The 72,089-nt window shown below is 38.5% G+C and overlaps 3 protein-coding genes and 2 pseudogenes across 3 annotated transcripts; 3 read left to right on the top strand and 2 right to left on the bottom strand.

Annotated features, from left to right (window-relative positions):
* Positions 1-23,008: 23,008 nt before the first annotated feature.
* LOC104243134 (RNA-dependent RNA polymerase 2) lies at positions 23,009-29,447 on the top strand. Its single transcript, XM_009798283.2, has 4 exons — positions 23,009-23,615; positions 25,469-27,372; positions 28,272-28,422; positions 28,513-29,447. The coding sequence occupies exons 1-4, from the start codon at positions 23,076-23,078 to the stop codon at positions 29,278-29,280; spliced, it is 3,363 nt and encodes a 1,120-aa protein (XP_009796585.1). The 5' UTR covers positions 23,009-23,075; the 3' UTR covers positions 29,281-29,447.
* Positions 29,448-33,168: 3,721 nt separating this feature from the next.
* On the bottom strand, positions 33,169-34,273 carry LOC104243136 (protein NUCLEAR FUSION DEFECTIVE 2). Its single transcript, XM_009798286.2, has 3 exons — positions 34,020-34,273; positions 33,848-33,927; positions 33,169-33,735 (listed from the first exon to the last, which is right to left on the bottom strand). The coding sequence occupies exons 1-3, from the start codon at positions 34,083-34,085 to the stop codon at positions 33,327-33,329; spliced, it is 555 nt and encodes a 184-aa protein (XP_009796588.1). The 5' UTR covers positions 34,086-34,273; the 3' UTR covers positions 33,169-33,326.
* A 14,611-nt stretch (positions 34,274-48,884) lies between these two features.
* On the bottom strand, positions 48,885-51,694 carry LOC104243139 (WAT1-related protein At2g37450-like; annotated as a pseudogene).
* A 6,416-nt stretch (positions 51,695-58,110) lies between these two features.
* LOC104243137 (probable cyclic nucleotide-gated ion channel 16) lies at positions 58,111-67,282 on the top strand. The gene is made up of 6 exons (XM_009798287.2): positions 58,111-58,724; positions 59,527-59,736; positions 62,044-62,348; positions 63,624-63,735; positions 65,597-65,833; positions 66,301-67,282. The coding sequence occupies exons 1-6, from the start codon at positions 58,299-58,301 to the stop codon at positions 67,057-67,059; spliced, it is 2,049 nt and encodes a 682-aa protein (XP_009796589.1). The 5' UTR covers positions 58,111-58,298; the 3' UTR covers positions 67,060-67,282.
* Positions 67,283-68,179: 897 nt separating this feature from the next.
* Positions 68,180-69,682, top strand: LOC104243138 (NAC domain-containing protein 78-like; annotated as a pseudogene).
* The last annotated feature ends 2,407 nt before the right edge of the window (positions 69,683-72,089 follow it).

The raw sequence follows: 72,089 nt of genomic DNA, 5'->3' as shown, positions 1-72,089 counted from the left end.
ATTTCCACCCACTCGAAATGACCACATTATATTTTTTGGCATTTTACAGCCATAAAACTGCAAATCCGCGCGAGTCCCAAATTTTTGTGTGCTATAGCCCATGCCTTCCGCCTTAGGCCCAGATGGATCCGTCGTGGAATCGCCTAATATTTGTCCCGAACATTAAATACGGCATAAGAAAAAATTTCCACCCACCCGAAATGACCTAATTATATTTTTTGGCATTTTACAGCCATAAAACTGCAAATCCGCGCGAGTCCCAAATTTTTGTGTGCACATGCCTTCCGCCTTGGGCCCAGATGGATCCGTCGTGGAATCGCCTAATATTTGTCCCGGACATCAAATACGGCATAAGAAACAATTTCCACCCACTCGAAATGACCACATTATATTTTTTGGCATTTTACAGCCATAAAACTGCAAATCTGCGCGAGTCCCAAATTTTTGTGTGCTACCCATGCCATCCGCCTTGGGCCCGGATGGATCCGTCGTGGAATCGCCTAATATTTATCTCGGACATCAAATACGGCATAAGAAACAATTTCCACCCACCCGAAATGACCACATTATATTTTATGCCATTTTATAGCCATAAAACTGCAAATCCGCGCGAGTCCCAAATTTTTGTGTGCTATAGCCCATGCCTTCCGCCTTGGGCCCAGATGGATCCGTCGTGGAATCGCCTAATATTTGTCCCGGACATCAAATACGGCATAAGAAAAAATTTCCACCCACCCGAAATAACCACATTATATTTTTTGGCATTTTACAGCCATAAAACTGCAAATCCGCGCGAGTACCAAATTTTTTTGTGCGCCCATGCCTTCCGGCTTGGGCACGGATGGATCCGTCGTGGAATCGCCTAATATTTGTCCCGGACATCAAATACGGCATAAGAAACAATTTCCATCCACTCGAAATAACCACATTATATTTTTTGGCATTTTACAGCCATAAAACTGCAAATCCGAGCGAGTCCCAAATTTTTGTGTGCTACCCATGCCATCCGCCTTGGGCCCGGATGGATCCATCGTGGAATCGCCTAATATTTGTCCCGGACATCAAATACGGCATAAAAAACAATTTCCACCCACCCGAAATGACCACATTCTATTTTTTGGCATTTTACAGCCATAAAACTGCAAATCCGCGCGAGTCCCAAATTTTGTGTGCGCCCATGCCTTCCGCCTTGGGCCCGGATGGATCCGTCGTGGAATCGCCTAATATTTGTTTCGGACATCAAATACGGCATAATAAACAATTTCCACCCACTCGAAATGACCACATTATATTTTTTGGCATTTTACAGCCATAAAACTGCAAATCCGCGCGAGTCCCAAATTTTTGTGTGCTATAGCCCATGCCTTCCGCCTTAGGCCCAGATGGATCCGTCGTGGAATCGCCTAATATTTGTCCCGGACATCAAATACGGCATAAGAAAAAATTTCCACCCACCCGAAATGACCTAATTATATTTTTTGGCATTTTACAGCCATAAAACTGCAAATCCGCGCGAGTCCCAAATTTTTGTGTGCACATGCCTTCCGCCTTGGGCCCAGATGGATCCGTCGTGGAATCGCCTAATATTTGTCCCGGACATCAAATACGGCATAAGAAACAATTTCCACCCACTCGAAATGACCACATTATATTTTTTGGCATTTTAGAGCCATAAAACTGCAAATCTGCGCGAGTCCCAAATTTTTGTGTGCTACCCATGCCATCCGCCTTGGGCCCGGATGGATCCGTCGTGGAATCGCCTAATATTTGTCTCGGACATCAAATACGGCATAAAAAACAATTTCCACCCACCCGAAATGACCACATTATATTTTATGGCATTTTATAGCCATAAAACTGCAAATCCGCGCGAGTCCCAAATTTTTGTGTGCTATAGCCCATGCCTTCCGCCTTGGGCCCAGATGGATCCGTCGTGGAATCGCCTAATATTTGTCCCGGACATCAAATACGGCATAAGAAAAAATTTCCACCCACCCGAAATAACCACATTATATTTTTTGGCATTTTACAGCCATAAAACTGCAAATCCGCGCGAGTACCAAATTTTTTTGTGCGCCCATGCCTTCCGGCTTGGGCCCGGATGGATCCGTCGTGGAATCGCCTAATATTTGTCCCGGACATCAAATGCGGCATAAGAAACAATTTCCATCCACTCGAAATAACCATATTATATTTTTTGGCATTTTACAGCCATAAAACTGCAAATCCGAGCGAGTCCCAAATTTTTGTGTGCTATAGCCCATGCCTTCCGCCTTGGGCCCGGATGGATCCGTCGTGGAATCGCCTAATATTTGTCCCGGACATCAAATACGGCCTAAGAAACAATTTCCACCCACTCGAAATGACCACATTATATTTTTTGGCATTTTACAGCCATAAAACTGCAAATCCGCGCGAGTCCCAAATTTTGTGTGCGCCCATGCCTTCCGCCTTGGGCCCGGATGGATCCGTCGTGGAATCGCCTAATATTTGTCCCGGACATCAAATACGGCATAAGAAACAATTTCCACCCACTCGAAATGACCACATTATATTTTTTGGCATTTTACAGCCATAAAACTGCAAATCCGCGCGAGTCCCAAATTTTTGTGTGCTATAGCCCATGCCTTCCGCCTTGGGCCCGGATGGATCCGTCGTGGAATCGCCTAATATTTGTCCCGGACATCAAATACGGCATAAGAAACAATTTCCACCCACTCGAAATGACCACATTATATTTTTTGGCATTTTACAGCCATAAAACTGCAAATCCGCGCGAGTCCCAAATTTTTGTGTGCTATAGCCCATGCCTTCCGCCTTGGGCCCGGATGGATCCGTCGTGGAATCGCCTAATATTTGTCCCGGACATCAAATACGGCTTAAGAAACAATTTCCACACACTCGAAATGACCACATTATATTTTTTGGCATTTTACAGCCATAAAACAGCAAATCCGCGCGAGTCCCAATTTTTTGTGTGCTATAGCCCATACCTTCCGCCTTGGGCCCGGATGGATCCGTCGTGGAATCGCCTAATATTTGTCCCGAACATCAAATACGGCATAAGAAACAATTTCCATCCACACAAAATGACCACATTATATATTTTTGGCATTTTACAGCCATAAAAATGCAAATCCGCGCGAGTCCCAAATTTTTGTGTGCTACCCGCCATCCGCCTTGGGCCCGGATGGATCCGTCGTGGAATCGCCTAATATTTGTCCCGGACATCAAATACGGCATAAGAAACAATTTCCACCCACCTGAAATGACCACATTATATTTTTTGGCATTTTACAACCATAAAACTGCAAATCCGCGCGAGTCCCAAATTTTTGTGTGCACATGCCTTCCGCCTTGGGCCCGGATGGATCCATCGTGGAATCGCCTAATATTTGTCCCGGACATCAAATACGGCTTAAGAAACAATTTCCACCCACTCGAAATGACCACATTATATTTTTTAGCATTTTACAGCCATAAAACTGCAAATCCGCGCGAGTCCCAATTTTTTGTGTGCTATAGCCCATACCTTCCGCCTTGGGCCTGGATGGATCCGTCGTGGAATCGCCTAATATTTGTCCCGAACATCAAATACGGCATAAGAAACAATTTCCATCCACACGAAATGACCACATTATATATTTTTGGCATTTTACAGCCAAAAAAATGCAAATCCGCGCGAGTCCCAAATTTTTGTGTGCTACCCATGCCATCCGCCTTGGGACCGGATGGATCCGTCGTGGAATCGCCTAATATTTGTCCCGGACATCAAATACGGCATAAGAAACAATTTCCACCCACCTGAAATGACCACATTATATTTTTTGGCATTTTACAACCATAAAACTGCAAATCCGCGTGAGTCCCAAATTTTTGTGTGCACATGCCTTCCGCCTTGGGCCCGGATGGATCCATCGTAGAATCGCCTAATATTTGTCCCGGACATCAAATACGGCATAAGAATCAATTTCCACCCACTCGAAATGACCACAATATATCTTTTGGCATTTTACAGCCATAAAACTGCAAATCCGCGCGAGTCCCAAATTTTTGTGTGCTATAGCCCATGCCTTCCGCCTTGGGCCCGGATGGATTCGTCGTGGAATCGCCTAATATTTGTCCCGGACATCAAATACGGCATAAGAAACAATTTCCACCCACTCGAAATGACCACATTATATTTTTTGGCATTTTACAGCCATAAAACTGCAAATCCGCGCGAGTCCCAAATTTTTGTGTGCTATAGCCCATGCCTTCCGACTAGGGACCGGATGGATCCGTCGTGGAATCGCCTAATATTTGTTTCGGACATCAAATACGGCATAATAAACAATTTCCACCCACTCGAAATGACCACATTATATTTTTTGGCATTTTACAGCCATAAAACTGCAAATCCGCGCGAGTCCCAAATTTTTGTGTGCTATAGCCCATGCCTTCCGCCTTAGGCCCAGATGGATCCGTCGTGGAATCGCCTAATATTTGTCCCGAACATTAAATACGGCATAAGAAAAAATTTCCACCCACCCGAAATGACCTAATTATATTTTTTGGCATTTTACAGCCATAAAACTGCAAATCCGCGCGAGTCCCAAATTTTTGTGTGCACATGCCTTCCGCCTTGGGCCCAGATGGATCCGTCGTGGAATCGCCTAATATTTGTCCCGGACATCAAATACGGCATAAGAAACAATTTCCACCCACTCGAAATGACCACATTATATTTTTTGGCATTTTACAGCCATAAAACTGCAAATCTGCGCGAGTCCCAAATTTTTGTGTGCTACCCATGCCATCCGCCTTGGGCCCGGATGGATCCGTCGTGGAATCGCCTAATATTTATCTCGGACATCAAATACGGCATAAGAAACAATTTCCACCCACCCGAAATGACCACATTATATTTTATGCCATTTTATAGCCATAAAACTGCAAATCCGCGCGAGTCCCAAATTTTTGTGTGCTATAGCCCATGCCTTCCGCCTTGGGCCCAGATGGATCCGTCGTGGAATCGCCTAATATTTGTCCCGGACATCAAATACGGCATAAGAAACAATTTCCACCCACTCGAAATGACCACATTATATTTTTTGGCATTTTACAGCCATAAAACTGCAAATCTGCGCGAGTCCCAAATTTTTGTGTGCTACCCATGCCATCCGCCTTGGGACCGGATGGATCCGTCGTGGAATCGCCTAATATTTGTCCCGGACATCAAATACGGCATAAGAAACAATTTCCACCCACCTGAAATGACCACATTATATTTTTTGGCATTTTACAACCATAAAACTGCAAATCCGCGTGAGTCCCAAATTTTTGTGTGCACATGCCTTCCGCCTTGGGCCCGGATGGATCCATCGTAGAATCGCCTAATATTTGTCCCGGACATCAAATACGGCATAAGAATCAATTTCCACCCACTCGAAATGACCACAATATATCTTTTGGCATTTTACAGCCATAAAACTGCAAATCCGCGCGAGTCCCAAATTTTTGTGTGCTATAGCCCATGCCTTCCGCCTTGGGCCCGGATGGATTCGTCGTGGAATCGCCTAATATTTGTCCCGGACATCAAATACGGCATAAGAAACAATTTCCACCCACTCGAAATGACCACATTATATTTTTTGGCATTTTACAGCCATAAAACTGCAAATCCGCGCGAGTCCCAAATTTTTGTGTGCTATAGCCCATGCCTTCCGACTAGGGACCGGATGGATCCGTCGTGGAATCGCCTAATATTTGTTTCGGACATCAAATACGGCATAATAAACAATTTCCACCCACTCGAAATGACCACATTATATTTTTTGGCATTTTACAGCCATAAAACTGCAAATCCGCGCGAGTCCCAAATTTTTGTGTGCTATAGCCCATGCCTTCCGCCTTAGGCCCAGATGGATCCGTCGTGGAATCGCCTAATATTTGTCCCGAACATTAAATACGGCATAAGAAAAAATTTCCACCCACCCGAAATGACCTAATTATATTTTTTGGCATTTTACAGCCATAAAACTGCAAATCCGCGCGAGTCCCAAATTTTTGTGTGCACATGCCTTCCGCCTTGGGCCCAGATGGATCCGTCGTGGAATCGCCTAATATTTGTCCCGGACATCAAATACGGCATAAGAAACAATTTCCACCCACTCGAAATGACCACATTATATTTTTTGGCATTTTACAGCCATAAAACTGCAAATCTGCGCGAGTCCCAAATTTTTGTGTGCTACCCATGCCATCCGCCTTGGGCCCGGATGGATCCGTCGTGGAATCGCCTAATATTTATCTCGGACATCAAATACGGCATAAGAAACAATTTCCACCCACCCGAAATGACCACATTATATTTTATGCCATTTTATAGCCATAAAACTGCAAATCCGCGCGAGTCCCAAATTTTTGTGTGCTATAGCCCATGCCTTCCGCCTTGGGCCCAGATGGATCCGTCGTGGAATCGCCTAATATTTGTCCCGGACATCAAATACGGCATAAGAAAAAATTTCCACCCACCCGAAATAACCACATTATATTTTTTGGCATTTTACAGCCATAAAACTGCAAATCCGCGCGAGTACCAAATTTTTTTGTGCGCCCATGCCTTCCGGCTTGGGCACGGATGGATCCGTCGTGGAATCGCCTAATATTTGTCCCGGACATCAAATACGGCATAAGAAACAATTTCCATCCACTCGAAATAACCACATTATATTTTTTGGCATTTTACAGCCATAAAACTGCAAATCCGAGCGAGTCCCAAATTTTTGTGTGCTACCCATGCCATCCGCCTTGGGCCCGGATGGATCCATCGTGGAATCGCCTAATATTTGTCCCGAACATCAAATACGGCATAAAAAACAATTTCCACCCACCCGAAATGACCACATTCTATTTTTTGGCATTTTACAGCCATAAAACTGCAAATCCGCGCGAGTCCCAAATTTTGTGTGCGCCCATGCCTTCCGCCTTGGGCCCGGATGGATCCGTCGTGGAATCGCCTAATATTTGTTTCGGACATCAAATACGGCATAATAAACAATTTCCACCCACTCGAAATGACCACATTATATTTTTTGGCATTTTACAGCCATAAAACTGCAAATCCGCGCGAGTCCCAAATTTTTGTGTGCTATAGCCCATGCCTTCCGCCTTAGGCCCAGATGGATCCGTCGTGGAATCGCCTAATATTTGTCCCGGACATCAAATACGGCATAAGAAAAAATTTCCACCCACCCGAAATGACCTAATTATATTTTTTGGCATTTTACAGCCATAAAACTGCAAATCCGCGCGAGTCCCAAATTTTTGTGTGCACATGCCTTCCGCCTTGGGCCCAGATGGATCCGTCGTGGAATCGCCTAATATTTGTCCCGGACATCAAATACGGCATAAGAAACAATTTCCACCCACTCGAAATGACCACATTATATTTTTTGGCATTTTAGAGCCATAAAACTGCAAATCTGCGCGAGTCCCAAATTTTTGTGTGCTACCCATGCCATCCGCCTTGGGCCCGGATGGATCCGTCGTGGAATCGCCTAATATTTGTCTCGGACATCAAATACGGCATAAAAAACAATTTCCACCCACCCGAAATGACCACATTATATTTTATGGCATTTTATAGCCATAAAACTGCAAATCCGCGCGAGTCCCAAATTTTTGTGTGCTATAGCCCATGCCTTCCGCCTTGGGCCCAGATGGATCCGTCGTGGAATCGCCTAATATTTGTCCCGGACATCAAATACGGCATAAGAAAAAATTTCCACCCACCCGAAATAACCACATTATATTTTTTGGCATTTTACAGCCATAAAACTGCAAATCCGCGCGAGTACCAAATTTTTTTGTGCGCCCATGCCTTCCGGCTTGGGCCCGGATGGATCCGTCGTGGAATCGCCTAATATTTGTCCCGGACATCAAATGCGGCATAAGAAACAATTTCCATCCACTCGAAATAACCATATTATATTTTTTGGCATTTTACAGCCATAAAACTGCAAATCCGAGCGAGTCCCAAATTTTTGTGTGCTATAGCCCATGCCTTCCGCCTTGGGCCCGGATGGATCCGTCGTGGAATCGCCTAATATTTGTCCCGGACATCAAATACGGCCTAAGAAACAATTTCCACCCACTCGAAATGACCACATTATATTTTTTGGCATTTTACAGCCATAAAACTGCAAATCCGCGCGAGTCCCAAATTTTGTGTGCGCCCATGCCTTCCGCCTTGGGCCCGGATGGATCCGTCGTGGAATCGCCTAATATTTGTCCCGGACATCAAATACGGCATAAGAAACAATTTCCACCCACTCGAAATGACCACATTATATTTTTTGGCATTTTACAGCCATAAAACTGCAAATCCGCGCGAGTCCCAAATTTTTGTGTGCTATAGCCCATGCCTTCCGCCTTGGGCCCGGATGGATCCGTCGTGGAATCGCCTAATATTTGTCCCGGACATCAAATACGGCATAAGAAACAATTTCCACCCACTCGAAATGACCACATTATATTTTTTGGCATTTTACAGCCATAAAACTGCAAATCCGCGCGAGTCCCAAATTTTTGTGTGCTATAGCCCATGCCTTCCGCCTTGGGCCCGGATGGATCCGTCGTGGAATCGCCTAATATTTGTCCCGGACATCAAATACGGCTTAAGAAACAATTTCCACACACTCGAAATGACCACATTATATTTTTTGGCATTTTACAGCCATAAAACAGCAAATCCGCGCGAGTCCCAATTTTTTGTGTGCTATAGCCCATACCTTCCGCCTTGGGCCCGGATGGATCCGTCGTGGAATCGCCTAATATTTGTCCCGAACATCAAATACGGCATAAGAAACAATTTCCATCCACACAAAATGACCACATTATATATTTTTGGCATTTTACAGCCATAAAAATGCAAATCCGCGCGAGTCCCAAATTTTTGTGTGCTACCCGCCATCCGCCTTGGGCCCGGATGGATCCGTCGTGGAATCGCCTAATATTTGTCCCGGACATCAAATACGGCATAAGAAACAATTTCCACCCACCTGAAATGACCACATTATATTTTTTGGCATTTTACAACCATAAAACTGCAAATCCGCGCGAGTCCCAAATTTTTGTGTGCACATGCCTTCCGCCTTGGGCCCGGATGGATCCATCGTGGAATCGCCTAATATTTGTCCCGGACATCAAATACGGCTTAAGAAACAATTTCCACCCACTCGAAATGACCACATTATATTTTTTAGCATTTTACAGCCATAAAACTGCAAATCCGCGCGAGTCCCAATTTTTTGTGTGCTATAGCCCATACCTTCCGCCTTGGGCCTGGATGGATCCGTCGTGGAATCGCCTAATATTTGTCCCGAACATCAAATACGGCATAAGAAACAATTTCCATCCACACGAAATGACCACATTATATATTTTTGGCATTTTACAGCCAAAAAAATGCAAATCCGCGCGAGTCCCAAATTTTTGTGTGCTACCCATGCCATCCGCCTTGGGACCGGATGGATCCGTCGTGGAATCGCCTAATATTTGTCCCGGACATCAAATACGGCATAAGAAACAATTTCCACCCACCTGAAATGACCACATTATATTTTTTGGCATTTTACAACCATAAAACTGCAAATCCGCGTGAGTCCCAAATTTTTGTGTGCACATGCCTTCCGCCTTGGGCCCGGATGGATCCATCGTAGAATCGCCTAATATTTGTCCCGGACATCAAATACGGCATAAGAATCAATTTCCACCCACTCGAAATGACCACAATATATCTTTTGGCATTTTACAGCCATAAAACTGCAAATCCGCGCGAGTCCCAAATTTTTGTGTGCTATAGCCCATGCCTTCCGCCTTGGGCCCGGATGGATTCGTCGTGGAATCGCCTAATATTTGTCCCGGACATCAAATACGGCATAAGAAACAATTTCCACCCACTCGAAATGACCACATTATATTTTTTGGCATTTTACAGCCATAAAACTGCAAATCCGCGCGAGTCCCAAATTTTTGTGTGCTATAGCCCATGCCTTCCGACTAGGGACCGGATGGATCCGTCGTGGAATCGCCTAATATTTGTTTCGGACATCAAATACGGCATAATAAACAATTTCCACCCACTCGAAATGACCACATTATATTTTTTGGCATTTTACAGCCATAAAACTGCAAATCCGCGCGAGTCCCAAATTTTTGTGTGCTATAGCCCATGCCTTCCGCCTTAGGCCCAGATGGATCCGTCGTGGAATCGCCTAATATTTGTCCCGAACATTAAATACGGCATAAGAAAAAATTTACACCCACCCGAAATGACCTAATTATATTTTTTGGCATTTTACAGCCATAAAACTGCAAATCTGCGCGAGTCCCAAATTTTTGTGTGCACATGCCTTCCGCCTTGGGCCCAGATGGATCCGTCGTGGAATCGCCTAATATTTGTCCCGGACATCAAATACGGCATAAGAAACAATTTCCACCCACTCGAAATGACCACATTATATTTTTTGGCATTTTACAGCCATAAAACTGCAAATCTGCGCGAGTCCCAAATTTTTGTGTGCTACCCATGCCATCCGCCTTGGGCCCGGATGGATCCGTCGTGGAATCGCCTAATATTTATCTCGGACATCAAATACGGCATAAGAAACAATTTCCACCCACCCGAAATGACCACATTATATTTTATGCCATTTTATAGCCATAAAACTGCAAATCCGCGCGAGTCCCAAATTTTTGTGTGCTATAGCCCATGCCTTCCGCCTTGGGCCCAGATGGATCCGTCGTGGAATCGCCTAATATTTGTCCCGGACATCAAATACGGCATAAGAAAAAATTTCCACCCACCCGAAATAACCACATTATATTTTTTGGCATTTTACAGCCATAAAACTGCAAATCCGCGCGAGTACCAAATTTTTTTGTGCGCCCATGCCTTCCGGCTTGGGCACGGATGGATCCGTCGTGGAATCGCCTAATATTTGTCCCGGACATCAAATACGGCATAAGAAACAATTTCCATCCACTCGAAATAACCACATTATATTTTTTGGCATTTTACAGCCATAAAACTGCAAATCCGAGCGAGTCCCAAATTTTTGTGTGCTACCCATGCCATCCGCCTTGGGCCCGGATGGATCCATCGTGGAATCGCCTAATATTTGTCCCGAACATCAAATACGGCATAAAAAACAATTTCCACCCACCCGAAATGACCACATTCTATTTTTTGGCATTTTACAGCCATAAAACTGCAAATCCGCGCGAGTCCCAAATTTTGTGTGCGCCCATGCCTTCCGCCTTGGGCCCGGATGGATCCGTCGTGGAATCGCCTAATATTTGTTTCGGACATCAAATACGGCATAATAAACAATTTCCACCCACTCGAAATGACCACATTATATTTTTTGGCATTTTACAGCCATAAAACTGCAAATCCGCGCGAGTCCCAAATTTTTGTGTGCTATAGCCCATGCCTTCCGCCTTAGGCCCAGATGGATCCGTCGTGGAATCGCCTAATATTTGTCCCGGACATCAAATACGGCATAAGAAAAAATTTCCACCCACCCGAAATGACCTAATTATATTTTTTGGCATTTTACAGCCATAAAACTGCAAATCCGCGCGAGTCCCAAATTTTTGTGTGCACATGCCTTCCGCCTTGGGCCCAGATGGATCCGTCGTGGAATCGCCTAATATTTGTCCCGGACATCAAATACGGCATAAGAAACAATTTCCACCCACTCGAAATGACCACATTATATTTTTTGGCATTTTAGAGCCATAAAACTGCAAATCTGCGCGAGTCCCAAATTTTTGTGTGCTACCCATGCCATCCGCCTTGGGCCCGGATGGATCCGTCGTGGAATCGCCTAATATTTGTCTCGGACATCAAATACGGCATAAAAAACAATTTCCACCCACCCGAAATGACCACATTATATTTTATGGCATTTTATAGCCATAAAACTGCAAATCCGCGCGAGTCCCAAATTTTTGTGTGCTATAGCCCATGCCTTCCGCCTTGGGCCCAGATGGATCCGTCGTGGAATCGCCTAATATTTGTCCCGGACATCAAATACGGCATAAGAAAAAATTTCCACCCACCCGAAATAACCACATTATATTTTTTGGCATTTTACAGCCATAAAACTGCAAATCCGCGCGAGTACCAAATTTTTTTGTGCGCCCATGCCTTCCGGCTTGGGCCCGGATGGATCCGTCGTGGAATCGCCTAATATTTGTCCCGGACATCAAATGCGGCATAAGAAACAATTTCCATCCACTCGAAATAACCATATTATATTTTTTGGCATTTTACAGCCATAAAACTGCAAATCCGAGCGAGTCCCAAATTTTTGTGTGCTACCCATGCCATCCGCCTTGGGCCCGGATGGATCCGTCGTGGAATCGCCTAATATTTGTCCCGGACATCAAATACGGCATAAGAAACAATTTCCACCCACCCGAAATGACCACATTCTATTTTTTGGCATTTTACAGCCATAAAACTGCAAATCCGCGCGAGTCCCAAATTTTGTGTGCGCCCATGCCTTCCGCCTTGGGCCCGGATGGATCCGTCGTGGAATCGCCTAATATTTGTTTCGGACATCAAATACGGCATAATAAACAATTTCCACCCACTCGAAATGACCACATTATATGTTTTGGCATTTTACAGCCATAAAACTGCAAATCCGCGCGAGTCCCAAATTTTTGTGTGCTATAGCCCATGCCTTCCGCCTTAGGCCAAGATGGATCCGTCGTGGAATCGCCTAATATTTGTCCCGGACATCAAATACGGCATAAGAAAAAATTTCCACCCACCCGAAATGACCTAATTATATTTTTTGGCATTTTACAGCCATAAAACTGCAAATCCGCGCGAGTCCCAAATTTTTGTGTGCACATGCCTTCCGCCTTGGGCCCAGATGGATCCGTCGTGGAATCGCCTAATATTTTTCCCGGACATCAAATACGGAATAAGAAAAAAATTCCACACACTCGAAATGACCACATTATATTTTTTGGCATTTTACAGCCATAAAACTGCAAATCCGCGCGAGTCCCAAATTTTTGTGTGCTACCCATGCCATCCGCCTTGGGCCCGGATGGATCCGTCGTGGAATCGCCTAATATTTGTCTCAGACATCAAATACGGCATAAGAAACAATTTCCACCCACCCGAAATGACCACATAATATTTTTTGGCATTTTATAGCCATAAAACTGCAAATCCGCGCGAGTCCCAAATATTTGTGTGCTATAGCCCATGCCTTCAGCCTTGGGCCCGGATGGATCCGTCGTGGAATCGCCTAATATTTGTCCCGGACATCAAATACGGCATAAGAAACAATTTCCATCCACTTGAAATGACCACATTATATTTTTTGGCATTTTACAGCCATAAAACTGCAAATCTGCGCGAGTCCCAAATTTTTGTGTGCTACCCATGCCATCCGCCTTGGGCCCGGATGGATCTGTCGTGGAATCGCCTAATATTTGTCCCGGACATAAAATACGGCATAAGAAAAAATTTCCACCCACCCGAAATGACCACATTATATTTTTTGGCATTTTACAGCCATAAAACTGCAAATCCGCGCGAGTCCCAAATTTTTGTGTGCGCCCATGCCTTCCGCCTTGGGCCCGGAAGGATCCGTCGTGGAATCACCTAATATTTGTCCCGGACATCAAATACAACATAAGAAACAATTTCCACCCACTCAAAATGACCACATTATATTTTTTGGCAATTTACAACCATAAAACTGCAAATCCGCGCGAGTCCCAAATTTTTGTGTGCGCCCATGCCTTCCGCCTTGGGCCCGGATGGATCCGTCGTGGAATCACCTAATATTTGTCCCGGACATCAAATACGGTATAAGAAACAATTTCCACCCACTCGAAATGACCACATTATATTTTTTGGCATTTTACAGCCATAAAACTGCAAATCTGCGCGAGTCCCAAATTTTTGTGTGCTACCCATGCCATCCGCCTTGGGCCCGGATGGATCCGTCGTGGAATCGCCTAATATTTGTCTCGGACATCAAATACGTCATAAGAAACAATTTCCACCCACCCGAAATGACCACATTATATTTTTTTGCATTTTATAGCCATAAAACTGCAAATCCGCGCGAGTCCCAAATTTTTGTGTGCTATAGCCCATGCCTTCCGCCTTGGGCCCAGATGGATCTGTCGTGGAATCGCCTAATATTTGTCCCGGACATCAAATACGGCATAAGAAAAAATTTCCACCCACCCGAAATAACCATATTATATTTTTTGGCATTTTACAGGCATAAAACTGCAAATCCGCGCGAGTACCAAATTTTTGTGTGCGCCCATGCCTTCCGCCTTGGACCCGGATTGATCCGTCGTGGAATCGCCTAATATTTGTCCCGGACATCAAATACGGCATAAGAAACAATTTCCATCCACTCGAAATGACCACATTATATATTTTGGCATTTTACAACCATAAAACTGCAAATCCGCGCGAGTCCCAAATTTTTGTGTGCTACCTATGCCATCCGCCTTGGGCCCGGATGGATCCGTCGTGGAATCGCCTAATATTTGTCCCGGACATCAAATACGGCATAAGAAACAATTTCCACCCACCCGAAATGACCACATTCTATTTTTTGGCATTTTACAGCCATAAAACTGCAAATCCGCGCGAGTCCCAAATTTTGTGTGCGCCCATGCCTTCCGCCTTGGGCCCGGATGGATCCGTCGTGGAATCGCCTAATATTTGTCCCGGACATCAAATACGGCATAAGAAACAATTTCCACCCACTCGAAATGACCACATTATATTTTTTGGCATTTTACAGCCATAAAACTGCAAATTCGCGCGAGTCCCAAATTTTGTGTGCGCCCATGCCTTCCGCCTTGGGCCCGGATGGATCCGTCGTGGAATCGCCTAATATTTGTCCCGGACATCAAATACGGCATAAGAAACAATTTCCATCCACTCGAAATGACCACATTATATTTTTTGGCATTTTATAGCCATAAAACTGCAAATCCGCGTGAGTCCCAAATTTTTGTGTGCTACCCATGCCATCCGCCTTGGGCCCGGATGGATCCGTCGTGGAATCGCCTAATATTTGTCCCGGACATCAAATACGGCATAAGAAAAAATTTCCACACACCCGAAATGACCACATTATATTTTTTGGCATTTTACAGCCATAAAACTACAAATCCGCGCGAGTCCCAAATTTTTGTGTGCGCCCATGCCTTCCGCCTTGGGCCCGGATGGATCCGTCGTGGAATCGCCTAATATTTGTCCCGGACATCAAATACGGCATAAGAAACAATTTCCACCCACTCGAAATGACCACATTATATTTTTTGGCATTTTACAGCCATAAAACTGCAAATCCGCGCGAGTCCCAATTTTTTGTGTGCTATAGCCCATGCCTTCCGCCTTGGGCCCGGATGGATCCGTCGTGGAATCGCCTAATATTTGTCTCGGACATCAAATACGGCATAAGAAACAATTTCCACCCACCCGAAATGACCACATTATATTTTTTGGCATTTTATAGCCATAAAACTGCAAATCCGCGCGAGTCCCAATTTTTTGTATGCTATAGCCCATGCCTTCCGCCTTGGGCCCAGATGGATCCGTCGTGGAATCGCCTAATATTTGTCCCGGACATCAAATACGGCATAAGAATCAATTTCCACCCACTCGAAATGACCACATTATATCTTTTGGCATTTTACAGCCATAAAACTGCAAATCCGCGCGAGTCCCAAATTTTTGTGTGCGCCCATGCCTTCTGCCTTGGGCCCGGATGGATCCGTCGTGGAATCGCCTAATATTTGTCCCGGACATCAAATACGGCATAAGAAATAATTTTCACCCACCCGAAATGACCACATTATATTTTTTGGTATTTTATAGCCATAAAACTGCAAATCCGCGCGAGTCCCAAATTTTTGTGTGCTATAGCCCATGCCTTCCGCCTTAGGCCCGGATGGATCCGTCGTGGAATCGCCTAATATTTGTTCCGGACATCAAATACGGCATAAGAAAAAATTTCCACACACCCGAAATGACCACATTATATTTTTTGGCATTTTACAGCCATAAAACTGCAAATCCGCGCGAGTCCCAAATTTTTGTGTGCGCCCATGCCTTCCGCCTTGGGCCCGGATGGATCCGTCGTGTAATCGCCTAATATTTGTCCCGGACATCAAATACGGCATAAGAAATAATTTCCACCCACTCGAAATGACCACATTATATTTTTTGGCATTTTACAGCCATAAAACTGCAAATCCGCGCGAGTCCCAATTTTTTGTGTGCTATAGCCCATGCCTTCCGCCTTGGGCCCGGATGGATCCGTCGTGGAATCGCCTAATATTTGTCCCGGACATCAAATACGGCATAAGAAACAATTTCCACCCATCACCTTCACCTAATATAGGTCCAACTAGGCTCGACCTTGTTAGGGGCGTGACTTTGGTTCTGCAGCTCTGCTATTGCCGTTTGTTGAGCCTGCAATATTTTGAAAATCAATAGTAGGCTCACCCCATCACCTTCACCTTCAGACGCTTCTCGAGCCGTTGCCCAGGGTCTCCCGTGAACACTCTTTTCGGGATCAATTGGCAAATTGATGCTGATGGCCACCTACGAGTTAGCATCGACCGGGTCGGCGGCTGGGACACCATTGAGATCGACAGGAGGAACATCATTACTAGGCACCACATTATTATTCTCGTCGTGATGGCCTGACCGAGCACCAACGTTGAAGTGAGCTGACTGAGAGTATGACATTCTTAGGCTAACCTAGAATTAAGATTTCAAAGAATATGCATAAAATAGAGTGTGTTATGGAGATTCGTATCAAAGCACCACTGTTATCCTTAGTCTCACGGTGAACGCCAAACTGTTTACCCCAAAAATGAGTAACAATTAAATTTGTACGCGGTAGGATACGTGATTTAATTCAGTACGAATAAATAAGAACAACAGGTAAATGAGATAAAGATAAAATAAATGATCAAACCAATCACGATGTAATGACCAAGCTTGATCTAGATTGAACAGTAGAATTCGTCCTCGACTGGACCCACAATTCAAGCTCGATCGCAAGTAAAGAATAGAACAAATGAATAATGTCTTGAACAATAGCTAGAAGACAAAGGTAAATTTTTATTGCTTTGAGTTGCGTGTTACAATATATCAGAATAAAGAAAACATTCTCGTTTATATAGTAGGAGAATTTCGTCCAAGTACAAGTCTAAAAAAGGTAAACATCTTCTTTTTTTTGGTAAATGTTGATTTACAATTGATACTGAACGGGATTTACGTTGTAATATCCAGTTGAGGGAGAGTATTACGGCCCCCTACCACTGTAATATCCAGTTGAGGGAGAGGATTCACGCTGTAATATCCAGTTCATCGCGCCTCCGAGGGTCCAGAACCTATACTTGGTCCGAGTACGTCGATCCATGCTTCCCCTTCGTTTTCTCATCGGGGAGTTGGGGAAACCCCCCCCCCCCCGACTTTACCGGTACACATAGTGTTCTTTAATAAGCTATTTTACATATTTTTAAGTTTCTGTAATCAATTAAATATTAGGTTTAACTAGTAGTTTTAAAATAGATATGCTACTTGCTTAACTATATCAAGAACTTATTATTTTTCATGATATCAAGAACTTATTGTTATTGGAAAAATCCATACGGGAAGAGTTTGATTAATCTACCAAGTTATAGTTAATATTTGCTGTAATATTTAATTTCTTTTGTATGTTTATTGCTAGAGTATTATTTACGTTTTATCTAAAAAACTAGTATTAGCACCCGCGTAGATGCGCGGACACTAACCCTATTAAATATTTGAGTTTTTTGGATTATACGTAAAATATCTTAAAATTTAAACCTTCTCGATAAATATAGATAATCATTGGATATTAATTAAGACATGAAAATGATTAAACATTTCTCAAATCTCCTAGTTATAATTCTATTTTTCTTTTTTAGTACCATTCTCGCCGGTGTCATTGGATCAAAAAAAATAGTCAGAAAGCAAAATAATAACTCATATTTATGGCAAAACAATCAAAGGTTGAGACTATGAAGGACTCTTTGGATACGACTTGACTCTTTTACTACTACTTGAACTCTTATTTGGTGAGTTGATATATTCTAAAATTATTTCTATTTTAAATTTTCAGTTTCTACAATTTTATTTTTCAATAATAATTATTTTTATAACAATGTAAGTGAAATATTATCCTTAATTCAAAACTCATTTTAGTCAGCTATCTAAAATTTAAAAAGTTCTTTAGCCAGTGATTTTCTTTCTAGTATGATTCCATTTTGATATTTGACATTAACCATGTTAAATATGTGAGTTATTTGAATTATATGTAAATAACCTTAAAATTTAAATGTTCTAGGTAATTATAGATAATCCTTAGATATTGTTTATGACACTATATGAAAAAATGCTAACATTTTCTCAAATCTCGTAATAATAATTTTATTTTTGCACCATTCTTATTGGTGTCATTGGAACCTAAAAATAGTCACGAAATAATAACTCGTATTTATGAGCTCTGGAAAAGCACAAAGGTTGGCACAATATGAACGGTTCTTTGGTTACGACGTGACTCTTTTACTACTACTTAAATTCTTATTTGGTATGCTATTATGTTTAAAAAAATATTTCTATTTTAAAATTTCAATTTCTACAACATTATATATATTTCAATAAAATAATTGTTTTTATAATGATGCAAGTGAAGATATTATCCTTAATTTAAAATTCACTTTAATCGGCGAGCTAAAAGTTTAAATGATTCTTTAGTCGGTATATTTTATTTCAGTATGATTCCATTTTGAGTTTATCGATATATCTAGCCACAAATTTCAAATTTTGAATATCCTTACATATACAGATTTTTTGTTCTTTGAATCATTAAATGTTAGATTAATTGATTGTTATTATATAACATTGCATATATTGTCTTAAAATTGCTAAGCAATTTTTTCACCATGTTGGGCTTAACCTCAATGCAAACTACTTAAATTATAATTAAATTTAAATTCAAATATCATATCACTTTGTTAGCAATAGTAATATTTTTAAAAAAGACACACAATGTAAATAAAAAAACTATTCTAAGATATCCTTATCTTATAATCTATGTATTTGAGTTGAAAAAAATATTTGAAATCGATGAGATCATCTTCCAAATTTTTTACACCCAACAAAGATGAAACGAAGAAGAAATTCGTTGTCGTCTCTTATTTCTGGTTTTTAGATTTTTCATACATTTTTTCTATATTTATTTTCTTTTATTCTATTTTTTATGTTTTTCTTTCTTTTGTTACACAAAATTAAGTTATTTTGTAATAAAATGATGAGTTTTAATAGAAATTGTCTACATAAGAACTCTATTTATATTTTTAATCTTTGGTTGAAATTTTGTCATATTTTTCTTTTGGCTTTATCTTATCAACCTAAACAGGAGCTCATCCAACCACTTAAACTAAATAATTGAGGATGTGTAATTTATTTATAATTCATATGTAACATGTGTATAATCGTGTGCAATAGGTATATCATCTATGTATATTAGCTATAAAAAGTAAGTAATAAATCTGGCTTTATATTTATGTAATAATCCATAAGATTTTGGTTTCTTGATTTTATCCATGATATGACTTTTATTATAATTATTTTAAAAACTCTCTACTAAAATTTAAAAATATCTTATTTTTTATTTTAAAAATTACATTATAATTTAAAAATAATCCCATTTCGAAATAATTTGTTTACATTTTAAAAATAATTATTTCACGTCATACCAATTTTTTTAAATATAGTTTTCATTACACTTGAAAATTGCTATAGAAACTATCAATTAGAAACCAATATCCCTCCTTTTGAATTGGAGAAAAAAATCTTTCACATAATCTAATGATTCAAAACTAATATTTTTCAATGAGAAAAATACTACACCCTTGCAATGTTGGTTTGACTGCAGCTAAATGAAAAGGTTTCGGCTTATATCCTTTAATTCCTAGAAGGTGTTAAATAGAAATTAATTAATTATATAGTCAAAGTTTTGTTATTTGTTTGATGTCCATTTATATAAATTGACTCTTCAAATAAATATTTTTCAAAAAGAAAAAAACAACTTGTGTTAAATATTGATTGATTTTTGTAATGTTTCTTTCTCCAGCATGTAGATTTACTTCATTATATATGCAAGTAAATTTTTATCAACTTTTAAACTTTTTTTTTGTTATAAACATAGGCGTGTACCTTATATATTATATTTATTTTAAAAGAAATTCGCTTTATTCAAATCTAGCTATAGAGTTTTAAAGAATTATAATTAGGATTTTAATTGTAAAAGAGTTTATAGTTATATGGAGTATTATTTATTTATTTTTCTCAGAGGCGAAGTAGTATTTGCATAATTTGAATTAAGATAACAAAAGTTCCTAATATAATTGCATATGATCACTAACCGAATTAAGCATGATAATATGGTAATAAAAGATTTTTTTATTTTTAATTCAAATTTAAAAAATTTATATATATATATAAATTTGACTAACATAGTCAAATATAGAATAAAGTTACCATATACTATTGATATTTATTAGTTTGCCACTTGGCTTAACTACATAATCAATTATTTATGGCAACTTTATAGCTTTAATATATATATATAGATATATATATATATATATATATATATATATAGAGAGAGAGAGAGAGAGAGAGAGAGATAGATAGATAGATAGATAGATAGATATAGATTGGTCAATTTAAGGACTAAATTTTATGCGATCTTTTTTACATTCCTATGCCATATAGGAAACCTTATTACCCTCAATGTTTAAGGTTTGACTTAATTACACTTAGTATACCAAATTACCAATTCTATACCATAATTAATTAATGATATAATTAATTGTACATTTTTTACTCCTTAATTAAAGGAATCTGCACGTTTCTCTCTCCTAACCCCTCAGTCTCACCCACGTTTTACCCATACCCACGTTCTTTTTACCATTTTCTATCTTGTGAAACCAAATTCTCCCTCTAAATTCACAGAAAATTGAAGAAAGCCTTCAACAAAGTTGGTTCCCCATTTTACTCCAGTTGAAGTTCATCAATGAAGAACAACAAAGTTCATCAAAATTAAAGTCAAATCTTCAAAGTTCATACACACATTTACCTTCAGTTTCAAATTTTCTCAATAAAGAAGAACAAACCTTCAAAGAGACAAGAGAGCAGCAATTCCACCATTGACAACCATTAAAAAGCTTTGAAGCTTTGAATTCAAATCAGGGTTTTCAAAAATCATTATTTGTTTTGATTGGGTGTTGTTGTAAATAATTAGGAATATGTTTTGGAATTTATATCTCAATTTTGAGGGGTTTTGGTGAAGATTTAAACTTGGTTTTGGCTGAATTTCATATTGAAACTCGAAGAAGAAGAAGAAGAAGAAGGCATATTGCAGGAATTGTAGATAAATTGTAGTTACAGTTGGATTGATCATAATTTGAACTAAATACATCTTCGCCTCCGTTGACGGTTTCCGACGATGAAACTCCTTTGTTCTCTACTTCTCCATTTTCCATTTCTTATTTTTACTTCTGTTTTACTTTTTATATTTCTAATCCGAGTTTCTTAATTTCGCACACTTTATACACACATTTGATACAACAAAAATATGAAGTAGTTACGGTTGGATTGATCAGAATTTGAAATAAATAAAAGAGATTTTTACATTCCTATGCCACATATATTTCAAATTCTATGGAAGTCTGATTTTACGTTAATATCTATAAAATTCCTACATTTATCTACAAATAAACTACACATCAGTTTTAGGATGTATAAAGCAATATTATTTTCATAATTATCTACAAAATTACTACATTTATACTACAATTAAACTACAATCTATGTTGAAAAAATGTTGACTACAAATAATTTCTCTTCATCTACAAATTTTCTACAAAAATTCTACAAATATACTACAAATCAGTTTAAGTATGTATAACACAGTATTATTTGTAAGGGTATCTACATAATTACTACATTTATAGTACAATTAAACTACAATCTATGTTAAAAATCTACAAATTATCTACAAACTAGGTACATTGAATTTTAATATCCCAATTCCCATTCAATTGTAGCATAATTGGGATTTTTAACATAATTGCGTTTTTTCAGAAGATTCGTAGAAGTTTTAGTCATTTTTTTATTTGTGAAAATAGAAAATAAAGCATCTACAATCAGAATACAAATAATCTACAAATTATCTACAATTTCTGCAATATGTCTTCTTCTTCTTCGAGTTTCAATATGAAATTCAGTCAAAACCAAGTCTAATCTTCACCAAAACCCCTCAAAATTGAGATATAAACCCCAAATCATATTCCCGATTATTTTCAACAACACTCAATCCAAACAAATAATGATTTTTAAAAACCCAAATTTGAATTCAAAGCTTTCAAGCTTTTTAATGGTTATCAATGGTGGAAAATATCTGGATGAATATTTACTTCCATAATTGTAGCGTGCCTAAATAAGAATATTTGGAAGAATATGATTTGATCTGATTTATGCCAAATTTTTTTAGAATATTCTGATTTACTCTTAAACTATTAATAGTAGCTGAATATTCCTAATTTGTCGAGCTAAATTGAGGAATCAATCAATCCCGAGATTTTTTCCTGATTTTTCGCGGGTTATTAAGGGAAAATTCTGCCCTATTAATTCCTAATAAACGAATGGTATAGAATTTGTAGGAAAAATATGGACTAGGCGGATAATTTAAATACTATACACATATTTGATAATAAAGTTTCATATATGGTACATGAATGAAAAAATGCCCGATATAAATCTCGTGGACAAGACAATACCTAGGAAAAGATGAAAAGAAAAACTCTGAGCCCACATCAAATTAATTGTTTATTTTCACAAGACTGGAAAACAAAAAATGAAAAATAAAACCCTCTAAAAACCCCATTAAACGCTCCCATTAGCCATTCCCATTCAAGCAATGGGTGTAGAGAAGAGAGTTACAGCAACTGTGAGGGTCTCAAACATTCCTCAAACAGCCATAGCCAAACAACTCTTCGACTTCTTCGAGTCTTCAATTAGGAAAGGATCAGTCTTTGCCTGCGATATTTTCTCAGAGCACAAGAATTGGAAATCAAGAGGCCATGGTCGAGTCCAATTCGAAACATCGCAATCCAAGTTACAAGCTTTATCACTATCTGAACAAGGGAAGCTCATCTTTAAAGGGCACCAACTTATTCTAACCTCGTCTTTTGATGATATTATTGTCAGGCCCATTGAGCCCAACTACAGGTTTCAAAAGGGAATCTTGCATACTGGGGTACTGTTAAAGAATGATTACATGGAAGTTTTGGAGACTTGGGAAAATGTGAAGACGTTGATCATGCCTGAAAGGAAGAGCCTTGAGTTCTGGGTTAGTTATGCAAAGGGGGAGTGTTATAGGTTGGAGGTCCAGTTTGGTGACATTATAGAGACTTGTGGGTGCTCTTTGGAAGATGAAAAACCTGCACTCCTTTTAAAGGTTTGATTTTTATGTTACCCTTCTTGAAATGTTTTGTTATTTTTACATCCTTTTAATTTATGTTGATTTTAGGGCTTGCCAAGAGCTAAGGTGACCACTGACAAGTGCTGGGAGCTCAGTGCCTTTTCAATATTGTGTGTATCAGTTAGTGGCAGAGCCACAGCCAATGAAGGGGGTTCAATTGAACCCCCTTTGTTGAATAATTGTACTGCATAAATGGGGCATAAACAATTCTTTTGTGTATATATAAATTTATGAATCCTCTCGACATAAGGGAAGTTTTCATTGTAGTGGCAAAGGTAGTTCAAAAATTGCTTTAGCTCGCATGTTTGGATTTTTTTGAATTCCTGGCTCCGCCACTGATATCTGTGTTTGTTTATATTAGACTTCCAATAATAGTGATACACTCTCAAGGTTTGAACAAAATATAAATTGAAGAGTAAGAGCTATTTATAGCTCTGCAAATGGATTTACAATGCTTTAAGTAAGAAGAAAGAGGGAATCAGCACGAATCCAAAGCACACAATCTCACTATTCACAGGGATGGAGTCCTAATAAAAAAGTTATCAACTGGATTAGTGTGTAACAATAGAAACTTCTAATGTAAAAGAATCCGGGAGTTCTATGGTGTTAACTCCCAAAACATATAACCAACTGAGTTTTCTTAATGAACCCAATGGTTACATGCTTCTGCTAGCTGGACGTACGACCCATGCAAGCTAGTCAAAACCTCCCTCTTCCACTTCCATTTTAAAGTTGTGTCAAGTTTTCCATAAGCACATTTTATGATTTAGGAAGGATGCTAGGGCTAACCTTTATAAAGTGGCCTATATGAAGTTCCTCTTCTTCCTCACTTGCACTTGCACTTGCAGTTGCACGTTTTCTTTTTTTGAAAATATCCAATTCGAAGGAGAAGGGCATTCTTGGTTGTGTATGCAACTAAAAGTCAGTCATAAGTTAAAATAAGCTGCAAAGTCTGCAGATCGTGAGCGAGCTTTGGGGAAGATATGATTTAAGAGTGTGCTGGGAAAACATAGTACTCCGTATGTTGTTGTGTCTTTCACTATATAAAAGACATTTTAGACTTTTATTATATAGCAAGTCAAGGATATAATATAGAGAGTCAGAGGTAGAACTTAGATAGAAGAATCAGTACTGTGCAGAGCATTCTTCTGCTGTATTGAATTAAATCAGATATCTTTTGATTTCTTATGAAACTTGTTTTACAGAATCATACAGTTTACACAGTCTGTATGGTTTCTGAATAGTTAGCTGATCCTACCAAAAGTCTGTGGCAGCTTTGACTAATGAACAAGGGGGTTCTGAAGTACTTGGATACAGTTTCAGTAAAAGTCTTAATAATAATTTTGGGGCTAATAAGGCTATTTTCATGGCAGGGTAAATTAGACGGGATTGTGCATCTGTCGCGGATGCTTCTGTCACCATTTGTTCTAAGAACACATTTTTTTGGTCTAAGAAAACATTTATTATGCATTGACTAGTCTCAGAGTTTAATTTCTTCCACTATATATTGTCTTATGTAGAGAACAGAATAAAGGGATAACAGTTCTTTTATTGATGTATTTGGTACATGCAATGGAAAATAACAATAGATAACATCCTATCCGAGAGATTACTTTATGAAAAAAATACACCTATGGCATAACCTTAAAAAGAGAAACAAAAATCCCGGAGCAAACCAAAAAGAAAAGGTGAAAATCCTCTGAAGGGAAATGGAGAAACATTATGCGGTAATGAAATCTTGGCATTGCTGAATTTTAGATTCTTTAACCTTTATTTCTGAGGCAAAGCCAATTTCTTTGATTTTCATTTCAGTGAGTTTTTGCTTTCAGCTAAAACATGCACCAAAGCTATACCAAAGAGTTTCTGGACCTGGTGTTGCTTCAAAGTTCAGTTCTGACCGGTACCATGTTTGCAAGGAGGATTGTGAGTTCCTTTGGGTTCGCACAACTGATTTTTCCGCCATGAAGTCTATTGGATGCTCATCCTCTCTTTGTTGGGAAATCGAAGACGGATTGTTAAATTCAGATTTGCTTTCTAGTTTGCCATATTGTAACAATGATGTGATGGATCTTGTTCTGGATGAAGTAGGAGATATTTATTCTGCTTCTGAATTAGTTCCTCTTGCAAGTTTCCCATCAGATCTGAAGCTACCATATGAGATCCTTTTCCAGCTTAACTCTCTCGTACACTCACATAAAATTAGTCTTGGTGCTGTTAAAACTGATCTTATTGAAGTTCTTAGCAAGTTAGAATTGGACACTGCAATGATGATCCTTCAGAAAATGCATAAGTTGCAGTCAACCTGTTTCGAGCCCGTGCCATTCATCAAGACACGCTTGCATGTATTGGGTAAAACCAGTAAGAACCAACCTTCATCATCTTACAGCAGGTTAGTGAATCAAAACATGATGAGTGTTCACAGAGTCTTGGTAACACCATCAAAGGTTTACTGCCTGGGCCCAGAGCTTGAAACCTCCAATTACATCGTGAAGAACTTTGCATCACATGCTTCTGATTTCTTGAGAGTAACTTTTGTAGAAGAGGATTGGAGTAAACTTTCTCCTAATGCCATTTCTATGAGTGTTGAACAAGGTATCTTTGCAAAGCCTTACAGAACTAAAATCTATCATCGGATTTTGTCTATCCTTCGAGATGGACTTGATATTGGAACTAAAAAATTTCTTTTCCTGGCGTTCTCGGCTAGTCAGCTACGTTCAAATTCGGTTTGGATGTTTGCTTCCAATGAGTATGTCAAGGCAGAAGATATCAGAGAGTGGATGGGCTGCTTCAACAAGATTCGTAGTGTCTCGAAATGTGCTGCAAGGATGGGTCAGTTGTTTAGCACCTCTTTTCAAACCATGGAGGTCCAATCGCCGCATGTTGAGATTCTTCCAGATATTGAAGTAACCTCTGATGGCGTTAGTTATTGCTTCTCAGATGGCATTGGAAAGATTTCTCAAGCTTTTGCCAGTCAAGTAGCTCAGAAATGTGGATTGAGTTATACCCCATCAGCATTTCAAATACGATATGGTGGTTATAAAGGCGTGATAGCTGTTGACCGCAATTCCTTTCGAAAGCTATCTCTACGGGGCAGTATGCTCAAATTTGAATCAAAGAACAGGATGCTTAATATTACCAAGTGGAGTGATGCCATGCCTTGCTATCTGAACCGGGAGATTGTTATCCTCTTATCTACGTTGGGAGTGGAGGATAAAGTATTAGAAGACCTGCTAGATAATCATCTCCATCTTCTGGGCAAGATGTTGACCACTAATGAGGCAGCCTTAGACGTTTTGGAGAGCATAGGTGGGGGTGACGTAAAAAGAATCTTAATGAGGATGTTGCACCAAGGATATGCGCCCAATTTGGAGCCTTATCTCTCGATGATGCTTCAATCCCATTTTGAGAATCAGCTCTCAGACCTAAGAAGTAGGTGTCGTATATTCATACCCAAAGGTCGAGTTCTAGTAGGATGCCTAGATGAAACAGGTATATTGAATTATGGCCAGGTTTATGCACGAATCACCATGACTAAGGCCGAGCTACAAAGTGGTCAGCAAAATTTCTTCCAGCAGGTGGATGAAACAACTGCAGTAGTAAGAGGCAAGGTTGTGGTAACAAAAAACCCTTGTCTTCATCCTGGAGATGTAAGAGTACTTGAAGCTGTGTATGAGGTGGCATTGGAGGAAAAGGCCTGGGTGGATTGCATTATTTTTCCTCAGAAAGGTGAAAGGTATAGTTTAGATGCTCAGTATACGATATTTGAGTAGAAAATGTTCAGTATACGGTAGTTCAGTGGGACTTTCATATCCAAACTATTTTACTTGACTTGACTTGTCTGCCGTACACTCTGTCCTTTTCTAGTCTTCATGAAGACCGATGGAAAGTCTTCTTGCAAAGTTTTGGATGTTTAATGATAGGACATAACTGAAATTAAGTGGCTAGTGCTAATAGATTCAATTTAATATTTTTGATTAGTACTAATAGCCTAACCCTACTACCTTGTGGTTGAGGCATTGCACTTTTTGTTATAAATTATACTAATTACTAAGATGTTCCAGTAGTTGCGCTGCATATCTTATCTTCTACAGCTGGAGATTCATGTATTCTATGATGTTACTAATAGTGTTATTTCAGAGGTGTTCAGGTAGCTTTGTCTGTCCATAATAACAGCTCTGAGATCAGATGAAGCTATACCACAAACTTTAACCTAGTGTGTATATGCAGTTGCCAGACTTCTGTAATGAAGAAGAAACTTTTAATACCATTAGGGAGCTTGCTTGGCAACTGAAACATTAGTTTTCGTTACCCTTTCACAAAGACTGTCTTTCATGTTTTTCGTCTTAACATATTTCATCATAATGTTTTAGCATGTGTGAAGAGTTGAAAAGAGTTCTGAGCAGAGTTGGTTAGTCTTGGAGCAGAAGTCTGCTTTCGACATTTTCCCTTTCCCAACTTATTATTTTTATTGTGCTTCCACATCCCTCCTCCTTAACCCCTTAAAGGGAAATTATAATAGATGAAGAAAACATTTCTGAGAGAAAATCAAGAACACTTTTAAGTTCTGTGTACTGCTCAAAGGGGATTAAATGTTCTTTTGAGTACTCAGGAGTATTGAATTGTCATGTACAGGCCTCATCCAAATGAATGCTCCGGTGGTGATCTTGATGGAGATCTTTATTTCATAAGCTGGGCTGAAAACCTCATTCCTCGTCAAACTGTGACACCCATGGACTACACTGGGCGAAGACCTCGCATAATGGATCACGAAGTCACTCTAGAGGTAGCTTGAACTATTTCTTCCACGAGTGAAGAAACTTGTTTTTTTTCTGAATACCTCTCTGATTTTTGGTTTCTTTCCTGATTTTTGCAGGAAATTCAGAGATTCTTTGTTGATTACATGATTAGCGACACTCTTGGTGCTATCTCTACTGCACATTTGGTTCATGCAGATCGTGAACCAGATAAAGCTCTGAATCCGAAATGCCTCCAGTTAGCAACCCTTCACTCTATGGCTGTGGACTTCGCAAAAACTGGAGCTGCAGCTGAGATGCCCAGGTTTCTAAAACCAAGAGAGTTTCCTGATTTCTTGGAGAGGTGGGACAAACCCATGTATATATCTGAAGGTGTACTAGGGAAGCTTTATCGTGCTATAGTCAAGTCTTCTGTTCGCGGTAACTCAGATGACCTTGGCTCTGTGAGAGCTATCCAAGATGCTTATGATCATGACCTTTTGTTCGAAGGTTACGAGGCATTCATCGAAACAGCTAAAAATCACAAAGAAATGTACTTGGATAGAATGAACAGCTTACTCAACTACTATGGAGCAGAAAAAGAGGTTGAGATACTGACGGGCAATTTGCGCCAGAAGTCTGTGTATTTGCAGCGGGACAACAGGAGGTATTTTGAACTAAAAGATCGAATCTTGGTTTCTGCCAAAAGCCTACAGAAGGAGGTCAAAGGGTGGTTCACTGGTTACTGCAAGGAGGATGAGCATAAGAAATTGGCATCGGCGTGGTATCATGTTACTTATCATCCTTCTTACTGCGAAGGAAGTGCTAATTGCCTGGGCTTTCCCTGGGTGGTAGGTGACATTTTGCTGGATATAAAGTTGCATAATACCAGAAAAATCACCTCCTAGTTCTCAACCATGAAAGATACTTTATGCATTGCTTGCCCCTATTAACATGTGTAATCCTGCCTTACTAAAAAAGATGTATAGCCCTGTGCTTAATGTAGACTTTTGACATTTCCTGATGGAAGTGCTCTTGACTTAATCTGCATCCGACCTAACAATTAGATGTCTTAGTGTTTTCGGAGCATAGCAATATTTTCATGCAAAATTGGTCATAATTTCCTCAAACCCCCAACATTGGAACAAACAGGAGTCAGCATAACGAGATGCCTCATTTCTCAGTTCTTCATATATGTCAAACATGTAAAAAATGTAAAACCAAATTCAAGTTTAGGTTCGATATTGTAAGTACTATCTATGTTATAGCTGAGGAGGCACCACTTATCCAGATATCTAAAATATATCTTACCAATCACTCCTTATCTTTATCTTCTTCCAATGAATTTAATTTAGAAATAAAAAAACTGGAAATACTGCGTAATACTAGTGCCTGACAGTTGACAGTTTGGTTGAGTAGGGATAAAAGCACAAAAAGAACTCATATAAAGGGTGGAGAGCAAAGTAAAGGATTACCTTGTTTCCACTTCTTTATTGATAAGGAGGATTATCTCCACTTTGTGAAATTGACAACTTCGTGAGCAACACTCTTTATTTATCCAGAAAATCTTTATCGCCCAACAAAAAGAAATATCGCAATAATAAAGCAATCTCTTCGTCCCATTTTATCTAAAGGTGTTAGACTAAACTTGGGAAAATGACAATGTATAGCCGTTCTAAAAATAATAGTTAAAATATATATATATATTCTGTATGTTATATACAAATTTTATACACTTTTTCGGCTACTGAATGTAAATAGCTTCTAGCGCGGGCTAAAAGTGATAATACCCCTTAAAACTTTAGGTCTAATGCATGTGATAAATATTTAAGAAACTAACAAAATTATATCATTAAAAACAAAATAAAATTCAAAATTAAATTATTGCTAAATATATATAAAAATATTTAAAAAAAATTTGGAATAAAAAGGTGTTAGATGAAATGGGACAAAGGGAGTACAAAAATTGCATATTTCTAATTTACTGTTATGAAACAATAAAAGAAGAAGAATATTAAAGATAAAAGTAGAGAGAAGAGAATTCTTATTAATATGAGATGAATTACAATGGAGTAGAACTCTCTATTTATAGGAAAGAGTGACTTAGCGACTAAGTAATAATCCATAGAATATCTCTAAATATAGACATTCACCATAAATAAAATTCTATTTATAACATTTACATCTTTTTTAAATCTTTTATTTTATGCACAAATTGACCTACTACATGTCGCTACATTGGCCAACTCAAATGTACAAAACTAAAATATGAGTACTATATTAGTAAATTAATTACATTATTAAAGATTACGAAAAATGAGCTGTGAGCTCTGAGGTTTCATGACCTCATCCCCATTCTCCACCACTGAACTCGTTTTGAGCTATTGGCAGTTGGCACCATTCAAAGGCCAACTCAAACGAAGTTGGGCCCATCCTTACCCAAATCCATGGACCCCACGGCCGACGCCGGAATCGAGGCGTATCTCGTCGAGAAATTCCGGAGCCCGTACTCATCCTCCTCTCCGTTATTCCCGCTATGACCTTCGTCGAAGTTTAGGGCATAACTGAGAGGATCATACTGGAATTTCCCTTGCTTTCCACTTTTACTCCGATTGAAACGTCGGATGAAAGTTTTCCATCTCGGCCCCGCCGCGAGCTCCGACCACTCTCGTAGCTTCAGTACAGCGTTAATTCCCTTTGCCCAAACAGAGCCTTCCTCCACCTCCCGAGTCCGTATCCTACGCCACCACTTAAAGCCGATGCCTCCTGGCGATGGGAAGCAAAAACAGCAACGCCGCTTTTGGAATAGCGTCTCCGACGTCTCATCGCTCGGCTCCGCATATGTGTGTGAAAATTCACGTGCCTCCATAGCCAAATCGTTTCAAATACGAATTTACAGAATTCAGAGTTCTATAGGTTCCACTTGCGAATATTTATAGTGGGAGGGTTGTAATATGTAAAGTTGTAACTGTTGAGGGGTGACTGGGACTGGCAAATACCGGTATAAAATAATACTAGGCTTGCTGCTCAAAAGCTCACTTTGAGTACAGATTATGGAGATATGACCGGCTTTGTGGATTTTTACAAGGGGACTTCTGATTAGCGGGATAAGGATGAGAATCCAGTACTGCGCAGTTGACGTATGCAACAGCTGCGCCAATTGGAATTGGCTGTCACCATTCAGTAAAAGGTTTTACTTTGCAAGTTAGAGAGAGACAACCATTGGGCGTAAATTGTATTTTTCATGCTACGTGTATGGTTACTGCTTGTTTTTTTCTTTTTTCCTTTTCAAATTGATGGAATACCGCTTTATTATAAAATATCTTTTTTTTTCTTTCAATTCAATTATAAATATCTAATGTTAGCTTTTTGTACAAATATCCGGCCTTGTAATAGAAGATGGGTTGAGGACCACCTAATATTCCGTTCGCATTTCCAACACATAATTATGCATTAAATCAAGTGGATTTGTACAAGATTTTGAGAGGAAATTCGACTTTTTCTAACTGAAAGGACCTCTCTTCAATCTTCATTGTTCCTTTTCTATCTTTTTATTTTATTTTATGTGGAACCTCACTGGATATTGGTAGCCTCTTTAGAATGAAAAATCAAAAGAAATCACTGATCAGATTCCCTAGCGAACAAAGTTGAGGTCTGCTTAAGTTTGCGATTACAAACTGATAAGATCAAATAAAAGAAGGGTTTTAACCATAAAGACGTCCAGATGATTTTCTGAGATGACTTTTCATCCTTAAAAAGGACATATTGAAAGTCAGTACAAGCCTAAAACACAGAAAGCCACACTAAGGCAAAGAAATATGAAATGGACATGCACATAAGTATAAGGTGATGTCAAATTCCAATGGCATAAAAAGCACGGACAAAGGAATCAATCTTTTTTTACTTTATCAACTTGCAAATGTGGTTTGGTTTCCAACTCATGATTGTTGCCAAAGATGGCTCGGGCCACCTAAGCATCACATACTACCAACTTGCGGGACATACAAGTCTTGGCTTAGAAGTCACTGAAAGCCATATCCAATTCTACTGGCAAAGCCGACCAAGATAACAAAAACTTATATGCAAGCGAAGATAATCGAATGTTAGTGCATTTTAATAAGTACCTAATTGCTATAATCAAATGGATTCGATAGTGTCCAACAGCCTACTCATAGGGAGCAAAAAAGGTCTAGAAATTGCTACAGAAAAGGTAAAGAGTAACTATATCAGAAATAAATACAAGAATACTCCACAAAGAATCACTAAACATCTGACTTGTGTTGTTTGTCAAGAAAGCTGACTTATGTAGTTTATGTCAAGAAAGCTGACATAAATTTGAATTTTGATTTATCTCTCTCACGCATAAAGGCATGTTTAAGCTTGCCAGTTCTGAAACAAGACATTTCTTTTGAGACTCAACATAGTTCTCAAACTAGCAGTAGTTCTCATCAAGTCTCATCAGTCGGACATACTTGCCAGTCTTGTGATCACATGGAAACTGCCATGTCAAACTACTCTGGCATTACCATCCACATGGAATAGTAGAAATTGCCACCCCAATACATTCTAACTATTAGCAAAGCCAATATTATGGAGTAATTTTTTTCCACTTTAAGAAGCATGTCTTCATTAACTCAATTATAATCATTACCCGCATGATCTCTGTTAAACAAGTACTTTTGTCTAAATAATAGACTGCTAGAAATTGTGCATGCAATTACCCCCAGATGACTCAATCAATCTGTATACTAGTTTTGCAGCTCGAAAGATATTCCAATTGCAGGGCACACAAACGATTTAGATACACAATATAAGTTATATATTACCAAGTCGAGTAATTACATAGCGCATGCTAAGCTAAACACAGAGTCGCTACTCTTTAACACATTCCAACAAACAAAGTCCCCTCACACTAGTAATTAATATATCAGCCAACATTAACATCAGTTGGTACTTACATTGCCATAGCTTTCCCCATGCCTTGCCCGTGAATTCCAAAAAATACCTTCCCAGCACTGTCCAAATTACTCGTGTCAATCGCAATTGCCCCGAACATTGCCCTGAAAGCACCACAAACCACCGCAGGAGCTGAGGAATTTGTCTTGGGTGAAACCCTGACTATCTTCTGCAAACCTAAGCGCTCTCCGTCAGCTGCACAAGATGCTACCACATTAGAAGACAGCTCCGCAATAGCCTGGTTTAGATCCTTGGGTGACATATCGATATTCTTTCTAAGCAATTGCAGAGAAACCGAACCCTCAACTGCCTTCTCCCCCAAAACGCTCAAAGCTCTGTTGTTCTCTCCTGAGTATGATGCGTGCGTCATGGCACGTCGTAGTAGCTCCACATCCTGAAATGTGTACCTTTATGCATACACAGGAGCTTAATTTCTCAACCACCGTTTAGTTAACTGAACAGAAAAACTTTAAAAAATACTGTTAGAAATTAAAAGTTAAAACAGTCAAAGAAATTTACTGGATTTGATTTTGAAGGGTTTGAAGAGCGATTGAGAAAGGGGAAGTGGGTCTTGAAGAGACGGAGGTATTTGCTTGAGCCTGCAATTAATGGTGTCAAAAAAGTTAGGGTTCAACATCACTCTAAGAATAAGCAAACTTTATCGTTCATCAGTTTTTATCGAGGGTTTTACCTGAAGAGGAGAGTAGAGGACGAAAGCAAGTAACAGGGAGCGGATGACTTGCCGGAGATAGCTCATATTCCGGTGAACTATCCTTAGTCGACGGCGACGGAGTTAAGCTGAGTCGATCGAGGTCTCTAGTCTAGGGGCTATGGGGTGAAAAATAGGGTAAATCCACTTTACTCCTAGGATGAAAAATAAAAATGAACTTTATTCCTCGAGTTTAGGTCGTGTCAAAGTATACTAAATTATGCTTTAGAGAGTTCGGAACATAAATGTTGTGTTTTTGGACTTAAAATACATAAATAAGTTTAAAAAAATTAATAACCAAAATATGTAAAATACAATTGCGAACCACATTTTACCTTAAGGTAAAACACGTTTCAATATTGCGTTTTAATAAAACGTTTTTTGTAAACGCTTTTTACCTGTTTTGTGGGCCCATCAATAACTCTTCTACGTTTAACTGACATAACAATAATTCAAATATGTAAAACGCCCTTTTAAAACGCGTTTTACTTCCAAAAATTTGACCCCCCCCCCCGGATTGGGCATTGCCTTATTTAAAGGCGTTAAGGGTTTTGCAAAAATTTATTCAGAAACAAGTTTCAACTCTTGATAAATTTTTCTTCTTGTTAAATTCTCAAGCTTTTTTTCATAATGTCTGAAGAGCGAAAAGTAAAGGTTTCATTATATTGGAAGGGAGGGTGAGGTTGTGGTGACGAATAACTCAGTGAATTATAGTTTATCTCCACAGAGTCATGTTAAGTTGCCACTTAAAATGGAGTACGATAGACTGGTATCGTTGTTATGCAATAAAATACGGTTGAGCAAACATTCAGTGAATCTTAAAATAACCAAAAGATATTTGTATTGTATGCGGTGAAGTCAGGGGAATCCATTTCCTGCCATTTAGGTATATTCGGAATATCATGACAACATTTCGAGGTTGTGGGATCATGATCGGACTCCCTATCTCGAGGATCATCTGCGGCCCTGCAGTGGCTCCGAGGTTAAGGGATCTGTCCGCGGCCCAGCAAGGGTTACGAAGACAGGAGACTCCCGAGGCAAGCAACTAGAATCAATAGGCTTTGGTGTCTTGTCTAGCCGTCCCATCCTCGTATTTTTACATTTAATGCACTCTGTACCATACCGTGTTCCCTCGCCTATATAAGGGGAACCCATACTATTTTGTAAAGGGCTGATGTTGCTCCATTTTTCCACAAGTGCAATAATATCTTTCTCTCTCTCTCTTTTCTTCTAAGTTCCTCGTTCTCACTGGCCCAAGGCCGTTTTAGCATTCATCGTTTTCTTAACTTGTTCTTCATTCTATAGCTTAATATTAGCCGAAAGAGCCCTATCTAATTATATCTTTAACTGCTATCCCATCCCCGACTGTCCCCGATAGTTCGAGATCGATACTAATGCCGACCCCGAGGTCCCATCGACCATTTCTGCGCCCGGGCAACAGGCCCCTTCGGTTTGATTACTGCCTCGTTTTAGCTAGCATTTCATCATTATACTTCACGTTCTTAGCATTAACTGCTTTAACAAATAGCTCGAGAATAGATCACGTATTTTTAGAATCCCATTTATAAATTTAATTGTTGTTACCATTTTCACGGTAAACAGTTTGGCGCCCACCGTGGGGATAAAAATAATAATGATTATTTTCTTGCTAGTTTCGTCACACGAACGCACGTTATCTTTCACACTTTTTCTTGCCCAAGATCTTTTGATTTCAGGTTAATCTCTGGCTCGGTAAGCAAAATCGAGAATGACTACCCCGAAAATCACAGTGAAAATAGTATGGCTGCTCTAACGGTTGGCGCGACACCGCAGGACCCCGATAACGCATCCGAATCGATTCAAACGAACGCGGACTTGCAAGGCGCGCAACAGGTCAACGAAGCCTCGTGCACCAATGATAACATACAACGTGTTGACCGACAGGAAGCTCAAAAAACCCCAGCCCGAGTAGAACAAGAAGTTAGTCTTCATGTTATTTTTGAAATGTTGCAGGCACGACAGTTGGCTATCGCTCGGCTGCAAAGTCACCCGGAGACTCCCAACGCAGTAGCGCCGGAAACATCTCCTTACGTCGAGCTAGTACCCGAGAGATCAAGTAACGACAGATCGGTAACCAACCCCGCCGCAGTGAGGATGCTTGGGAACCTCTTCGAAAGGATTGAATCAGGTTCGTGGAAGCTTTTACTGTCACACCTCCTTTTTCCCCGACGGGGATAGGAGTTTTTCCAATTAAAGTGACGTTAATCGAAATGAGATTATTTATTTATTTCAGAGTCGCCACTTAGGATAATTTATGGTGTCCCAAGTCACCGATTTATTTTAAATCTCAAATCGAGGAAATTTGACTATGTTTAAAGTACGCGAAACCAGAAGACCGGGTAAGGAATTCTGTTAACCCGAGAGAAGGTGTTAGGCACTCCCGAGTTCCGTGGTTCTAGCACGATCGCTTTAATAATTATACTTGGCTTAACTAATTCGGGATATTTTATGTTCTAGAGAAATTTATGCACTTTTGCCTCAAACCGCTTTTAATTGCTTGATTATTTGTAATTATAGAATTATCTTGAAACGAATCACGCGTACGTGTATTCATTTTGTTTGGTATGTCAGGAATCATGTCACGCGTACGTGTACACAATTAATAGTACTTTATTATTATTAAGATTGTTTTGTCAAAGCTGCACAAACGCATACTATGCCTTTAATTTGGAAAATTATAACTATGTCACGCGAACATATACATAAGCATGATAACTGATTGGTTAACACTCGCCTAAACCATACTAGCTTATTCAGCATATTTCATTTATTTATCTTTTTAGATCTGAGATATTTATTTTTATATTTTTATTATTTGGTTTAATATTTTTTTTTTGAGTTAATGTATGTTATTTTTTAGTCATGAAAAGAAATGGGACAACTTTGGTTTTTATTAGTATTAAGCCAGTAGGAAATAAATTCATTTGGCCCAAAATTTTACGCTTTATCTTCAAAGAATTGTATTTAACCTTATGTACAATTTTGTAAGCTAAGGCATTAAACGTTCAAAAAAAACATGATGAGCTTTGATCCAAAATCATCCGAGGAAAAGAAAGATATTTAATAATAAACATTTAAAGTTTAAACTAATATTACTAATTGTGTCACTCTTATGTATTAACTTTTTAGCAGAAACTAAACTTAAAGCTATACATAAAGAGCCAAAGAACTGTTAAACTCAAATCGTTAAAAGAATTAATAGGCTTTCAATATAAAGACTAGATATATTAAATTCTTAAGAAAAATACTACAGATACTCTGAAGTTAAAGATACTAACGGAATGACTTTTAGGAATAAAGAACCTGTAATTTCTTTAAATTTGTAGACTATCGGGTATATACCCAAAATGAATTTTGAATAATAAAAAAAATATTTCTTAAACTTAATGCTCTACCGCATATCCTAAACAACTTTAAATAAGAAAAGCCAAAATTATGCAAATTTTTACAATCGAAACTATTTTAACTCACTTAACAAAATACTACTTATTACATTATCACAAACAAAAATTAAGAGTCAAATATAACTAAAACAATAGAAAGAATAGGCTCTAAAACACATCAAATTGCATATTCAAACAGCAGGCAAATAATATCAAAATGAATAACAAAGAAAGTATAGATGAACCTTAGTTAAGCTTTCAATGTCAAAATATAAATTCCAGCAACTACAATACATGAGCGAAAATTATAGCCGCGAATCGGATCTTGAAACTGGACTGAACTTTCGTTTCCTCTAAATAAAATTCTTTCTCCTTTAAAATCTCCTAAGGATGGTGTTTCTGTGCATGTAATATTTTTCTTTTAGTTAGATTGCCGAGACTTTTTTTCTCTTGCTAAGTGTTCTCTTTATAGAGAAGAATATTAGTAGTTTTTTTTTTCCCTCCAATTTGGAGTGGGGAACGTTTGTTTTGAAGTGAAGTTGAGGAATTGAGTTTGTGTGCTAGAGTGAAAGACGTGAAGAGTGGGGAGGTGGAGGGTCGTGTGTGTGTGTGACAGAAATGGGATATGGGGTTGGGACGTGAGTGAAAATGGGGAAGGAAGTGACAGAGGAGTCATGGATGAGTTGCAAAACTTTTGAATTCAAATTTGTTACAAACTCTTTTAAAAACATCACGTGAGTAGTTGTTGCTTATTCTTCTTCCTTTTTTTTTTTCTATTTTCTTTTTTTAATAGAATTCAAATAAGTATTAAGATAAAAAATATTAATTAACTAACTCTAGACTATATATATATATATATATATATATTATTTTATTAAAAAATAAGAACAAAACTTATACTCTAAGAATGTGAATAATTTTTGTAGTTTTTAATTTTCCTAAATAAAGCCTATTAAGATTAAGATAAAAGTTTAAAATATCAATATTAGACCTAAAAAGAAATATTTACACTAAAATAGTATAGAATTTGGGTGTGGTCAAAAATTAGGTGTTTACACTTACAGCAACCGTCCCCCGAGGAAACGGGCTTCACAGCAATCCGGAACGTCGAAACTCCCTAGGCGCGATAGGACCTCGGATCCCTACGGGCGTACCACCACTTGCGCGTGCTCATTCAGAGGCAGCGACATCCAAGATGATGAGTTTGAGCCTGTCTCGTTGAGGAAATTCGAGGAAACTCTCTCGAAAGAAACCATGACGCAGCGCCACTGCCTGGCACCTGACCTCACAGACTCGCTTACCTTACCAGCGTGGTCCTCCACGGAAGCACGCGCCGGTGCCTCAAAGCAATATCGAGAGGGCCCGATACACCTGAGGCCAAACGAAGAAGAAATGAAATGTCGCGGAAAGCCGCACCCTATTACTTGATAGGACGAATGTGATCGCTCCCGGTTTCGGATTATCAGACAACACAAGCCTTCACCCAAAGCCTAAACGAAGCATGCCTAACAACTTCAGGATATTTCAAGCAAAGCCTGATCAGATACCCAACCGAGGTCTGGTTGGATGCACACACCCGGCACCAGCCCCGAATCGGGGCCGTGGACAAGCGTCCAGGAACCCCCTCGGGTTCGGTATATCCAAGCAGATTCCCGACAAAGAAGTTGATGCCAAACAGATGAAGGTATCATCCGTGCACTGTAAATGGAAGGAACGACTCGAGATGCAACATACCTCTCAACAATAGGGAAATAGCCCGAGGACAACACCCTCGAGGAACCTCCAATGGAACCAGATTCAATAAGGCACAGCTGGAAGGAAAACTCCGCCCAGCCGAGTACGATTTCAGCATTGCTATACCAAACATCGTGATCACTATAAGCGAAACCAGGAACGCCAGGCGGCTCAGACCTATTCGACCAAAACCCTTCAGGAGAACTATGGCCCGGCGCGGGAACCGCGGGGCGCGCACGGTCACTGGCTCAAAAGAACGACAACTGTGCTATTCAATATAGGTCGCCACCAAGTATCATCGAGCGGTCAGGCTCAAATCCAGCTCTAGAGGAGGAAGGGGATCGGGAAAAACTAAGCTGACAAGCCACGACGTATTGCCACGACAGTAAAGGGGCGGAGGCACCCTTCAAAGATCCATAAAATGCAGAGTGAAAGTGCTTATTGCCGGGAAAAGACAGGTTCGGGGAATATACCCAAAGGACACCCTTGCATCCAAGGAAGGGGACGCCGAGACTTTGCCTCGGCCTCATATTAACGCGATGGTAACCCCCTCCCTCATTTGACCTATTTCAAATAAAAAACGTGTTCATGAGTACAGGTGGTTCGGTCAACTATACCGACGATGTTAGGCCAAAGCCAACGGGACGGTTCAGACTATCGAACCAAATCATTCCCACACCTCGAATCTTTTGATGGATTCCAGACGCCGGTCCCCACAACAATCAAGAAGGCCGCTCCCTCTATACAGCCCGTCTGAGCTCGGGCTGGAACGCCGAGCCCGTAAAACACGAACGTTTCAATTAAACAACAACGGGCACACCGCACCGGAGGCGACTTCGACCCCACTCCGCCAAAGGGATGAAACTCCCCGACAAAGGTGGGACTAAGGCATTCGACAAGAAGCTACACGCGACGAGAGGTCCCTCACCATATTACCCATCGCCGACATCAATGCCTCCGCCCTCGAAGGGATCAAAGGGTAAGCAGAACCACATCTTCGGCCAAGGCTGGTTGAACGCATCGGAAGGCTGTATTAGGGCTCGTGCCTCAAAACGGTAGGAACGTACCAGACCTCGAAACGTCGCCTACACACCCCGCAGCAGGGAAGAACTACTCCACTCCCTTGATTGTTTCTTTTCTTTTGCTAACCTATACGCAGACAGTCAGCCGAGGCATTCAAAAGTTCTAAACTCCACTCGGAGATCTGAGGCCTTTGCGGGACCCGCCGAGCTCTCTTCCCTCGATCGGGCTTCCAACCTAAAGAAGGTCCATCCAACAAGATTATTAGCAGAGCAGCCTGCCTCCCAGGAGAGGATCCGATGAGATTGCGAGCCTTTCTTCTACAGTCAAATGACGTGCGATGGCCTTCTCTTAGGGACACCGTCCCCCCGGAAGGGCCAATAAATGGCATGCTAAGTTTCAAAACGGAATCATGTAAAAGGATCATATGATCAGAGGAGCCGTACCCGTGCAGGCCGAGCTCACAACAACGGGACAATATGTATTTACATCATATATTTACGCCAAGCAATAAAGAATATCTTTTCGGCATTTAGTATTTCGGAAAAGGCGATTTCAACATACTCGTAGCAATTGCTTCTCCATCAAATGCGTCCCGATATACTCGGAGACTTAGCATCAACAATTCGACAACTTGCGCGACCCTAGGGTTGGAACTCTGGGCTCATCAAGCCCCTATAAGGAAAATACGAGCTCACAAGAAGCGATCTTCAAGCTTAAACAAACTCGATGACTTGGAGACTGTCGGTAATTGCCATACGATTGGAAAACCCGAAACTGTAAGACCCCTAGCGGGCAGCCTCGGCGTAACCAGATCTATTCTACAAGCTGTAATACCTCAGCAGGTATGACAAACTGTAAGACCTCAACAGGCATGACAAACTATAAGACCTCAACAAACATGAAAATCTCAAAGTTTAGGCTATACATCGCATTTGTAAGAATCCCTAAAGGGCATACCCTCGATGTAGACGCCTAAACTATCACTTGGGATCAAAAATGGCTATGGCCAAATGCATATGACTACGGTCAAAACGGCTGATACAGCCAAAATAATGCGGCTCGGGGATGCCCGACTGTCGCTAAAAATCGTAGGCCACTACTCCAAAAATACTTCGGAAAGAACCGGTTAAAACAGGCTTCCCTCAACAGGCAAAAACGAGCTCCGACCATGTCGACTCCAAAATGCAAGAGCGTCGATCTACTCGACCTACGAGCTATGAACCTTACGAGGTGCTCGAAACATTGCCGACAACGACTTGAAATCGAGGTTCTTCTAGAACCGACAACGGGTCAGGCAAAAATACTCTAAAAGACCTTAACGAGCGGAAACAAAGCCTACAAAAAATCCCACAGGCAAAAAATAGTGTAAGAGCCATTGTCGCCAGCTAAGCAAGCCTATGGTCCTCATATTGAAAGGTCTCTACGACCAAACAACGTAAGATCCATTGTCGTCAACTTGAAAATTGACAACTTGAGGATTAAAATGAGCGCGAAGCGTAACCCGATTCAGAGACCGGATCCAAAATAGTTAACTATGCAAGCCTCCGGGCCACATACTGAAAGGTCTCAATGACCAAACGGCATAAGTGCCACTATCGCCGGCCAGAAACTCAAGGGTCGATTACAGCTCGAATCGCAACGCGACTCGGAGACTGGATCCGAAAACTGCAACATGCCTAAAAGCGCGACATGAGGGCCACTATCGCCAGTCCAAAAATACATTGGGGTCAATTAAAGCTCGAGTCGCAACACGACTCGGAGACTGGACCCGAAGCTGATTAAAACAACCAAATGCCCAAGGGCAGGAAGTAAAAACCATCATCACCAGCCTGAATAAACGCAAAACTCGAGGGTATATTAAGCTCGAGTTGGATCCCGACTCGGAGATTGAACCCGAATATAGTCAAAGCATGCAAGCCTAAGGGCAAATCCAAGGTCGAATCGACCCAATGGAAACTCCAACAAGAAGAAATACAAACGATACAAATTGCGGGGTTTCCCCTCTTATTACTACATATTGATGACGAAGCGCAATCTCGGCCTGTGCCGTATAATGAAAGCTATATCTACATAATAAAGAAGGTATGGAATATTCGTTCCCCCTTTTTTTTGGTAGCTACGGTCTGGCGGTCTCCTCCTCATCATCCTCATTATCGGATATCAGGAACTTTGCATGGAACTCTTTTCCTCTGGATTGTTCGATCTCCTCTGAAAGATCAAAGTCTCTGGCATGAATCTCCTCGAGGGTCTCCCTCCGGGATCTGCACCTCTCATACTCTCTGCTATTGTTTACACGATCGAGGGCCTTCTTCAGCTCAGCCTTAGCGGCAGCGGCACTCCTTGAATAAGCCACCATTTTTTGCCTCGCCCTGGTATTATTCATTACAACCTCGGCACGTACGTTCACCACCTCGATTTTTGCCCTCGATAGCTCAGATGAGAGTCTCGCGATCATCTTCGCCCGAGCGGAATCATTCGCACGAGCGGCCTGAATCTGCGCCTCAAGAACGGATGTCGCGCCCTGAGCCCTCTCTTTGGCCTCAGAATGGTCACTAACACGCGCTTGCAGCTCAGTGAATTCATGTTTGGCTTTGCCGACCTCGCCTCAGAGTTGTTCCAGCTTATCCGCCTTGTCCTTCAACTGAAACGGCAACACGTCAAAGACGACAAGACAAAAAAGGGAATACAGGCCAGCATGGAATGCAGAATACATGTTTCTCTAAGAGGGCCTCCTGGGCACGGCTTCGGTCCGCCCCACGCCGTAAAGAAACGAGCTCATTTTCCTTTGCTGCACAGAGAAGTTTGAGGGATTTTGAGCCTCCCGGAATGGGGCCTCGCAACGAAGCAACTCGGCTTTGAGCCTATAAAAATCCTGAAGAAGAAAAGCCAGGTGAGTAAAGGGAAGAGAAAGGAGCACGAGGCTAGAACATCCTTACCGCGGCCGAAAACTCACCAAAAGGCCAAGACGATGAGCCTCGCCGAGGGCCAAAGCAACTTCCGATGGTGCATCAATCCCGGAAGCTTTCCATCTGACCGAATCGCTTCCCCTCAACCACTGCAGAGGCGTCTCACCGCAAGCCTTCTCGTACCACGGAACATCTTTCCTTTTGCTAGCGCTCCTTGATTCCTGGGTCACCAATCTCTCCTCCTCCCTCGGGGAACCCAATCTCGCCTCGAATGAACCCCCGACACCTGCGACAGAGGAATAGGGTGAATCAGCAAAAATTTAAGGAAACTTAAGTTGGAAAAGTCAACCGGATGTTGACTTATGTGTTAGAGGGCCCAGATGTGAGTTCCGATGGTTCGGTTAGCGTCGGGAGGTTATTTATGACTTAGGAGCATGATCAGAAGGTGTTTTGGAGGTTCGTAGTAGATTTAGGCTTGAATTGGCGAAGTTGATATTTTTGGCGTTTTCCGGTTGATAGGTGAGATTTTGATATAGTGGTCGGAATGGAATTTCGAGAGTTGCACTAGTTCCGTTGTGTCATTTGGGATGTGTGTGTGCAAAATTTCATGTCATTCGGATGTGGTTTGGTCGGGTTTTTGATCAAAAAAGTAATTTAGAAGATTTTGAAATTCTTAGGCTTGAATCCGATTCGAATTCGGTGTTGTGATATTATTTTGAGCGTTTCGAAGGTTGGAACAAGTTTGAATGATGTTATAGGATATGCTGGCATATTTGGTTGAGGTCCCAGTAGCCTCGGGTGATTTTTGGGTGGTTAAACGGACTATTTCATATTTGGAAAAGTTGCAGATTCTTTTTAGCTTCAGCTGTGCACCAGAAACTTTCTGATGCGAGGAGTCTAGTTTGGAAGCTCATATCTTGTAATCTATAAGGAATCAGAAAAATTGCAAAACACTAAAGTTATAGTCCTTGCATTCTAGTTTCCAGAAAGTTAAACCATTCATGATTTGGTTATTCTATGAGAAAGTTATGATTGATCGAAGTTGGCTGGTTGAGCAATTTCGACAGAATTTTCTGATGCACTTTAGAAGCTCAAATCTCGGAATATATAAAGAGTTATATAGTGTACAACCTATCAAATGAAAGATCTTCGAGTCTAGTTTCTAAATTGTCAAATCGTTGGTCATTTAGATATTTTCACAAGGGGTTATGGGCGTTTTAACAGAAGGTATATAGCAAGGGAAAATGGTAAGAGGATGTACAACCTGCACAGCTCAAGGTACAACTCGATGAAGCCTGGCCAGAATGTTTTTAAGTCTTCTTGTCCGCGATTTTGGGTATATTTTCACTCATAGTTGCTCATTTTTGAAGGTTCTTGAAGGAAATTAATGAGGTATTCAAGGATAATCGATTGGAGGTAAGAATTTCGGACCTAAAACTCGTTTATATTGCGAAATACACCTAGAAAATCATTGAAGTCTTGCTAAAAATGGAAGAAATAGGGCTTAGGATTTTGAAATTCTAATTGGGGATTTGGAGGACCATTTGGGATCGGATTTGAGAACTTTTGATATGTATGAACTCGTGGGGAGATAAGGAACCGTTGATGTAAAAATTTCCGAGTTTCGAGAAGTGGGCCCGAGGCTCAGGTTTTGCTAATTTCGGGATTTTTGGTATTTTCGATTGTTTTCGCTTGGGCTTTGTCCCCTTAGCATATTGTGATGTATTCGTTCTGATTTTGGATAGATTTGACGCGCGTGGAGGCCAATTCGAGGGACAAAGGCGTCGTGGGCTAGGGATTTAGCCGGTTCGAGGTGAGTAATGATCGTAAATGATGCTCTGAGGGTTTGAAACCCCGGATTGCACATCGTAGTGCTATATTGATGTGAGACACATGCTTGATGGCGAGCGTGTGGTCGTATACTATTGGGGATTGTGACTTGGTCCATTCCGGTTGATGATTTTACCGCGCATTTGACTGAAACTTATTTGCTATCATCATTATTTGGGCTGAACGCCATATTTGGGCTTCACGCCAACTATTTGAACCCTTCGAGGATTTTTATTGCCATTTCCTCACTATTTTGAATTATTATTCGAACTCAGTCCCGATATTTTTCACTGTTTTACTACTCAGTCACTTTTACTTAGTTTTGAGACTTAAATAATATTTTAAATGATGTTTTGGGCTGAGAAATACTGTTTTACTATTACCCGAGGGGCTTGTGATGATTTTCGGACTGAGTAAGGACGAGGGCCTAGTTGTGAGGATACACTGGTGCTGATATGAGGCTGAAGGCCTGAGATACATATATATGCCACGAGGTGGCTTGAGTGACATAAGGTCGAGGGCCTAGATTTGATGCCACAAGATGGCTTGATATTGCGCTTGGGTCGTAAGGGGCACATCCCGTAGTCTGTACACCCCTAGTGAGCGCGGGTACCCATTGTGATGTGATATTGAGCCCGAGGGGCTGTTACTGTTCTGATATTGAGCCCGAGGGGCTGGCATTGTTCTGATATTGAGCCTGATGGGCTGGTACTGTTCTGAGATGTTGCTCAAGGGGCGGTTTTGTTGATATTGTGCCCGAGGGGCGGATTTATATTTGTTTACTTACCGGTTGATTATTTGTTTTACTTATTGAAAAAGGAATTTTCACTTGACTTCTCACTGTTTTACTATTTTAAGTGATCTTACTGCTTCAGTATGAAATGCCTTGTGTTTTTCGTGATTTCTTACTTTCAGTCATTATTTATATTTATTACTCACTGGGTCGGAGTACTCACATTACTCCCTGCACCATGTGTGCAGATTCAGGCGTTGCTAGTTCCGCTCCTGAGTGTTGATTCCTCCAGTTCCAGGCGGCTTTCAGGGATTACGAGGTAGCTGTTGAGGTCCACAGCCCCATGTCTCTATTATCTTGTCATTTCTATTCCTTTGAACATTTGTACTAGTTATTGGATCTAGCAGACTTGTATTATGACTCGTAGATGCTCATGACTTGTGACACCCCGGTTAGGGCTATGTCGGGTTGGATTTTCGCTTTGTTATCTATATTTCCGCTATTTATGCTATTTAACTATTTAAAAATGAGAATTTGGTTCAATTGGCTGGCTTTGTCTTCACGAGAGGCACCATCACGACCGGGTTCGGGTTTAGGGTCGTGACACAAGGCAAGCAGCTAGAATCAATAGGCTTTGGTGTCTTGTCTAACCGTCTCATCCTCGTATCTTTACATTTAATGCACTCTGTACCATATCATGTTCCCTCGCCTATATAAGAGGAACCCATGCCATTTTGTAAAGGGCTGATGTTGCTCCATTTCTCCACAAGTGCAATAATCTCTCTCTCTCTCTCTCTCTCTCTCTCTCTCTCTCTTTTCTTCTATGTTCCTCATTCTCACTGGCCCAAGGCCGCTTTGGCATTCATCGTTTTCTGAACTTGTTCTTCATTCTATAGCTTAATATTGGCCGAAAGAGCCCTATCTAATTATATCTTTAACAGCTATCCCATCCCCGACTGTCCCCGATAGTTCGAGATCGATACTAATGCCGACCCCGAGGTCCCATCGACCATTTTTGCGCCCGGGCAACAGGCCCCTTCGGTTTGATTACTGCCTCGTTTTAGCTAGTATTTCATCATTATACTTCACGTTCTTAGCATTAACTGCTTTAACAACTAGCTCGAGAATAGATCACGTATTTTTAGAATCTCATTTACAAATTTAATTGTTATTACCATTTTCACGGTAAACACGTATTTTGTGACTCCGCAAGGGGTTGCTTGTTATGCTGAGTTTAACATCGAGGATGATGAAACTCTGAGAGATTTTTTGTAGACTCCGGATGAATACCAAGAACTTATTTTGATAAAAATACGTGAAGGTTGAAGACATTCGCAATAATGATGTTGCGCAAAGCAGGGTTAACCATCAATCATCAGGTGGTTATTCTGGAGCAGTTTTAGCCCAACAAGTTCCATTTGAAAGAGTTTGGACGGATCTAAACTTATCTCCACGGGCGAACGAGGAGCGAAGAAATAATTTCTCTCCTACTTTACATAATCCATAAGACGACTGGTAAACTTCAATTTTCCTTTGTGTTACAATGTTTATTTTTGTCGTGTTGAATTTGTATTAACACTCATATATTCTACAGGGTACTGTCCATATATGAATTTTACAAGTTATGAAGCCACACCCAGTTGGAATATGCGTAGTTTTGGTATGTTGAATCACGGTGGTCCATCCGGGAGTCATCACCAATAGGATAATGTCCATCATGGAATGTCAACACATTACGACTTGTAAGTGAAGTGATATAGTTATATATAAAGTATTTATCAATTTCAATAGCTTATTATTTTGTTGTTTATACAGTAAAAACGAGCAACTTGATGGTCTTGTCCTCACTCAGTTATTAAGCCCAGAAAGATTCAATTCGTATGGAAGAGAATCTCACTTGATATATTGCTATTACTTTTGATATTATGAGCTACTACTACATAGTAATTGTCTAGATACCGTAAGTATACTATAAATATTATGCTTGTGAAAGCTAGAAGCATGATTTTGAATAAATGACAAAGTTAAAAAGTAAGTAATGGAAGTTACTCATTTAACACGATAGAAAGAACAAAAAGAAAGAAGCTGCATAAAATAATCACAAATAGTGATTTGTTAATTGGATTAGCCCATTATTACTTTAACTTATAACCCAAACTCAACTTAGTTAAAAAAAAAAAAAAATAGAAGAGCTTCAGACAATACAATTATCGTCCAAGATGTCATTAACCAGGAAAACATAAGGTAACAATGCTTACATGATGATTTAACTAGATTTAAAGAAAGCCTTTATCGATTGCAATGGTCATCTATAAGGAAATCCTTCACCTTCTAAACTTTTTGATCATAAAATCAATTAACCTTGTCATGTTTTGTGTTACCATGAGTCAAATAGCTATTAACATAATGGTACTCCTGATTATTTCTATCCCTCAAGAGGGATTCATATCAAGGAGATCCCTTATTCTTGTATTTAATTATAATTTGAATCGAAAGTCATATAAGACGAGTAGAACCTCGTCAAAACTTGAGATTTTTCATAATTAATCAACCGATCTAAAATATTTTAATCAGTTGGTATTTATTTATAAATTTTGCCCCTAAAAAATTTACAATAGAATTATATATTTTGGATACTTTCGAGGCATAAAATTCACATTTTTGTACATCAATAGTATATAATACTACCTGTGAACCTATGCAAGAACAGAACCATAACATTATCTGAAATAAAGTATACAGTTAATATGGGAATGTACTCCGGTTTTCCTTACCCAATAGCATTATATATTTTGGATACCTTGGAGGCACACAATTCACATTTTGCATACCTATAGTATACAATGCTTGTGAATCTATCGAGAATGATAATCACAACATTATTTGAAATAAAGTATATTGTCAATGAGGGAAATAGGGTTCCCTATTACCTGGAATAGACCAAAGAAAAGTGACTACCACTACAGCATTGCTAAGGTTAATAATTGACTTAACGGTTGAATAAATAATTGTCTTAACATTCCGGAAGAACCACCCTCACTTTGCTACCATTGCTTCCATCTCTAATCATGTTATGCAGAACAATTTGATCCCAAAATCAAACTAAACAAAATTTATGGGATTATCATGGAGATTAAACAAAAACAAAGATCATCTATGGAGTAATTAAGGTACTCACATCAAAATACTTACCAAGAAATAGGACCACTCCAAATTTATCTTCACATAGGAGAAACCAACAAAAAGTACTACTCTGAAATGAGGTGCTGCCATTTGCTATCAATTTAATCCGACCTGTCCATCAGGTTCAAAGAAGAGTGTGTGTTTCTTTAAATGCATATTTTTACAAAGGGTAGCCTATATTTTGCTGGAAATATCCTCAAACCCATCTTTAAATGCTCTCCTTAATGACTATGCTTTCACCCTAAACTTAAGCAGGTTCAAAGAAATATTTTGGCTTTAATGTGAAGATGGAGATTGTTTATTTGTAGGGTTAGGTTCTCTGGGTTAAGTGGTGTGTTTTTCTCTTTACTACAGTGGTTCCCCAAGTCTCCCCATCTACGTATCTTCTCCGCCATGTTCTTCCTTCTTCTCTACATTACTATCCAAGATTGTGAGGCCAATTGCTTGTTCCTGTGTTGGTAATTGTTCATCTGTTGATGGAGATCTATTGTCCGTGCCGTTATCCTTGCTTTTACCCCACAGGACAATGTACAAGCCTAAAACAATGACAATAGCACCGAGTATCCTGCAAAAAAGCGTTACATTCGTTTAGTGTTGGTCGCAACTATTATAAGAGTACTTTTAAGGGTTACAAGAATTACCTTCCGAGGGTCATTTGTTCGCGTAGAATGAATAAACTCATTACAGCTACAATAACCATGCTTAATGGATTGAACGCTGTCAGGAAAACAGGATCCTTGTTTTTCATTACTAACTCCTTGTATATAATACGTGAGTCCTGAACAAAATATTCCCTGGATTTGAGACATGTTAAGTGAGGAGCTAGCTTTTAATTTATGAGTGATTTGAAAAACTATTCTTCTCGATTCTTTTCTCACTTATCTCATGTTGCAGAGGAAATATTTCTCTTCCTAGAGTTGTTAGGAAAAGTTGATCGTTATATTAATGTCTATATATACCATTATCAGAAAAGAAAAAGGATGATTAGATCAATCGGCGTGAATTTGACTTACACTGTATACAATTGCTAAAAACTTAGCATCCCAATGTATGGCCCATACTGTTGTCTTTCCTCTCTCCATTACCATTGCTACTATAACTCCTTCAATTGTTCCCAACAAACATATCCACGCAGTGAGCGAGAGCTCAGCAGGATAGGTCCGCAATGTGATTGCCTAGGCATAGAGCGATACGAGAGTCAGATTTGTTGCTTATTTCTAACAACTTATTTGTAACTAAGTATATCTTTAGCTGCAAAATTATGAAGCCGGCCCAACTCAAGCATCCACTTATAATCAGGATGGCACCTATGATAAGATGATTTGAATTTGGATTTTCCCCACCACTTTGAGATTCATGATTCGGCTTTCCTTTTGTCCAAAGTTCAAGAAGTGGTCCATGTACCAGCGTCATGATCATGGCTCCTCCAACTGCAGCAATTGTCCCAATTATTTTGGCTTGGCTGCGAATGCTTTTAAGCTTCATCTTCTCAAGTCTAGAATAAACAAAACATGTGTAAAACGAAATTCAGTTGCAATAAATACTCCTTAATACACAGTGTATTAGAAAGACTAAACGAACCCATATAATGCAAGAAGGCCTATAGAGATCTCTAATTCCATATTCTAGATCTCACATAGCATTAATCTGTCCTTTTGTAATCTTATTTATCAGCATAATACTTTAACAAGATAACGCAGAGAGAGAAGCTTAAGATCTGTCAAGAATTAAAATCAAAGAAGGATGTGAAAACTTGTTTTGATTTTATTAGAATGTCAAAGCATGACTCATAGAGTGGGTATAATTGCCAGAATATTTTGAGTTCCTCCTTTACATAATTTTCATTGCCTCTCGCGCTCTATATTTTGTTCTTTTTCTTACTGAGTCTTTACTTCAGTATGAAAGGAATTGATCCACCTAGTTTTGGTTATAGCTAGTTTTTTTCACTACTAGCATATCTCAAGGGTAAATAAATTGATTGAAAAGGGGCCCCTAAATCTTTTGATGATGGTTTGTTATCCATTTCATAGAGATTAATTCCCCTCAGTGGAGCATTCTGATTTTGTTATCCTATTCCATATGTAATTCTAATGAACATGATTTATTTGGTCTTAAATTGATCACGTTGACCGTTCGAGAACAAAATGTAATTGTTTGATTTAAAAATACAGAGTGCGTATCTGAACGAGACAAGCTATAGTTTACCTGCATATCCAGGCCATTATAAAGTAATGGCAGGAAGAATGTTTCCCATTGCAGCACTAAAAGTTGCGGTTGTGTATTTCAAGCCTAGAGAGTAGAAAATCTGGCCGATGACTGGCCTATTGATCAAGACAAAAATGTTTAGACACTGATTGCTTGGAGAAAAAAACTGATTTTAGTGTTTGAGACTCTCTAGTATGCCAAGAGCTACGACCTTAGCAAATATTGCAAAAGTCATTCTTGGTCATGTATTCCTGTGAAAAGACATGATAATCAAGCAGACGTGACTTTTTGTATTTGGCTTTCTTTTACTGATGCTAGAATCGAAGTTCAAACATGTTAAATGAACACGGGAAGAGAGAGGCATATATACCTGTCTAGAAATATCGCAAAAGGAGCAATGATGAGAGTGGCCACTGCATGTCGATAGACGGTAAATACGTAGCAACTCAATCCTTCATTCAGAGCAATTTTTGAAAGGATGTCAAATCCTGCTAGAGCAAATTGCAGAAAGACTGCTGCAATGAAAGGTCTTGCGTTGCTGAATAAATTCTTCATTTGGATGATCTCTGTTCTACCAGGTTTGGGAGCAGGAACAGTAAATGGTGAAGTTCTACTTCGCATAGGGCTTCCCCATATATAAAAGATCATAACAAAATCAGCGTTGAATCCACTAATAAATACAGATCAGGAAAACTCATCAATAGAAAATATTTTCTTTAATGCATGTTCCATAATGGTTAGTGGTGTGAACATTACTGAGTTAAAACAAAATTCAGGAAATTCAGGAAACTGTTAGAAGAATAAAGAAATATATCAAATAGTAAAGAATCAGAAATTTTCCGAGTCCACAATTTTCTTGTGCGTCCTTAAGGAATTTTAACCCCCTCACACGTTGCCAAGGTAATAGATTAAATCCTCCCAGGATAAAACGGAATAAACCTTCCTGCAACAGTGGCAATACAAACTGCAGGATACCAACGAACTCAAAGAACGGAGCAAAATCACACTTACGAATTTGAGAGAGAGAGACTGCGAATTAGGATGCAGTATATTCAGAAAGAAAGAAGTTCTAGAGTCTTTTTCGTATCTGGAAGATGCAGCCTTGCCACATAATTTATAGGCAAATATCAGAAGAGGTGTCTGGAAAGGTGCCTTTTCAGAAAATACGCGGCCTGCCGCGATCGCGGCCGAACCGCGGCCAGAGAGCTTCTCTGAATCTGACTGCCGCGATTCTACCGCGGTCGCGGCAGAACCGCGGCCAGTGAGGCCCTCTGAACGTTCAGCAGTGATTTGGCATTTAATTAATTATTAAATAATTAAATAAATTTTGTCCAAAAATAATCTTATCGATCGTTTTCCAAAGCCGAAGCCGAGCGAGCGACGACGACGCGAGGGTTCATTCTCTTCAACTCCTTTTAAGAGCTTTAAGAAGTGAATCTATATATAAGCACATAAATGTGATTGTCCCTCACCAATGAGGGACAAAGTGCAAGACAAAAGTTCACTTCTTCAAATTTTCATTTTCCCTCCATTTTATTTCCCTCCATTTCCAATTCACACTTCTTCTCTTTTAAAGCCCAATGGCTTAAAGTCCAACAAGTGGAACTTGCGAATTCATAATCAGAGAACTGATTTCTCACAATTAAATGGATATGCCTAATATAGTAAACAAGATCCTTACAGATGATGCAAAATATTTACTATTAAAACACGTTCTTTTTATAGCTTTTGTGTGTTCACAGGTATTGCTTGGTTGTTTGACTAGTTGAAGAAAAACTCCCCGGGTGTTCACTTTCTTGTTGGACGAAACAATCTGAAATGTATTTAACACTTATTTGTCTTATCATATATCTGGAAGAGGCAACTCTAAAATTTAGAAAAAATATAGTAGAAGAATGAGAAACAAAAAAAAAAAATGAGAAACCATTCAGTTTGGTTCGGTATTTTAAAGATCTATCTAACTATCGATTTGGTTAGGTATTTTTCGATGTTGCAAGTGTATGTAGTGTCATATTTATAACGAAACTTATAGTTTTGGTAAAAAAAATCCAAAACTCGGCTCGTTACGGTTCAATTTGAATGGTTCAATCGGTTTTTAAAATACCATACACTAACACCCCTACTTATAAGATGTGAAATAAGAAAATTAATTACCTTCCCTCATCATGATATTTTCTTATTTTTCTTATGAACTTAGTTATGCAACGAATAAATTTCATTTTAAATGAGAAAAAGTGAAAAATAAGAATCAAGCGGATAAGTTAATAACATTGAATAATGAGGAAATGAGAAAATTTGCCTTTATGGTCTGCAAATATATATTTGCCCTTTGTTTAAAATTGGGGTCAATTATGCTCACCGTTACAAAACATACGCATTCATCTTTATTTTCTAACTCGGCTAAAAAATCATTAAAAATAAAAAAACGAAATCAAATTTATCACTGTACATTGAAAATATATTTATATGTATCCTCCGGTTAAAATTTGGCCTAATATAAGGTCCAAATGGTGTAGTTTTGGCCTATGTTTGGAAATTGCCCTCGAGCAAATTAATTTCCACAAAAAAAAATTATATATTGAAAGTAAAAGAGATAAAATATTCTCCCCACATTTGTCAATGAAAAAAAAATATTATAAAAATATATTATGACAAACTTATGGACACAATTGTGTAATAACGATTTTGATGTAGAAGAAATGAATAAGTGAAACAATGGTAAAATGGTCAATATTTTGTCATCTTTAAATTTCAGATGGATGGTACTTTCCATATATATATATATATATATATTTTGTTGCCAGTTGAATAGCGTTTTTATTAAAAATATATTTTATTAAGTATAAAAAATAGGAAAAATCTTACAAAAATGTCCCAAAATAGTACCAACTTACCAACCTCTAGCCGTTAATCATAGACTTACCAAAACTAGCCAAGCACATATAAAAATTGAAAACCCAAAGAAATAAGGTTCTTTCTCTCCAAGAATTGCACACAAAAATCTCCTTCCATATGTTCAAGCGTGATTAATAGCATCAGATGCAAGCCGGAAAGAAAATTTCATGGATGAGTTAGCAAATAAAGTGATGAAATATAAGAAAAAAAAATATATATATATATATATATATATATATATATATATATATATATATATATATATATATATATATATATATATACAATGTTCCAAAAATCTAAGCAAAAAAATAACTTTTTTCAATGGGTGCAGTTGAGATTCATTGAAAACATCTGAATATACAAATTTTGAGAAAGATTGGAAGTGATTTAGACTGATTTTAGTATCAAATTCGTAGTTAAAATCGAATTCAAAAAATTCTTCTGTGATACATGTATCTACACACAGGTATACATGGATAGACATGTGATACACAGTGTGATACACCAACCATTTTTTGTGTTCATCTTCTACTTTGAATTTCCAATTCAAACCACCTCAAAACTCCACCACATTATCCCAAAACTGAGATTCAAGTTTCTTAAGATGTACCCAATCTATTCTAATAACACTCATTCGAAAGAAAGCAAAAATTTGACCTTTTTGGCTACAAATAGCTAATTGACTAATATTTGGCTAATATATTTTATGAATTAACCGATTTTTGTAATAAGCTACTTATAAATGGACATACCTGATATTTCTCCAAAAAAATAACAAAGAGGTTTAATATAGTATAACATTTTTATCACAGTAAAATTTAAAATACATCAAAACCGAGAGGAATTATCCTTTTATAAACAGTATGGAACCTTTTTTTTTTTTTTTTTGAATTAATGAGCTTGAGACTCTTATAGGAAGGTTATTTAAATAGTAAACTTTAATAGTACACTATAGAGGAATATTTAAAATCTTTCAAACTGAATTAACTATAAGCAAGCCTATATCTCACATCAAACAAATGCTGTGAATATAAGCAACATAAAATAACTCGTGAACAAAAATAGTTAAAGAGACAAGTTTGGATAATATTGTAATCCACAATTGCAATTGTGGACCTTTTTTATTTATTTTGTAATATTCGGCTAGTTAAGTTGAAAAATAAGAGTAATTGTGTGCCAGTTCTGTAATGGCGAGGATATAATTAAACCCAACTTTAAACGGAAGATAAAAGTAACCATAATGCAAATCACAGAATCATTTTTGGACCTTTTCCCTCTTATTTGTTAGTATGACTTTATCGAACCAACGAGATACTAAGAAAAACAATAGTTCTTGGACACAATGTAAATGTTAATTTTCCAATGTTTTGAGGTTAACTTATGGATCGATATCGGTTACATAAGATATTCTAATTGACACCTGGCAAGTCAATAAGAAGTGATTGAGTGACCGAAAAAAATTAGCTACCGCTTTTCAATCAGTTAGGTAAATTATAATGGGGAAAAGGGTCAAATATACGCCTTTTATTTTCAGATATTATTTACATTTAACCTATGTTATATTATTCGATTAAATTTATTCCTATTCTTATACTATTTAACAAAATTTACCTACACCATCACTAAACTTTTAAAAATTGCTCCTTGATCTGTTAAGTAATCCAATATCTCCTAATTTTATTTTAATTAAATTACTTGTTGTTCTTCTTGCTCCACTATTTTCAAAAATTATTATTGATATGAATAGTCGTGGATCTACATTAGCTTTTGTGGGTGCTTAAGTACCCATAACCTTTAATTATATGTAGTAAATTTGCATAGGCAATTATAAAAATATATAGAGTAGCACCCACAATTAAATTTCTTTTTTATCTTCTTTTGGAAATTGTATCGGTTAGCACCCCATAACTTTAAAATTCTAAATCTGTTACTGGATGTGAATGCTACAGGTACTAGACAATACAAATTGTCCATGGCTATTTTTAATTGCCAACGCACCCACTTCTCTTCTTGTGATAATGAGTTTGGAATTGGTTTAAAATTTTATTTATTTTTCAACAATATACACACCGTACAATTCAGTTGGTTATTTATTGTATATTATATGCAGCTGATCATCATATATGTACATGTATATTCAAATATATTTTGTTATTGTTTGGTTAGTATAGAGTTTGATTGACTAACTTAAGAGTGGATAATGCGTAGACATTTGATTAAAGGAACTTTGAATTCAATAATGTAAAGTCTCTGAGGAACTTCAATTTCTATCACTAATACTTACAAAGTCTCCATATCTTTGGTGCAACGAATTCATTAAAGTTGGAATGTTGCAAATACTTTTGGAAATCAGACAAGCTACTTAATTTAGATTCTTCAATTTACTATACTTTGCTTACTAATAGTTGTACTTTTAATATTTTTTCTCTTATTTATTTTTTTCAATTAAGAAAGCAGGTATTATTTCAAAAATAGTGGATCAAGAAAAAGAATAAGCGACTTAATTTAAATAATTTGGGAGATTATGGATCACCTGATGGACAGAGGGAAAATTTTAAGGGATTTTTACCTAGCTATACTATAATAGAAACCTATTTACTATATTTATTTAGGTTCTTTATTAATTACTTTATATACCTATATTTACTAGTTTTATACAAAACCATAAAAAAGAGGAAATGAAACATACATTAAATATTGGGTATCAATTACACATAATCCCTTACATTTAAGATACTCTTCCTTTTTCCAAGGAAAGCTATATATGTCTTTGTACTTACCCAAAATCATCACCTCTCTTTGTATTTACCCAAAATCATCACCGTAAGAAACCCACTGCACCCCAAAATCATCACCTCTCTTTGTACTTACCCATAGTAAGAAATCCATTGATACCCATAATCTTTCTAACCCAAAAATCTAGCTTACTCACTCCTCTTCTAAAGCTGTTGATATACGATTTCTCTCTTTAATCGTCCAAAATCTCTTTTTTATTTATACAATACAGAAGAAATTCAAAAATTTGCTCTACAATCAAGTTGTTGGTAAGTTTCACTCTACATTAAAGTTGGTTTTAGGTTGAATTTCATAATGAAACTCGAGGAAGATGAAGTTTCGGAATTATATTACGATTGTATGATAAAGATATCTAATTGTATCTGAGTTGTATTTGATACATCAATACCTAAGACAATTCTGATACAATACTAATACTATTAAAATACAATATTGTATTATAATTTAAGTTTAGAGTTGGTTCTAGGTGGATGTTTTACATTGAAACTTGAAAAAGATGAAGATCAAAGTTGTATCATAATTTAGAATTGTATTACAATTTGTACCTAAAACAATACATGATACAACACTAATACAAGTATAATACGATATTGTATCAGTTTAAGTTTAGAGTCGGTTTTAAGTTGTATCATAATTATGTAAGAATTCTTTCAGGATTGTATCAAATTTGTATTTGAATTATGAGCAGTTGTGAGATCGTGACGAATTTCACAGTTTGTATTACAAATATATGATAATTATATATTAATTTATTAGTATTGTATCAGGTATTATTTTAGATATTAGTGTACCATCTACAAGTTATATACAATTGTGATACAAATATGATACAATTACATTTTACGTATTGATGTATCTGATACAATTTAAATACAATTATGATACATGTATCATACAATTCCTGAATATTTCTTCATTTTTAGTGTAGTCCGGTCTCCCAACAAAAGAACAATGCAATTGATGATTTAATAATATAAAATTATTGACAATTGTGGGAAGAGAGAAGATGGAGATTCTGGGCGTAGATTAAGGAATTTTGTTGTAAAAAAAGGAGAGAGAAGAGGAGAGGGGAAAAAAAGGAAAGGATATAATTGAATCCCTTAACTGAAGACACTAATAATGGGGTGGGAGCCTTTTAAGGAGAAATCTACACAATTTGTAAGAAAAACCTAGATATTTATTAAAAACTATAAAACATAGAGAACATTAATAAATAAGTTTCTAATATAATATAACTAGGTAAAAGTCCCAAATTTTAAAGTAACAATATTCCACAGCAGAGGGATATATTAGCCCTTTTCCCCGTTATGATATTAGTACTAATCTGTTTTAAGTGAGTTGGGGGTTTTGATTTGGCGCGCTGATTCAACGAACTGCACGCACATATCGGGGACACAGACACAACTCCTCGTGTTCGCAATGCAGCATTCCATTGTAATGGCTCTCCGTTTCCTTCTCCACCCATTGATAATACTCAAATCTCCATGGCAATCATCGACCTTCTGTCCTAGGGTTTCTTCTGTAACAAAAAATGGACACTCTCCAGCACCATCTCCACCGTTTCTCCAAACCTTCCTTAATTTACGACCGTCAGAAGCCCTGGTGGCAACAAATTCTCGATCCAAATGGCGAGTTCGTTGCCAGATGGAACCACATTTTCTTGGTCACTTCCTTTGTCGGTCTATTTGTTGATCCTCTTTTTTTGTTGCTTCCAATTATTCGGGAAACCTGCATGAGCACCGATAATGTTTTGGGATACACCATATTAACTTTTCGCGTATTGGTTGATATCTTCGCCTTGTTTCAGATCATTATGAAGTTCCGTACGGCTTTTGTTTCCAAGAAAACCCGGGTTTTTGGTAAGGGCGAGCTGGTGATGGATCAGAAATTGATTGCTATCCGTTACTTGAAGAATGACTTTGCCATTGATCTTGCTGCTGCCCTCCCGCTCCCACAAGTCAGTCTATTACATACATTATATCATGTTTCTTTGTCAACGTTGTAATCATAATAATTTGTTCTTAATGTTGTACTTCTGGATTAGCATTTGAATGAATCCATGGTTTCGAGCTGGGTTTAAGTGATATTGTCTGCTTGATTTTCTCTAAAAGGCCTCACACCTTATATGTAGCTTACTTTTCTTTTTTTGCTACCAATGTGGGGCTTTTATTCTCACACCAACAATCTTCCTCTCAAATTAAGTGTCACATGGTCCATCTCCAAGCCCCCGAACTATGTTTCACATGTCCCATTACCTCATGGGCTTATTTGAAGATTTACTGTCGTGCCATTCACATTATTCGAGTATTTATAGCCACCGAAGCCCAGAGGATAGGTTCTTATGTGTTTGTACTCCAACTTACCTTTGCGATTGGTAAAAGGTAGTAAGCGAGCCTTTTGCCATCACTCTGCTATCTTCATACTCGTCCCCCGAAACCATTGTCACCCAAAGATATTTCTCAATATGATGTGATACTATCTGCTTTGTGCCAAACCTGCATGGTTTTTCCCAAAAGACCTCACACCATTAAGATTATCCCAACACCTTATTTGTAGCTTCCTTTTCTTTTTAGCTACCAGTGTGTGACTTTTGTTCGCACGCCCAACCGTTTCTTTTTGTGACATACTTTCATTGTGCAACATAGTTGGACTTGAAGGCTGAAATCAAATTTTGTTATTATGCCTTATTGGAAAAGTATGTTTATTAATTTGAGGGTGGTATGATGAATAGTAACTTTGTCTTATTTTTGGTTTTGCAGATTGTTATTTGGTTTATAATGCCATTGAATGGCTCATCCGCCACTCATGCTAATCATGCCATCTCTTTGATTATTATGCTTCAGTATGTGCCAAGATTGTTAGTCATTTTCCCCTTAAATTCAAAGATTATTAGGAATACAGGTGTTGTGGCAAAGACAGCTTGGTCTGGTGCAGCATACAATCTCCTCCTGTACTTGCTGGCAGGTCATGTAAGTTCTGCAGTCTTTGATAGTATTTTTTTTTCTTTTTTATCAAAATAGTGCACAAGGCACCTCCCTTCCTAAATTCAGATCCTAAATTCAGTTGACAACTCTAAAAGGAATCCTTTTTCAGAAAGTATAGAATACGGGTTGTCAACAAGAGAAGGTAAAGTTAGTCAATAAACCATATTCTGCTTATCTCATTTTAATCTGGAAATGATATCATTAAATAGACCTGTAGCTAAATTAGGAACCCATAAACAAGACATAACATATTTTGGACAGACTAAAGGTGTCACTAGCGCACAATAGCAGGCAGGGGAAAAATCAACTTATTTTAGTGGATGAAAGTGAATGGAAGTTGACCGATTAGAAAAAGTGACAAGTTTAGAACGGATGAAGAAGGGACACATGTCAAATAGATTTTGTGATTGACCCTCACCTTTCAGCTGTCAGTTAAACTCAAATTAGTAAACTTTTCCAGTTTGAGGACCAGGCTGTGAAGAAAGCTGCAAATCAGGTCTGGGCATTACTCAACCAAATATGGATTGTAAGGGCAACTATAGGCTTTGAATTCATCAACTATAAATTCTCAGAGCATGAATTATAGTTTTGAGAGGTGTGAACTAATCTTTCTGAATGCAATTTGTTGTCCATTCCCAATTGGCCCTTTCCCACTTTGCCCCATTGTGACTCGAATTCCAACTTTATGGTTGGATGTGGAGAGTCTTACTATTAGACTATCCCTCCCTTGTTGCCTTAAATCAAAGCTCTATTACTTAAAAACAAATACCGAATGATAGGACTCCTCAAAACCTATAGTTTATGTGATATCGCCTTTTTAAGGAGCAATGTAAACAAAGTACAGGCTTGTTACACTCCTTACTCATGTGATGCCGATATGAGCTGAGCTCGCTAACAGGTTTAGCTATAGCATGTCATTGGTATTAACTCTACTGTGTATATAATTGGGAAAGCTCCCAGGTTTTAAAAGCTTTTGCCTTTAAGTGATGGTCCTCTGGAGGAAAAATCTTTGGAAATTGGTTGACTGAGAGAAACAAAAGTAGTATCTACAAGTAATGTTCCAAGTCCACATTTTGGTGATACCTCTTTTGTCTACCATTATTCCATGCATTCTTCCCCGCGTTGATATTCTCAACTGACAAATTAGAAGCTATCTATCCATTATCCACACTCCAGACTCACATTTTCTTTAATTGTCATATTTAATCCTTGTCAGCATAATCAATAGCATTGGTAATGAAAAAGCAATTTTTCATTATCTTTTCAAGATTTGGATCTTCTCAACACCTAACAGATGGTGAAAATACCTCACCTTAGGAAGCAGTGAGACTTTTGTAATTTGACTCCTGGACTATAAGTCACTGATTTAGGCTACTGATGAAAATGTCACAGTGGTAGTTCAACAATAAGGTTTGCTTCAGTTCTTTGTAGTGCTTTTTTTTGTCATGCCAATTATTTTATGTGGTTGTTATTACAGACCTAATTAAATAAGTAAATAAAAAAAATTCTTCTCTGAAACCTTAAGCTTTAAATTTAATATTTCCCAAGCAACTCAAGCTTTTAAATGATGTGGAACTATAGAACTCATTATCAAGTTAAGTAGATAGATATCATAAGTTTAAGTCTCACCGCCAATGCTGTTGAAATATATCTCCATGATTTATGCCTTAAAAGAGGTCCTGCTGGTAAATGAAGGATAATGGTACCAGGATGTCCACACACATTTGCTCTTTCAGTGAATCAGGAAGTCGGAATATGGGATAGTTTGAGGGCTTGAGGAGGTTAGAGTCCCATCTGGTGTAGTAAGTGGGTGTTAGACCATCAAATAGTTGTGGTGGAGTGGAAGTAGGAAGTAGGGTTTCTCCATGCGAATTCAGATTTAGTCGGGCCCCAAAGCGGGTACCAGCAACCGGGTGGAAAACCAAACAAAGGTGGGTGCTTAGTGGTCACAGATGTTGCAATAGTTTCGGTGGTAGTAGCTACAATATTGCAGTTGAGTTTGCATGAAATATTATGGTGATGTATATTGTGGTTGTTGCTGATTGTGCGCTAGCAAAGAGAGGAAAAAGTGAAGAAACTAAATTAGCAGCAAAAATTTTCTTATGTCGAAGACGTCTTTTTCATTGTTATTGATATAATAAATGCTATGATATTGCTATGATCCATAACATAATATTGCCTTTTCTCCTTAAGCTGGATTGAAAAGTTGCACCTGCAGCCTTTCAGACTATATTTTCTAATTCATTGGAGATTGAATCAGTGATTAATCTGGTTTTTGAATTGTCAGTGCAGGTTTTAGGAGCTATATGGTATCTGATGGCTATCGAGAGGCACTTTTCATGCTGGAAGGATGAGTGCGAAAAGCAGCAGGAGGGTGCTCCAGCTTGTTATAAAGACTACCTTGATTGCTCATCACTTGGTAAACCTGGGCGTCAGGAGTGGTCGGAAACCACTGAGGTGTTCAAGAATTGCGATGCTAATGCCGATATAAGCTTTGAGTTTGGAATGTTTGGTGATGCAAATACTGAAGAAGTTACATCTGCTGGCATCTTTGATCGATATTTTTACTGCCTATGGTGGGGTTTAAAGAGCCTAAGGTATTCTCTTTGTTATCAAATCCTTTGTGGTCTCTCTGTCTTAATTTATTTTCTAAATTTTCTTAATTAGAAAATAGTCTGCATATCAATATAAAAAACTCTTTATCTAATGGACTTCTGCACCTCAATAAATCATTATCAAGTGGTCGAAAGATACTTCGCAAATGACATGTGGGTAGATCGTAAGTCAGGGCCTGAAAAGTTGTTCAGGAACTAGTCTTCGTGAGTCAGCTGAGAACTCTCTCTCCTCAGAAAATATTTATTTCAACTGTTGTCAGAAAACTGTAAAGCAAATTCTTCATCTTCGCAAACTTGTTTTTAAAGTTGGAGCAGAACCTAACATCAGAGTTGTGCATTTACTTAAACCAAGCATGCTGAAGATTAATATTTGTCATATACATAAACATAGTCATACGATTTTTGACCATTATATAGATAATTCGTTGTCTTATCAAAATAATAATAATAATAATAATAATAATAATAATAATAATAATAATAATAATAATAATAATAATTCGTTGAAGAGAAGCGTGGCTTAGACAACAGGTTTGGTCTTCCATATCCGTTCTGATATTGGACTGTTAAATAATAGCCCTCTCTCTCACTCAATTTTAAGTATCTGAGTTGCAACTTATACTTCATGTAGTCAGGTTGAAGTACTGGACCACAATTTTTACTCCTTGCGAGAAAAAAGAAAGGAGTCTTCAATGTGGCAAGAAACATTTCATCTTTTATTCTAGTATACGAACTTGTGATAGTAGGAATGTTAAATTTAATTTTCTCTTGATTTTTTCTTATGAAGAATTTTTATCCCTGCCAATCATGCGTTAGTCTGCAGGACTTTATGGAAAGCTTATAAAGCATTTCTTGATTATATACTGAATGAAAGATGGATGTTACTGTGGCATAAAAATGTGGGTGCATTGCACTAACTGTTTTGAGAACAAATAAAAATGAAAATTTAATGGCATTGTGACACAAAAAACTGTGCAACTTTCTTTGGTAATTCCTTTTTTTCTTAGCTTTCCTCGGTAATATGAATTAAGGGGCCATTTTGAAGGAAAATGTGGAGAAAAGTCCATGACCTACTAGTTTAGCTTAAATGGTGGTTCTGGGGCTAATTAGGTAGAGGCAAGGTTCGGAACTCACTGTCCTTTGTGTCACCCTGAAAAGATATTGGTGACAAGTGCAAGATATTTATCGCAAAAGTTTTTTTTTCCATATTTCATTAGGATTTATGCTTAACGGATCCCTCAATATCTTGATTTTCAGTTCATACGGACAAAGTATAACTACAAGCATAAACATTGTTGAGACGCTCTTTTCCAGTCTTATTTGTCTTCTGGGTTTGGTCTTCTTTGCACTGCTGATAGGCAACATGCAGGTATTTTCTCATGTGAAAAACTAAATTACGATGTGTTTTCTTATTCACATTTCTTCTTATTCTTTTACACTATTGCTTAGTCTCTGATGTACGTTGATGAATTTAAGCTACTGGATATTGACTAAAAGGAGGAAAACTTGGGAGTTGGACTTTAAAGTGGACAACTTGAAATAGACAATGTTGAGTTTCTTATTTCATGAAATCATACTTGTCGAAAAATCAACGAATGCATCCACCCTTGGAGAAATATAGATTTAGTAAAAGACGCTCTCAATATACCTGACAAGGACAGAGAGAGGTCAGACGAAGAGATCTTACATCATATAAGAAGCCTAGATTTTTGATAGATGCACTATGAAACACCTGAAAACTTAATAGTCTTGGTTTTCAATTGAGTTGTCAATAAGTGATGAACTTGATAAAGTAAGCGAAATAGCTAATGGGAATAGTGTTAAAAAAGATTATTAGTCCTTGTTCAAAATAAAATAAAACAAAAGCAGTATCAGCCCGTTGATTAAGTCCCTTGGTTCTTGTGGACTGATCTTGATCAATTAATGAGAATTTGCTTGAATATATCCTAACCATGTACCATGCATTAGCATCTTGGTATTTTACTCTGATAGCCCTTTACGCGTGTGTGCGTGCTCTCTCTCTCCCCTCCAGCGTGGGGGTGTGAGGTTGATTGCTCTGAATGGGAATTTAAACCATGGGACTGTACGACTAGTTCATGGACACAGAAAGCTCCTCCTTTGAGTTAGGAAACTCCTTTTCTTTTGAGTAAGTTTGTGAATGCACATACCTTAAAGTATAAAAAATTAACAGCCAAGTTTAATCTGTGCAAATGATTGTGTCCAACTTGCTGAAGTTATCCTAATCTCCAGATATCAAAGTGAGAACACTTTTTGGTTTGGGTCTGCTCTTATTTTTCACTTTTGACGGCCCTCACAACTCTTGTTTTCCATGGACCATGTGGTACAGGAAGTGGTTAGTTTCTTTTTGAACTACTAGGTGGCAGGATTCTGAAATGGTAGACAATGACATAGTTTATTTACCCATTGTTGTTCAGTATTATCTTTTGATACAACTTAACAAAGCTGAAGTTTTCTTGTTGATGACCAATGCACAGCATTACAGTAATTACTTATTTGAGTTAAGGTTGCAACTATGGCTGTTGACCTTAAATTTTATTAACTAAGAAGCTCGGACATGGGTGCGGGTGTCCGACACAGGTGCGGATATAGAGGTCGGATCCTTCGAGATGTAAATTCTTAGATTCAGGAATACGGATCCTAGTATGGATACAGTTGCAGGGATTTGGCTAAAAATAATTCGAAAAAAGAAAAAAGTAAATCTCTAAATTATGAGAAATTTGGTGTAATACTTAAGTATAGCTTGTAAAATGTGGATTTCTTTTCTTTTTTTTCCTCAAGTTATAGATAAGTAAAGGTTTGATTTGCTAGATAAGGTATGCTATTTTATTCGAATTTACCCTAGTTGTGGTTTTGATTTCGGGAATCACATTGTATCTCGTCTCGAATTTTTCATCCGTCGTGGTCAAAGTACCCAAAATTACTTGACCAGATCCGGTAAGGATCTCATACCCACACCCATACTAGTGTCGTGTCGACACGGGTGCGGCACCTAAACTGCCTTGTCGGAGCAACATTTGACAAATTCATTGCTAGTGACTTGTGTACTTGTTCATCAAATAAGGATCCAGGTTATGTCCATCAAATACGTCTTTTTCTTTTGGGGGCTCTGGGGTGGGGATGGGGGGTGCAAACGGGGAACTACTTCAGAGGGAATGAATATCTTGTTGAATTTGTAAGTGACACTGCTTCTACTGTTGTATTTTGTGAAGAGCTATCTACAATCCATGACAGCAAGACTTGAACAATGGAGAGTTAAAAGAAGGGACACAGAAGAGTGGATGAGGCACCGTCAACTGCCTGAAGATCTGCAAGATCGTGTTCGTCGGTTTGTTCAGTATAAATGGGTAGCTACAAGAGGTGTAGAGGAAGAAGAAATATTGCGTTCCTTACCCTTGGATCTAAGGCGCCAGATTCAGAGGCACCTCTGCCTGGCTCTTGTTCGTCGTGTAAGTTTTTCCGTGTCATTATTGTTTTGTACTTTCTCAAAGGGGAACATTGCGATCATTCGGAGCCGTGTAGTTTGGTCTTCCTTTTTTGTTGGCTAAAAATACTTCGTAGCTTAACTTTCTGTGGAGAGCTTCTATTCTTGAGGTGGGTCTCTTGTTAAGCATGCGTTGGCAATTGCTCTACGATGCAGTTTATGGATATGCAGCTTTGCTCTCTTTATTGCGCACATTTTTGCACCAAACAATAGAGTAGCACATGGTTAACGAAATCTGCATAGCTAGTTTTAAGACTCAACTTTTGTGAAATAAATAGCAAAAATCTTCTTTTCTACTGATTTCAGTTGTATAAACCATCTGTCTTGACCTCATCTAAGAAAGAAAAAAAAATGACAACCATCTGTTTTGAACTTCCAAGATTTTCTTACGGTTCTCATATTTAGTAACCTCATGCTTGCTGGATTTTACAGGTCCCTTTCTTCTCCCAGATGGATGATCAGTTGTTAGATGCAATATGCGAATGCCTTGTTTCATCATTGAACACGAAAGACACGTATATTGTTCGGGAAGGAGATCCGGTGAATGAGATGCTTTTCATAATTAGAGGTGAACTTGAGAGTTCAACAACTAATGGAGGAAGGTCAGGCTTCTTCAACTCCATTACGTTAAAGCAGGGTGATTTTTGTGGAGAAGAGTTGCTAACATGGGCCTTAGTGCCTAATCCAAATGTTAATCTTCCAATTTCAACTCGAACAGTGAAATGCCTTAAAGAAGTTGAAGCATTTGCACTTAAAGCTGAAAAGCTCAAGTTTGTTGCAAACCAGTTCAGACGCCTCCATAGTAAGAAATTACAGCATGCATTCCGGTTCTACTCACACCAATGGAGGACATGGGGAGCTTGCTACATACAAGCTGCATGGAGACGCTATCGGAGGAAAAAACTAGCGGAGGAATTGTCAAGAGAAGAAAGCCTGTACTTCTCACGAGGGATGGACCAAGATGATGATTATGGTCATGAATATCCAGAAGCTGGTTATGACGGTGGAAATGCTTCGGATCATGCAACAGAAAGCAGTATTCAGCATCTTGGAGCTACAATATTGGCATCAAGATTTGCTGCTAACACCAGAAGAGGCAAGGTGGCACGGGTGGACCCTGGTGAATCCAGCTTACGTATGCCTAAACTCTTTAAGCCTGACGAGCCTGATTTTTCTGATGATCAAAGATGAACGCCATAGTCACTGATGAATCAGTTCTTGTTTTTGGATCGAAGTTAGAGTTAGTCTTTGGGCTGCTTGTTGCCCTGTTACTTGTTCACAGGTCACCTTTTGATGTTTCTTGTTATCCAAAAGAAACCGTTACTACCAATTGATTCACTACTACATAGTGGTTAACTACTTCACAAATGTAAATTAATTGCTTGCTTTAATCATAAGGGCATCGTAAGTGACACCCCTTGGTTTCATGTAGTGAATAACCATAGTCAGACAGTCTGAATATTACTTAATGTGAAATAACAATGTTGATTGGTGAATGGAACACAACATACAAACATTAAACATATGCATTTATATATGCACACTATAAAAACATTAACATTTTTTGTTCTTTCTATATGGAGGCTTGCAGTGACTTCTATAACAGTATTAGTTTCTCTCAGAAAAGGGGAGATGAAGAATGAAGGAGGTAAACAAACAAGAGAAAATGAGGCTATAATTCTCTTTTACTGGTGGGTGAAGTTACTTCCTAGAAAAGGTGTTTCTTGAAGCATACAAATTCATATTGTTAAATTCTGATTTTCACCTTTGGCATTTATTGTTGTGGCAACCTATATTTCCTTTTCTCATCAGTTAATAAAATGATAAATTTTAATTTTACTGTAAATAACTTCAAATTAAAAACAAAGCAACTTGATTTTCCTTCTCTGTGAAAAGAATGTTGAGTTTGACAATTAACTTGCAAATGAAAGTGGAAAAAACGATTTTTCATTTTTTCCCTGTAAAATCAATTGTTACTTTTAAAAATCCCTAGTATTTGATAGGACAAAGTTAGTTAAAAATTTAAAATAAATAAGTTCTAATATGAAAAAAGAGGTAAGATAACTAGAGTCCCCGAGTGTAATTCCGAAAAAAATACTCTGAAAACTACAGTCAAAAGCAACAACCGTGTGTTCTTTCCTAATACCCAGCTTTATACACTATCAAATCAAATACTTTCCTATTTTTCCTAAACTCCGTTCTTTCCTAAAAAATTAGTCTTTTCGCGTGAATTTATTTTAGAAACCTAATTTATTTATAAAGAACCTTAACATTAGCCTCCGCTGCTGCACTCTTTCAGGTTCTTCTTCCATAGTAGTAATAATTCATTCTTTCTTCTCCCTCTGTTTTCACTGCGAATTTATATTTTCTTTGTTCTCTCTGTATTTTCACAGCAGAGTCAATCTGTGACTCATTGAAAGAAAACTAGCAGATCATCGATAATTCAAGGGTTGTTTTTTCTTGTGATTCTTTTCTCCTTCTTGTTTTAATTTCTTTATTAATAATAGCAAATCAAAGACCGTCATGTCGATGGTATCACAGCTTCCCAGTGTTCGATTTTACCCTACCGATGCAGAGTTGATCTACTTTCTGAAAAAGTTTTTGAAGGGTGAGTCTTTGCCCAGTGAATGCCCTATTCGACTTGGGGAAATCTATGGAGACCGGCCACCATGGGAGATTTCTGATCAACCTGAAGAGAAAATAGGCTACTTTATTTCTCCTTTGAAGAAGCGGAAGGAATCACATAAATGTTTCGCCGAACTTGCGCTAACGGGACATGGAAAGCCCAAATCGGCGGTGATCCTATCAAGAATAGTAAGGGAGCTGTTGTGGGATTCAGAAAAAATTATGTTTATCGAACTAGGAGTAGTAAAGGATCAAAGCAAGATAAAATTAATTGGCTGATGAGAGAATATTACGTGGGGGATGATTACTTCTGGGAAAATAATATTCCTAAACAAGATACTGTTCTCTGCCGAATAAAGAAGAACATAACAGAGAGAAATAGGAAGAATGGGGTTAATATGGAGGAACAAGAAGTTGCTCAAGCAATAGAAGCTATGTTGTGAACCTGACTACAACAGTTCACAATCAACAACAATTTCCCAACGACATCAGCTTATGAAGGCAGAGTATGCTGAACAACAGGATAATTATTTGAGAGGACTTAACAAAAATAGCCAAATTTTGACCACTTATGACAGAGATGAAACTACAATGGAGAATCATGGGTCCAACACCAACAGAGTGCTCGTGATGACAGAAGAAGCAAATACAGCAGCGAGGGGATAAGAAGAATCAGATGGTCAATTATCCTTGCCTGGTATTCACGAGCAATATTGTGCTGAAGCTGATCTTAACACAGATAACAGTGACTTCTCATATCTTAACGCAGATAACAGTGACTTTTTGGAACTAGCACTAATGAATGGAATAAAAGACATTGTTCTAGATGATTGGTGGCACCAATTCTACTAGATAGATAAGCATGTAAAAAGTTAACTTCTGATGTTTGTGTGTGGCGTACAGGTGAGGTGACGATTACCTATGCGCCACCAAATTATCTATTTATCTATTCCCTTCCCCGTTCCAAATATATTGTTTTCATGTCTTAACTTCTACATGCTTATTGGTGTTTCCATGTTTAATTTCTTTTTGATAGATGTTGTTTTCCTTATTGAAGGTATTAGATGTTCCGTAGTTCATTGTATCTCATTATTGCCTTAAGTTGGCCTATCGGTATTTCATGGAACATTTTGGTTGGTCTCGTTGTGTAGCATTAATTGATGAATTTTCATACTTGTATAGATTTCCGTTTGTTTTGGTTTGAGGCACAAATATTGTAGAGGGATTTGAGCTAAATTGTGAAATACTTGTTCTTATGGTATGATTTTTACTGATATAGTGGGATCGGGTTGCATGCCGCAATAGGAGGAATAAGGGTGAAATATGATTGTCTGGTGGAATCGGGTTGTACGCCGCAACATGAGTAATAAGGGTGGACAGGTGGGATCGAGTGTCACGCTGCAACAGTAGGAATAAGGGTGATATATTGAGGAGAAATAAGGGTGGACTGGTGGGATCGGGTTGCATGCCGCAACAGAAGTAATAAGGGTGAATGTTCATATTGTTACTAGTTATATGATGGGATCGGGATACGCGCCGCATCATTTGTTGTTTATGTATTCTTCTTCTGCTGTGATTTATTCCTGTAGTAATGTATCTCTCTTAAGGATGGGTTATAGCTAAGTACTGGCAAGATAATTGGGTTCCGTATTTATTTTGTTGCAAGTTACTGCTCCAATTCGTGCCGTATTTTCTTTTTGCTTTATTATATATTGTTACAGGTTATATTGTATATGCCCTGCCGTAGCCTCGTCGCTACCTCGTCGAGGTTAGTGATGACGTCCAAATCCACTACTAAAAAGTAAATGGACACGGTCGCATGCAATATAATTTAGCCAACTATGAGTCGGGGTCGAATTCTACAAGGAACAATATGTAGGCGATTAGGAATGTAAGAGAATTATCACTTGTTATGCAATGCCAAACACTAAGAATTGTTTTGAGAAAAATATTTATATCTAAATGCGGAAATGTAAACTAACCTAGAAAGCAAGTAAAATGATCAATGTCTACAAGTATGGATGCATCGGGAATTACACTCAAGTAATGATCCAATGTATTTTACGATTTTACAATTATGAGCGAGTTTATGTTAATTAGCCACGGGTAATAATTCTATATTAGCTTCTTCCAAAGACTAACAAGACTTCCTAGTTGAATTATCCCTAAAACAATTAATAGATTAAGCACACCCGGATATGGCTACAAGTAGTTCAATCTTATCCTTAAGTAGAATCTATAAAATGAGGGTTAAAACCTCAAGTTCTTGTTAATTAATCTTTTCCAACCCCGCATAATCTTTCCCAAAATTAATTCGGAGTTAATAGGCGAGTCCTAGGGTTATCTAATCCCTTTGGAAACATTATAGAACAAGAATAATTAAAGTAACAATAACTCACTTCATAAAATAATAAAAATCATTCAATACATAAGCACAACAAGGTATTTAATCCACACTTTAAATATGATTATTTCCATAAACAAGATTCAAGTATTGAATGAAATACTACACACTTAGATATACAATACAAAGCAAGAAAATGAAGAAATGAATATAAATGGGTAAGAAATTCTCAACCAAAAGCTTCAAATCTTCAAGACCAAAGTGTGTGTGCAAACCCTAGCTTCGAACCTTGTTCTCTCTAGTGTTTTGAACTAAAAATAAGCCAAAGATCCCTCTACAAATGAGTTGTTTTGTGTATTAAATGGTTTGGGGTTGAGAACATGTGAAATACCTAAAATGCCCAGGTCTGATACCCGTTGACCGCACCCGGGGAAGAATACTCGCAGGTGCGGCTCCGCAGATGCGGATAGCCCATCGCAGAAGCAGAAGGTGAAGCTGAGTGCTGGATCCGCAAATGCGGTATTTCAAGCACAGATGCGTAACCACTTCTGCGGTTCTTGACTCGCAGGTGCGATTCCAGGAAAAAATGTTCAGTTCCGCAGATGCGGACTTCTTCCCGCAGGTGCGAGATCACTTCTGCGATCTGTGTTCCACAGATGCGGAATTCCTGGAGAGTTTTGTACTCTTTCAACCAATTTTTGCTCAATTCTACTTCAATTCAACGCAAAGCACTTCATGACATCATTTTCCTGAAAGTCGAACAAAACATACTATAAACGACCTCATGTTATCATTAAAGGATGCAAAATCTAACGAAAAAAGGCTAAAATAACTGGTAAAATTACCACTCATCAACACCCCCAACTTAAAGCTTTTGCTCGTCCTCAAGTAAATCAAAACCAACAATTTAATGAGGTTCTACCATTTAAAGCACAAGTCATATTGCTAGCATTTTCAAATCACATTCTCCAATTAAGCATTATACTCATGGATTTGGTTGATACTAATAATTAGGCTCAAGTGTGTGCATCTTTCTCGAATAACTCCCTCATTTAAATACAACTTCAAGAAGTTCAAGGGAGTTTCAAAATAATCAAGTGACTAGAATAAGCCTCAAGAAGTGACTCAAAAGCACTAGTCCACTACATATGCTCAACTTACTCATTTCCGGGTGTATCAATTTCACCAATCAATCCTAATTCATGTGCCCTCACAAGAAAGAAAGTCCCCAAACCACTATATTTACAATGCA

The sequence above is a fragment of the Nicotiana sylvestris genome, chromosome 3, assembly GCF_000393655.2.
Source record: "Nicotiana sylvestris chromosome 3, ASM39365v2, whole genome shotgun sequence".
Classification (NCBI taxonomy): domain Eukaryota; kingdom Viridiplantae; phylum Streptophyta; class Magnoliopsida; order Solanales; family Solanaceae; genus Nicotiana; species Nicotiana sylvestris.
The sequence above is the reverse complement of the archived record's forward strand: the minus strand, read 5'-3'. Positions and strand labels throughout refer to the sequence as shown.

Excerpts from the sequence above, each read along its gene's own strand:
- LOC104243134 (XM_009798283.2), top strand. The coding sequence starts at position 23,076 with ATGGGTGTAGAGAAGAGAGTTACAGCAACTGTGAGGGTCTCAAACATT. Across the intron at positions 23,616-25,468 it reads AACCTGCACTCCTTTTAAAG|CTAAAACATGCACCAAAGCT; the intron begins GTTTGATTTTTA and ends TTTTGCTTTCAG. Across the intron at positions 28,423-28,512 it reads ATCACGAAGTCACTCTAGAG|GAAATTCAGAGATTCTTTGT; the intron begins GTAGCTTGAACT and ends TGATTTTTGCAG.
- LOC104243136 (XM_009798286.2), bottom strand. The coding sequence starts at position 34,085 with ATGAGCTATCTCCGGCAAGTCATCCGCTCCCTGTTACTTGCTTTCGTC. Across the intron at positions 33,928-34,019 it reads TCCTCTACTCTCCTCTTCAG|GCTCAAGCAAATACCTCCGT; the intron begins GTAAAACCCTCG and ends CATTAATTGCAG. Across the intron at positions 33,736-33,847 it reads ACCCTTCAAAATCAAATCCA|GTACACATTTCAGGATGTGG; the intron begins GTAAATTTCTTT and ends GTATGCATAAAG.
- LOC104243137 (XM_009798287.2), top strand. The coding sequence starts at position 58,299 with ATGGACACTCTCCAGCACCATCTCCACCGTTTCTCCAAACCTTCCTTA. Across the intron at positions 58,725-59,526 it reads CTGCCCTCCCGCTCCCACAA|ATTGTTATTTGGTTTATAAT; the intron begins GTCAGTCTATTA and ends TTGGTTTTGCAG. Across the intron at positions 65,834-66,300 it reads GCCTGGCTCTTGTTCGTCGT|GTCCCTTTCTTCTCCCAGAT; the intron begins GTAAGTTTTTCC and ends TGGATTTTACAG.